Source organism: Phaseolus vulgaris, chromosome 7 (assembly GCF_051622355.1).
Source record: "Phaseolus vulgaris cultivar YP4 chromosome 7, ASM5162235v1, whole genome shotgun sequence".
Taxonomy (NCBI): domain Eukaryota; kingdom Viridiplantae; phylum Streptophyta; class Magnoliopsida; order Fabales; family Fabaceae; genus Phaseolus; species Phaseolus vulgaris.
This window is the reverse complement of record NC_143504.1, coordinates 53,152,892-53,211,624: the sequence shown is the minus strand read 5'-3', so window position 1 is coordinate 53,211,624 and position 58,733 is coordinate 53,152,892. Positions and strand designations below refer to the sequence as shown.

The window sequence follows — 58,733 nt, the reverse complement described above, 5'->3', positions numbered from 1 at the left end:
AAAGATTTATTGTTTACTCTTCTTTTATAAATATTTGTATTTTTACATATATATGATATATATGATGGGAATGAATAAATTTGTATTTTGAATTACTATAAATATTGTACATACACTTTGATGGGTTTATAGTATAGTGTGAAAAATATTTATAGGGTGTATTTATAGTTCATGAAACATATAGACTTTGATGGGTTTATAGTATAGTGTGAAAAATATTTTTAGGGTGTACCTATAGTTCATGAAACATATGTTTATTCAAGTTAGTAGTTTTTTTTTTTTTGTTAATTTTCAAGGAACTAAGGAACTAATAAGGAAAATAAAAATTAGTAATAGATTTTTAATTTCATTTTGTAGTGAAAAAAATTGATGATAAAGTTAGGAGTTTTTAGCAGTTAGAAAACAGTTTCTGTATATATATTTTAGTAAAAGGATATATATATCCCTTATTTTACTTTTTATAATATTTTTACAATGAAGAGTGACACAAACACTCATTTTATTTTATTATTTAACTTTTATTTTTAATTTTAATTTTCAAAATTTTAAAATATTCTATTTTATATATTATTACAGTTCAAGATAATTTTTTTAAAAATTATACTCTTCCTTACCTAAATTTTAATTAATTTATCAAAGTGAAAATGAAAAACCAATATGTTTTAGAGTTTAAATGAAAAATAATACATTACAAACTTATAACTATTTTATAAAATGCGAAAGTTTATTTTTTTTATTTAAGTAAAAAAAACTTAAATGACACGTAAAATTACATAAATATTGTTAAAAAAGGTATGTATTTTTTAAAAAGTAGAAAGTGCGGGAATATTATTTTAAAACATATTACTGAAGAAAGCGTTAGATATTTTCATAAATATTGATTTCAATGAAATAACACAGGTGTTGAGTGGTAGGAATATAATTTGTACCAAATTATATTAATTGGTGCTTGAATATGATATTTTCTGAATATTAATTAATTAAAAAAAAAGAGAACTAATATTTCTACCCCAAAAACAAATATTTATGAATAAAAAAAGCTCAGTTCACTAATACTTCTATTTGAATGTAATTTTTTGTTTATGGATAGTTTTTTACAGTATAAAAAAGTGATGATGAATATGATTTTTAAAGGAATTATTGGAAGAATGAATAATATAATGAGAATTTGATGAAATTTGATTGTTAGTGTATTTAAATTAAGTGAAATTAGTTTGGTGAGAAACAGATATACGCAGGGCATTGAAAGAAGAAATTGAGAGAAGAAAAAGAGTTTGGTGGTAAAGGATTTTATTGGTATGTTAACCAAAATTGGGAAACATATAAATAAGTGCAACCCATATTTGATGAACAACGATCTCAATCAGATTCATACAAATAACCGTTAAATCCTCTATCCTCTATGAAGGGAACAGTATTCTCTCATACTCAATCAGATTCATTCTTCCGTTGTGATTATTACACCTTGTGGTTGTTAACGATGGTGTGCAAGGCGGTCACGCAATTGCCACTCAACTGGAACAGAACGGTGGATTCCTGGCGGAAGGGCATGTCGACGCCGGGAGACTCGTCGTAAGCGTCGTCGCAGCTGGATTTGTAAGATATAACGGCGCTCATCTTGTGATAAGCGTCCACCACGTTAAACTGGGCCACCAGACTCAAAGACTCGTTTATGCTGTCCAACATGTCTCCGTACTGCGACTTGCAGATGTTGAGGGCGTCCAAGGCGTTCTTCTTTGTGGTGGGGTCTTGAAGCTGCTTGGAGATGGAAGCAGCGATGTCGCTGGCCTTCTGGAGGGTGGCTTTCATCTCGGTCTCAAGAGCTTTGACGGGGTCGAAGGAGCCATCAAGGAGGGGAGCGATGGTATCGGTGCAGAGGGTTGGGTTATCGGTGTCGCTGCAGAATTGTGTAAGCTCAGGGGTGACAGCTAGAAGCTGACGGGAGCCTGAGTTTAGAGGAGTGGAACGAGCGGCGGCGATGGTGGATAGAAGGAGGCAAGAGAATGCTCCGACGAGGAAAAGGGTTTGGTTGAATCTGAAGTGGTCCATTGCCTCTCCTCCTTGATAGAAGCGTCTTCTTGATGTTCTTCTTCTTCTTCTGGGAGCAGAGACAAAGGACCAACTTCGATTGGGTTGCATTTTGTTTGAGGTACGCAAGGGGATTTTATAGCTCACATTTTTCACTATTTCCTTCTTCTCAACCACAGGTTCCTCCCTAATCACAAAATTAACCATCGGCTCACCCGGTAAAACTTACCTAAATCAGTTATCCACCCCACGATTTTCGCGTGTTTCCTTCTAAAAAACAACCTAAATTAAGCTTCCAATACTAACTAAATTTTACTAAACTTTTAATTATTTTCTTACGATATATTGAAATTATTATAATCATTATGCTATTATTTTATATATTTGACACAGGTAAAAATAAGGAAAAAAGCTACAGTGTCTACATTATGTACATTTTTATTGTGTATGAAAGTAGTTCATCATAAATATTATTGATTCATCTACAAGTATTTAATTGCAAAATTATAGAACTATGAAAACTTAGTTGAATACTTGACAAAACTACAAAGACATACTTAATCATTTGAACTAAAAAATATTGTTGCAGGCCAAATTCACAAGGTTTGGGCGTATATTTACCTTCATATTTTTTTGAGAAAAATCTAATTTATCCTTTCTAAATTATAAAATTTGTATTTTAGAATGTTGAATTCGTAATGAAAATTTTGTATTTCAAATTCTATCCTCTAATGTAATTTTTTATTCTAAATTTTACAATTTAAATTTAAAATACAAAATTTGCATTCTAAATAACTAGAAATAAATAATTTGAATATTTTTAAAATATGTAGGTGCAGGAAGAATTTTCCCTGGGTCCATTGACGTACTTTTGAGAGAAGCAGTCAGAGGGCAACAAAGAGGATAATTGGTTTTGAGAGGAAATGCAACGATGGGAAAATAGGTGGGCTGTTTCTTCCTGCACCTCCATGTATTCTTCTCACACCTCCATAAATTTTCATATTTAAAAAAATGTTCATCTGTAATATTTCGAATTACATAATTTGGAAATATTTTTTTAAATTCGTAATTAGTTTCCAAATTACATAATCTGGAAACCTTTTTCAGATGCATGATTAGTTTTCAGATTACATAATCCGAAAGTCTTTTTTAGTTTCCAGATTATGTAATCCGAAAGTCTTTTTTCAAATGCTTGTCTTGATTACATAATCTGAAAGTTACTCTATGAAAGTGTTTATATGGTATGATAGAAAAACATATGGAGGTGCAAGAAGAAACATTTTGCTCCTGTTTTCAATACTAGTGTGTATTTCTAATTGTTCAATTATTATAAACATAATCATATTTAAAGGTCTATTCAGAAGAAAGTTAAAAAGAAAAACATAATTATGGGTTCAGGTAGATTGAGCTAAACTACAATTATGTTTTCCATTTTAACTTACTCTCTATTTTGTCCACTCATAATGAAAGTTGTCATCCATGTTGAAGGTCCACCCACAGGAAGCTTAAAATAAAAGGCATAATTGATTGAGTTTCTATTATACTAAACCTCAATTAAGTGTACATGCATGTTACTAATTGATTATAAGCTTCTTTTCAACTTGCTCACTCTATATGCATGTTATTAATGTTACGAGAAGTAATGAGATTAAAAATAATGCTTTTTAAAATTATATTATATTTTGAAATTGAGATTTAATAATTTTGAAGTATGAATTTAAAACTGACCACCATGGTGCCACTCAAAGTCCACAAAACTATACATGGGAATCCACCCAAACTTTCAAGGGATCAACACTATGCACTCCTTTTAAGCTAAGAAAAAAAAGGGTTGCGGACTCACTTAGTGAACCCCTAGTTACCCCATTGGCTACTACAACACTATGCGTCGTTGAATTTGATTGATGATAGTGAAGCTATGCGGGGGTATATATATTTATAATTAAAAAGGCTTTTGATGCCAATCTGTAAAAACAAACTAGATTACACATATATACAAAATTCATCCACACGTGAAAACACTGTCTTGTAGAGGAGGAAAGAATGGTGATTTACCGAGGAGGATGGCATAAGCGACCTCAGAAGAATCCTCTCTAGTCAGCAACAACACCAAGAAATCCCCAATCACTTGAAAGAAAACACCACCAGTTATGTTTTCCACCTTCAGCTATGGGAAAGAAAACTTATCAAAATCATGGTGTGAAAAACCTTTGGGTACATATTCGGGGTTAGCTTGCTCTTCCAAGCACTTTCATCGTCCTTCATGAAGATCTTCAGAGAAAACAGCCGTCCTCGAAATGTTGTCGTGGTCAAAGGCACTTAGACCAGAGTAAGGACCCGAAGAAAACATTGAAGAAGTCCCATCAGACTCATAAGTTGTAGAGGACTGTCTCATGTTGGGCGGTGCATTGGATGAGGCTAACACAGGATCATGACTTTCAGTGATGCGCTGCACCATTTTAAGTGACTGTACCACTTCACCCATTGTAGGTCGCTGGCTTGCTTCAGGAGCAACACAGGCTGCTGCGATAGTGCAAACACGTACAAAATCTTCTTTTGGGTACCTTCCCCCAAGCCTTGGATCAGCAAGTTCTTCCAACCGATCCTTATCTCTAAGAATAGGTCTTGCCTGAAAGGGATACCACGTAATTATTGTATAATCAATATAAAGCTCCAAATAAAAATTTTGAACTTGCGAGGGAATGCTACGTATGAATCTAACCCAAGTAACAAGGTTCTCTTGTCCAGTTGGCTGTGACATATCCACTGGTTTCCTTCCGGTCAGCAGTTCCAGCAAGACAACCCCATAACTATAAACGTCGCTTTTAACAAGTAGATGTCCAGTCATAGCATACTCAGGAGCTACATACCTACATAAAAGTTTGATTTCATCTTAAAACTAAATTAAATGGAAATAATTAGTATAATACAGAAAATAATAGAATGAGACTAACCCAAATGTGCCCATAACTCGAGTAGATAGATAATTAGCCCTGCCTTCAGGTGCCTGTTTAGCTAGACCAAAATCTGCAACTTTAGCATGAAAGTTGTTCTCAAGCAATATGTTGGAAGCCTTGAAATCTCTGTGTATAACACAAGGCTGTGAATCTTCGTGCAGGTATGCAAGTCCTCTTGCAGCATCAAGGGCAATCTTCATTCTAGTGTCCCAATCCAAAGGGCAATTTATTCCCGGGGGACCTAGGACAAAGGCCAGTTACAATTAAGCATAATATAATAGTTTCAGAAACAGCATCATTGTAACCTTGAAAGAAGAAAACGTATAAATTCAAGACTAAAAGCTGATTTGAGAAGTTATGTTACCATGAAGCCAGGCCTCCAAACTTCCATTCGAAACAAGCTCATAGCAAAGTAGATTTTGTGACGAGTCACGATTACTATAGTATCCCACTAGTTTTACAAGGTTACGATGATGCAACCGACTAAGCATCTCAACCTCAACCAAAAATTCTTTGTCACCCTGTTGCCCTCCACTAGTAAGCCTCTTAATTGCAACAGCAGTTCCATCATTCAAGACACCTTTATATACTCTACCAAAACCTCCTTCTCCAAGTACGCTTGCTAGTTCAAAATTATTTGTAGCTTCTTTAAGTTCTTCATAAGCAATAAAGCGTGTACTGGTTGGATGGGGAAGAGACCCAACAGCTGGAACTGTGCTTTCAGTCCTTGTCTTTTCTGTAGAAAAGAGAGCAAACCTTAGTAGCAGACCTAGAAGACAAAATACTAACACGAAAATAATAAAAAGATACGAGCACCACAAGTTTCTGTATTTTTGCTTTCAATCTGTGTTCATCAATAGACATCTGATTTCTCCATAAATATTAAGTATATAAGTTGAATCACAGACATTTCTACCTTTTAATAGCTGAAAAACTCATGTTGGGTTGAAATCCTGAAGAAGAATTTAGGTATCTCAATAAGGTAAAATGTGGTCTTCGCTGTTTTCTTCCAAACAGATTTATAACTATGTTAAAAATTGGCAGCCTTCATCGCGCCAACAGTATAAATATTCTTGCTTCAGTTGAAAAAATTGTACACTATACTAATTCTCACAATCAATGATCACAATTTACAATATACACATCCATATTGAATTCCAACGGATATTTTGTCGTACACTTAATAAACCACTCTGAAAATACTCGAACTAATTGCAATTAATTTAGCTCAGGGAACTTCTTTTCTCCTTATTTCTGTGTCATGAGAAAAAATTTGTTTAAGGGAACCCAGGTTGCCCTCCTCTAGTTGATATACTTATTGCCTTCACAATATCCAAATATTAAAAAGGTCACTAAGCATAATCCATAGCAGCTTTGACCTTTAATATGCTGTTACAGGAATGAAAAAAAGAAAAATAACAGGGAGTTCGGAATAGAAATAGTTACCAGTTTCCGTGGGAGGTGTTTTTCTCTTTCGCCGCATCGTGCATAAGCAAAGTATAAGTACACATAAAATGGAAATGAAGAGTACGCCAGTCACAATTCCAAGAATAAGAAGCAAGTTTGAGTGCCTTCCCCTGTCAGAAGTACTCGATAATGAAGTTGGAGGTGCTTGTCTGTGAGGAGCTTTTGTAGGTGATGTAGCAATTGTAGGAGCTGCATTAGAATCCAATCCAAATATATGTTATTATATTATACATTGAATGCATTGATTTCATTATTAACGCATCCTTTAAGCCCCACGAAGAGGCTGTTGTTTGAAGTTCCTCTTCCAAAGAATTCAGAAACCATAAAAATAATCTGGTACCACGATAGATTACTCGAGTACATCCTCTAAAGCTTTGAGAGATCAAAGAAGGAACATTGGATAATTTACTATAAAATTCTATATAACTTATTAAAGTTATACAAAAATGTGGCAACAAGCCAACAAGGAAGACTAACACATGCATTGAAGTGTTTGTAGTTGTGGAATCACAGATGCAAACTCTTGAATTTGGGTTCGGTTCAACTCTATTTTGGTTGCATCTATAGTCAAGAGGGATCTCTTAGCACGCACTACCTAGGATTGGGCATCTAAAGCATCGATATAAGAAGGCACTTTTATAATAGGAAAGCCAAATAGACAATTGGTTGTATCTATAGTCAATAGGGATCTAAGCTTACCCTCCTCATAGGATTAGACATCTAAAGCATGGATATTGTAAGACTCTTTTATACTAGGAAAGCCAAAGAGACAAGTAGCATTTTGGACGGTTGAGGGTGGCTCGATATGAAATCTATGATAAGTTTTAATACCATGTTAAATTTCGGCTAGGTCTAACTCAACCCCAAAAACTAATATATGAGGTGAAGATAGTCCAAATCTTACAAACCCTAATTCATACATATCTATAATTGGTATGGGATCTTAATACAAACCACAAGCACAAATAGCTAAACAGTTTGATGTTATGACTTATTGGCAATATAAAAGCAATTATCTCAATTAACATTTCACAATATAACACTTTCATAAGTATCAAAGTTACATGATTTATATGTTGGAGATCACATATCTACTAGAAATATGACCAAATTATAGTATATATAAATGGGTGGGAATTGTACTTTGTATATTGATTTTGTAAGGTTGAATTAGACTTAAAATTCAATTTCTAAAATAATATGAGAGTCTATCCTAACACAGTTTGTTAGACCTATCTTATCACCCGCTATCAATATCGTATTCCTTATAGCATCAAAATATCTATCTCTTCCTTTGTCACCACTTAGCATCAACATTGAAAAAAAAAGGACATGAAATTAAAACAATTAAATGGAAGTAGTCAAGACAGTAAGATTTACATATTTTAAAAGGTTCCAAATAAACATTATATGTGGGCTTTTTATACAACAATATTTCACTGTAAGTGTTAGTTCCAATTATCAACAACACCCAAGCATCACGATTCGTAAGGACGTATTTCATGATTTTAGATACCTTGAGAAGGAGGTGGAGCTTTAAACCACGTTATATTGAGGACACTGTAGTTGCCCACATATCTGCTGTCTAGTTGAACTTTATGCAATGAAAGCGACGAATTTATTTTAGCGGCTTCATTGGCCGAGAAACTGATCCCTTTATTTGGAGTGATATCCATCGATATGTTCAATGTCGACAAGCTCAGCAGGTAAAATTTAATAATTTCAATTTGGGTAGTATTGAGCACAAGTTGGGTGGCCAAGTCATTGAGAAAAACAACATTCCAGTCGGGGTTTAGAGAGACATTCAAAAGAAGCAAGTCTAGCTTTATGGGATAAGCACAGTGGCAAACCTCACTGCCTCGTTTCCACACCATGTCTTGTCTGCAACAATCTGGCATGGTTTATAATAAAATTAATCCAGCAATTAGAAATTTAAAAAAACACATTTCAATAGCACTAGAATACCAATTTCAAGTAAACTCCTATTTAGCCCCTAAATTTGTGAGAGCAATCACAAGAATCAGAAAATTGTGAATTTTAAATCCTTGAAACAAAAAATCCTATCATTTTAGTCTCTCAAATGTACAACTCACTATCATTAGTTCCTAAACTTTATAACTTGCTATAATTATATCTCCTAAAAGAGATTCCATGACAGCACTTTGCAAGTTCAGGAACTAAAATGAGGGTTAACTTAACTCCATTAGAAAATATTTTTGCTCGAATTACCTGAAACATAAGGGGACAACGGTGGTTGAGCGAGAGCAGAAGGAATTGCATCAGCAATAGGATGCATAGGGGCAATATTCTTAAACCCAGAACCCGGAGGTTCCAATTGTTCTCTTCCTGCAGTGAAATTGGCACGTGATGGAATTGGTGCAGGCAAATGCTTCAATCCAAGAGCATTTGCCAGTAGTGGCAGATCACCATCAACAACAGGCGGTGCAGCAGCTGGAGATAAGGAAGGTGTTTCCTGTTGGAGTGTTCTACCACATTCACCATACTCAACCACAAACCACACCGTGCAAGACAACACAAGCAACCATTTCAACCCACCTGCATTATTTGCCAAATGTCAAACAAACCCAATCTAACAAAAAAGAAAAAAAAAATACTCAAGATTGGTCCACCCACGAAAACCTATCATTACCGGTTAAGGAGGTGGAACCGGCGAGCAGCGACATCGGCGATGCCGGAACGGTCCAGATCTACAGCGTTGAGATAAAATCAACGGTCGATAGTGAGCTGGAGGAGTGAAGTGGGAGTCCGAGTGAAGAAGGTGCACATGACTGAGTTGAATCGAAGGTGTCACTGTTACCGGTTGCTTAATGGTTACTTGCCCGGTGGCCTGAGGAAGAAGGTTTGCGTTTGGGGAAAAGGTGGGTGTGTGGTGAACTACTGTTTGTTTGTGTGATTTTTTTCGTGAGGAAGGGTTAATTAATGTGTGGTGGGTCCCTCCCGAAGGTGGTGGCCACCGTTAACGACAAAAGAGTGACATTAACGGTAAACTAACGGTAAGAAGTTATAAGGACAGGAGCTCTCTTAAAACATTTTGCAGTGATAAGAAGACTCATTACTATCTTTACACCCTGTGTCACTCCAGGGAATCTTTTTTTTTTCGCAGAAATATTATTATAATATTGGTAATTTACCAATAAAAAAGTATTAGTTGACAATTGCTTCTTATTTTTTTAATTAATTAATTAAAATCTATGAAATTTGAAAGAACGCCCTTTAGAACACTTTTTTATGAACTAAAATCATTGTTAAATTAAACTAAACGTTTAGCTTGCTAAACGTTTAAACTATTTATTTTTATTTAATTATCTATATATTTAATATAACATTAAATATCCCTAAATAAAAATTTAAAACTATTTCCCGGCTAAACTTTTTAAATAGTTATCCTAGGGGTCAAAATTAATACTGATGGGGCTGCTAGGGTATCCTGGTCTGGCTTGAATGTGATTATGCCTTGGTTTGTGCTGCGTTTACTGCTAGGACTAATGTTCCGTAGATGCTTCAGAATCAATGGAATACTTGTCTTAATTCTTGTGGGACAATCAAGTTTAGGGTAACTCATATTTTTCGTGAAAGGAATGCTGTGCTGATAAGTTGGCTAATTTAGGATTTATTCATAGAGAATCATTTCATTGGTATAATAGACTCTCAGCTAGTCTGTTCTTAGAATTCTTTATGAATAGGTATAATCTACCTATGTATCGTTTGTGTTAACATATGGGTTTTGGTCTAGTCCCCCCATATTTTTGTATTTTCTTTTTTTTTTCTTTTTTTTAATAATATTTTTTTTCATGTGATGGCAGATGATTGTTGTTATTTGAGGTGTCAGTTTAGCTGAGATGTCAAGTTGCATAGTGATGCCTAACACGAAAACTTTATAAAAAAAAAATAGTTTAAATTTTATTTAAGTATATTTTCAAGTACAGGTAATAATTAGCACATAAATGAGTTAAAATAATATTTGTGGGAAATATTGTAGTAAAAGAAAAAATATTTATATTAGGGATGTGGGAATAATCTATTTATTATTTATCTCGTTCATCTAAAATTTAATTAATTCAATCTATTTATAAAAAAAAAAAACTGGAACAAATTCATCCATTACTTTAATGATTATTAATATTGAATGGACAAAAAATAATTCAATAATTTAAAAATAAACAAAAAATACATTTTTAAAACTTGTTTTACAAAATATATTTTAAAAAATTGATTTTCAAAATAAAAAATAAGTAATTTATAAAACAGATTTCCTCATATCCTACATATAAAATAACAAGGAGGTGTTTTTTTTCTTCTACATATAAGAATCTAAGATACACTTTTAAATGTTTTAATTGTTATATATTTCGTATCATTAAATTTTGTTAAGCATATTAATGAAACATTCGGGTAGATATGATTTGTTGGGTCGTTAATAAGATAAGTAATTTTTATTGATTGAAAAAAACATTCATCTTAAGTGATGCTATTAATACAACTACTACTTAAAATATGTAATGTCACAAATATCTCTAAAATAAAATTTAGTTTATGCTATCATTAGTTAAAACTAACTAATTTTTTATTAGTTTTAATAGTCTTTATAATTTTATATTTGTTTTTTATATATAAAAGATAAGGTAGCATGATTTTTGTCTATTTTTTTATTAAATGTTAATGATTTATAACGGGTGAAGTTTTATCAAGTGGATTAAAATTGATTAAAAATTTAAATCTCAAAATTGATTATTTGATTATTTTTTATCTAATCCACTATAATTCAAATTTATATTATTCATTTATTTTTTATTTTTTTTAATTTAAATCCCTCCTTTTTAAAATGATAAAATATTTATTTGATGTTTTATTTATTTTGTTCTAGTTTAATATCTGTAGAACATTTATAAATACGATATTTATTCTCAATTTAAGATTTTTTTTAAGTCGCGGGTTGATTGCTTGATTTGAAGATTTGAAGTTATTAAACTGATAGTTAAGCGTGCCTAATTAGTTGGTGACATTTGTGATAATTTTGTTTTTAGAAGGTTAATTGCGTAGGTCAATGTGTATTCAAGGAGAATAAAGTGTTCAGGCATATGACTAAAGTTACCGTTAGTTTTTGTAACAAAAAATATATTATTTGGATATTGAAAAGTACACTTTCTTAATCTATATGAATATTCTTTTTTAACGAGATAACACGACAAAGTAACATATGTCTATTTTAATATAAAAATTAACTTCAGCGAGTATTTTGTCAATATTTCTTGAGAATTTAATAAAATAAATAAATAAAATCCAACAAGTACATTTTTAACTTTAGTAAATATTTTATTTTAAAAATCATTCAACATAAAGGAGATACTAAAATACTGTAGTAGTTAGTTTAAACTTGAAATAAACATTTTAAAATAATCACTTATTTAAAAAGTGAATAGGTTATTAAAATAAATAAAATTATTTTAAAATAAGTAATTACATAAACATAAAAAATATATTTATTTTATTAAATAAATATTAAAACACAAATAAATTTATAGGTTAACTTGAATATGTTCTCCATAAAAAATTGTTATTATATATATATATATTAAATACTCAATAAAAAAGAAAAAAAGTTAGATACAATTCATTATCAATATGTGAATTTATATTTTCAATTTGATAATATAAATGATAAAAGAATTTCATTAAAGACTTTTATATATCTATAAATAATATAATTGAGAACAAATAAAAATGTGTCACATAAAAAAACAATAAAAAAAAATTACCAAGTAAAAAAAAAAATCTACACACATGATTGTCCAACAAACAACATAATGTGTTCATTGAATTACTAACTTAGGTATAGTCTACCTTTGTATCGTTGTTTTAACATATAAATTTTGGTTTAATCTTTCATATTTTTATATTTTATTTCTTTTTTTTAATAATAATATTTTTTTATATAATGGTAGATTATTGTTGTTTGAGGTAGTGATGTTTAGCACGAAAATTTTATATGAAAAAAAAACTAGAACTCACTATTTTGTCTTTCTAATACCTTAGTCAGTTATTATTCTCTTATTTTCCATTTATTATGTCTCTCTTATTCTTTACTCACTCGCCGCCTCTATCACCTTATTAATCAGATAAAGATAAATTATTCAAGATGAATGATTTACATAATAATTCATAAATCAAAATAAATATTTAGAAATTTTGAATCATTAACTTAAGTTAAAAGTTTTTGTACGTGTGATATTTTTAAAAAATATTACTCAAACAAATGTTCTATATACTGAAACAAGATTGCAAGTTAATGATTTATAGAAAAATATTATTTCATCACTCTTATTATTGACAAAAACATTGATAAAATGATGACATGATATTTATCCAAAAACGAATTTTACAGATAAAATGACCTCGTGCATTTTATATTAATAATCACTTAATTCCACCCTAAAAGTTCTTGTGCATTTTACAGATAAAAAATACTAGTATATATATTCACCTTCCCCATATGTTATACTATTTGGGTGGTCATGTGTGAATTCCGTATCTAATAAATAAATAATTTCATTTTTTTAAATGACTTGTTTCATAGTTTTTCATTACTAAGATCATAGAAATTTGTATACATATAATAAATATCATATCAGACATTTGTACTATATTTTATAATATGACTTTTTATTCTTTTAATTGTTATTATTTATTTTTGTTTAAAATTAAGTTTTAAAAAAAATATGTTTTAAAAGTTATTTGCCATAGTCGTCTCTATCATAAAATAATATATAATAACTGATGTAGTTTTGACTTATGGTTTGTGTAAGATTTTGGTTAATCCTACCGCGAGTCATTCAAACCATTTGAGTCGCGTTGGGAATGAAAGCCTTTTCCGACGAAGTTGTCAACAATAGTGTTTGTTTTTCTCGTCACGTTTATAGGTTTGTCGATGATGTTTTCGGATGATGTTTTTCTCCTTTTCAGCACAAGAACAGAACAGTTGGTGTTTCTTTTTCAATTTCAAAAGTGGGTTCTTTGGGTTTGAAACTGAGGCCTCCCAAAGTTTGATGACAGAGATTGTGATTGTGAGGTAGATTAGGCCAAGAGATTCGACAATGATGGGACAAAGGTCTGTTAATCATACCACTTGATGACCATTTTTGATTTTGGAGAAATTTAGAACAAAAGTGTTAGGATTTTTGTGTTTCTTAATTGGGAGATGAACATATAGAAATTGATTCACCAAGATGTAAGTTTCGATGGGGCCACATATCACACAAGATTCCATTATCAGTAAAAGACAACACAAACATTTAAAAGTGCTATGAAACGGAGATCTAAAATTTAAAACATTCATCTTAAATTAATATTTTTTTTTCTCAATTCAACTATTCGTCATTTAAAACTCAAAAACTATTTTTTCTTAATATTGAAACGTACTTAAGAGACTAACCTATTACACCATTTTTTTACATCTTAGATTGACCGAATTTGATGTGTTGTTTTATTTAAATATATTTAAACTTCTCTCCAAGTATATATAGATAAATTCATAAATTTTTAGTATTAAAAAATTACATAAAAAAATTAATATGTAATGTATTTATGACACATTAATAGTATATAATATATATTGTAATGACTATGAGTAGATATAGAATTCTCTTAATGTTAATAATGTATTATTATATGTATATTTAAAATAATTTAGAAAATGAATATATATATATATATATATAATTACGTGTTTTTTTATGTCTAAATGATTTGTGATGATATTGTTGTTATAGACATTATAAAGTCGGTAAGAAACAATTTGGGAAGGAATATTCTTTATATATGATTATAAATAACAAAAATATAATTATATTTTAAAAACAAAAATAATTTTATTTCAACTCCTAAATTATTTGGATACCCACAAATCAAATTTTGAATAAATATTAAAAAAAATTAGTCATAAAATAGTCTATAGAATAATAAATCTAATTATTTTAGGATTCTTAGTATGACTTTCTTTTTACATTAAGTATCAAGATGTATAAGAATGAATATTCACAAATTTTTTATTTTAAGTTTTTTTAATGTAATATTAATATTTTAGTTTCTTTATATATAATGTTCATGATTTATTGATATAAAATTTTTTTAGGTAATTTTCTATGATGAGAATCGAACACCAATGAACACAAGCTTTTTCCTACAAGGTTTATTAAAAGGAAAATTATATACAACTTTTTTTACAAAAAAAATAATCTTAAAAGTTAAAATTAGTTTACACAAAATATTTTGTATCAACTTTTTCATAATATTTTTTTAAAATTTTTACTTTTTAATTTATGTATAATCTTTTTTAAGTCTATACAAAATTATATCCAAACACCATTATTAGAAAGCGAACTTTAAAATAAAGACAATTGAGATTGAAAGTTGCGATAATGAAACTTGATTCTTTGGTGGATTTGCCTCTCATAAAGTGTCATATTGGATGTAAATGAGTTTTTAAACACCATTTATACGTATAAGACTCATTTGGTTGCCAAGGGTTATAATCAAACTAAAGGTATTAAATATTTTGAGACTTTCTTTCCAATAGTTAAAATTACTATCATTATGTTTAGCAAGTGCTTAGGAATACGTTTTTATCAAATAACTATGCATTTCTTCATGACAATCTTGATGAAGAAATTTACATGACTCCTCTCGTAGACCTTAATCTTTCTCATCCAATGCAAGTTTTTAAACTTAAAAATTCTTTATATGAACTAAATTGTAGTTAATCATTATTTATTTATTCTCACAAACAATCATTCTTTCATAACTCTAATACATTGTTAGAAAGTTCACTTTTAAGTTAACTCAACTTTATAAAATGGGTTCATAAAATAAGATTTGTGATCATATGTTATCTTTAGTGTGTGTGAGATTTCCAATAATTATTAATATTATTTATTAGTTTAACGGACAAGTAAATGATTTTTGGTGGGGATAGAAACCTATACTTGAATGTTACTAATGAATTAAATAAAATACATGAATTGAGATGTCATGAATCAATTTCCATTCAATATCATTAATAGCGTTTGAGTTGGGCTAGTGAAGTATTTGTGAATATAGCCATATGTTTTAACAAAGAAAAAATCCGTACATTTGTGAATATATTATTATTTGGACCCTTCACTTATATTTCCTTGTTTAAAACTGGGGCTTAATTAATTAAATCAAAATTTGTCTGAGTTCAAACAATAAAGAAACAAGAAATATACAGAATTACTACTCTATTGGATAATAGAAGTCCGTACTAGAAATTACACATAATATCAAACAAAAATACCTATATATAAGAGACCTCAACTATAATAGTAGTGAGAGAAAAAAACGATAGAAACTACACATAAAAAAAGTATGAAATAAAAAAATTATATATAAAGAGAGATCACAAGCATAATAGTATAGAAATAGAAAAAATGGTTACAATAAATAAAAGTTCAGTTTATAGTGTGAATATGAGTAGATAATGGGTAAACGAAACAACAAATATAACTCTAATGCATTAGATAAAGTGGATTCAAGATGTATCCAAACTCTTTTTTATATATGATTATATTTATAATTATTTTTCGTAATTTCTCATTTAATTTCAAATCACGAAAGAAATTTTCTTCATTAATGTTTTTTTTCATCCTAAAACCTAAAAATTAATTAAGTCCAAACAAGAACATAAACCTTGGTAAAGATTTAGTAAATATGTCATAATACTATCTTTAAATGCCACTTTCCTAATCTTAATTTCTCCAAACTCAACTACTTCGATAAATGAAACTTTACATAAATTTGTTTAATTATGATAAATTTAATGATCAACATATGGATAACACATTAATAATTATAAAGTCTAGAAGAATATCTAGTTCATTTATCATTTCCTTTAACCACATTCTTTACAAACTTGGTAATACTGATAATATTAATATGAAAGTTATGTTCCTTTTATATAATATAATAATTTTCAAACTATCATCTGTTTTTCATATAAATTATGACATTTTAATTTTTATTTAATAAAAATGTTATATTTTTATTGTTTTTTGTGTTGGCTAATATTTTATTAGATTCCTTTTTAATTCTCTTATTCTTTCTCTTAATTTTTGACCCAAAACTCAGTTAACAAATAAAAGTTATTAAGACTCCAAAGTCATTTTAAATAATCACATCTCAAAATTTCTCTACTCACATTTGTAAATAATCACATCTCAAAATTTGTCGACCACTTAAGCACCTCTCAAAACCTCCTAATTTTGATTGAAATTGTTTAGCTTGCATGATTTTCTTAATTTTATTGTAATAATGATTAAATAAAAATTATTTTTAATTTATTCTACGCACCAAATGTTGACAGTGATGTTTCATTATCATAACTAAAAAAATCAAATGGAGAAAGAAAGATTATATATATATATATATATATATTCAAATTGTGACAAACATGATCAGTGGCACCAGAATCAATAATCCAAGATTCTTTTATAGAAGATAGTGAAGAGATAAACTTACCTGTTGAAGAATGCTCAGTATTGGGGATCTCATCCGTAGAGATGTTGCCGACTTGATTAATTTGAGTGTGAGAGGCAGGATCCTCAAGGTTTTGCTGACGCAAAATGTTGGTAAGGAATTGACACTGTTGTGATGTAAGTTGAATCCCCTTTACATCCTGTTCTTTAGGAAAAAGCTCAGAAAAAGTGTCAGTAGTAATCATATTATTGGCTTGGGATGTCCAATTGGTGAACTTGTAGCCAGGAGGGAACCCATGCTTTTTATAACAGGTGTCAACAGTGTGGCCAAGACGATTACAAAAAATGCAGACTTTTCTAGTAAAAGAAAACTTTGAGGTTTTAACATTACCAGAAGGAAAACCTACTTTGTGAAAACAAACAGCCTCAGTATGACCATATTTACCACAAAAATTGCATGTAATAGTGTGACTACTATTAAGACTATGAAGACTAGGGTTTTCATTAAACATTGCCTAAAAGATTTTTAAAACCAATCAAGATTTTGAAAGAGAACAGAAAAAAAAATCAAGAACAGCAAAGAGGGAAATAAAAATCAGAGAGAAGCGTAGCAGAACTCTTCATTCGAAGAGCTCTGATACCATATTACAGTAAATGAAGATGAATATTCCTTGTCTGATGTGATGCTTTAATGTAGCGTACGTAAAAGAGAGGTTTTGATAAACCCTAATTGTAGAGAGAAAAATAAATATAAAAGAAACTTTTATTCACTTGTATATTAGAGAGTAAAATGTAAAATACATGGTGTATATAAGAAAAAGATTAAGACCTAGTGGAAACAGAAAAAGGAAAGTTGGGTCAAACAAACAAAGTCCAATAATTTAAAATAGAAAATTAAATATATTAACATGTTGTTTTCTGTAATTATATTATCACTTTCGAAATATTGTTGTTATTTTATATGTAGATATTTTGACAAAAGTACTTTAAGATACATTTTGTACTTAAACCAAATAATTAATTAATACTGTTAATTATCCTTAGTAATAAATTTTCATCATTTATAATTTTATATTATATTTTATAATGTCTTTTAAATTTGTAAACTACACTTTTTTTTTAGAAAATGTTGTTTTCTGTAATTATATTATCACTTTTGAAATATTGTTGTTATTTTATATGTAGATATTTTGAAAAAAGTACTTTAAGATACATCTTGTACTTAAACTAAATAATTAATTAATACTATTAATTATCTTTAGTGATAAATTTTCATCATTTATAATTTTATATTATATTTTATAATTTCTTTTAAATTTGTAAACTACACTTTTTTTTAATTGACGAGATTATAAATGTTAATTGGTTAATGAATATAAAATATTAAAATTTATAATTATGACAGTTAAAGATATTGTATTATTTTTCACTATTACCTTAATTTAAAATCATGTTATTTATAAGTTTAAAATGTCTTTCTATTTAGATGCTACCATGATTCCAATTAGACACCACTTTATCCTTTGTAGACACACAATCTATAATAGTATTGAAAATATCGACGTGTGTACAAAATAAGGATTATAAATAATATTATATACAATAAAAAATGTTATTATTTACATATTTTTTAAGTAGTCAATATTCTTTAAGATAATGTAGAATCTTACTAAAACAATGTAGAAAAAAAAACACACTATTGTATTAAATAATAGAAATTCACACACACGATATCACACGTTTATAGAGTATCAAACAAGAACTTTATATAAATTTCTAAATAGTATAAATTCCAATATCTTTAATTATCTTTCATACATTTCTTTACTTATTTTGATCATCTCTAACTTTTTTTTATATTTGTTTTATTTTTTATACATTTCTAATTTACATTACATTTGATTAGTTTTTATCTATTTTATTTGAATTTAAGTCCCCTTTTCTCTATTTTTTATTTTATTTTTAAGTTATTTTATAATTTTCTATCATTTACTTTTCAACATTGACAAATTCTTCTTGCATCTCTATACTTTCTCTTTGTACCTCCATACTTTTTTTTTTAAATTTCAAAAGTACTCTTCTAAGTATGGTGAAGAGTGTTGTGTCTTCTTCTTCATTTTCAAGTGGTGATGGTTGATGGTGAACGTTTGTGGTTGAGGTAGTTTTTGTAGTGTTTTTATTAGTAGTGACTGTGTTTTTGTTCACTTATTGTACAATCTGGAAGGCAGAAACACAGAAAAAAATAACTCACCAAGGTGGAAAAATGAAGTACAAAACTAAAAAAAAAAATATATCTTCGCATTATAGAAGAAACTTTTGCTTTCGATGATTCATAATCCACTTCATGAAACTATTGCAAGTGCAACAATAGTTATTTTCTTGATAGGATTTTTTTGATGTAGTACATTAAAACATGTCAAATGATGAAACTATTATCTGAAATGTTGTAGTTGAAGAATAATGAAAGTGTTACACCTAGAAGGGAGGTATGGAGGTACGGGAGTGAAACTGAGATTATCTAAAAATATGAGGTTATGTTTTATTTAAGGTTATTTATTTTTTTTAAAAAGATTAAAACTAACTTTTCATAATTAATATGTAGGTGTAAGAGGAAGATATTGAGGTAGAGGGAGAATATGATTCAACAACATTTATGTGTATACAATCCATTTATAATTGTTTTTAATATCTTTTTCATTTTTCTAATTTCACTTCAAAAAATATTTAACTTAAAAAAAAAGCTTAACATTTTGTAAAGCTTGATTGGGAATTAAAAACTAGTAAACTATCTAACCAACTATCATCTAGTGGTTCAATGAAAACTTGTGTACAAGAGATTAGCGGTAAACATAATTTACACATGTAATAGAACAAGAAATATAAATGCTTGGTTTACATTGGTTCACTGTAGTTTAACTATGTTAAATTTCTTTCAGTCAACTCTTTGAAAAGTTGTACTATAATCAAGTTATTACAAACAAATATTTGCCACAACAACAGTTGACTTACACAAGTATAAAAATATCTTTTCTAAAATATCCTTTTTAATCCTTTTGAAATAAAGAATACAAAAGATGATGATTAATGTGAAAAAATTCTTAATGCATAGGTTGTTACTCTTTTATTTTATAAAAAGTTCTAATTAATGTTTAAAAATCTAATGAGTAAGATCATTACCGATGGATCATCAACTAATCGCATAAGAGAATATAACACGACTATTAACCCAAATCTTGAACATAAAAGGTTTGTAAATCTTTGTCATTTATATCTTGGTTAGTTTATACATATAGACAATATGAAAATAACTCACTTAAAACTCCAACATAATTTTCTAACAAAATGGTACCAAAGTCAGTGATAGACCTAATGATCAGCTGAGACAAAAACAATGGAGTTGAGAATAGGTCACTCTTGTATACAAAATCTTCTTAACAGGGATTTAGGTTACTAGGGATTTAGGTTGGGATGAAGAATAGTATATGTAAAATTTATTATTGAGTACTTATTGACAAACAAGAATTTTCGCTCAAAGAAGCTTATAATGTGTAAACTTGAACCAGAGATAATTGGAGTTTAAATATAGGTTGATGTTTTGTATTGTAAAAAAAAAATGGTCAATTTGAACAATACACAAGTATTAAAGATTCATAAATATAATACAAGTTTTAGATTGTAGATGTTATCAAGTTTTTAGTGGGCAATTAGTCCTTCCACCTTATCAAATTTAAATCTATATCCGATTTATATGTGAAATGAAAAAAATGCCTTTAAATAAAAGAGGAGTGCGAAATGAAAAAAAAAATGTTTTTAAATAAAAGAGGGGTGCAGATAAAAAATATTTTCGGAACCTTTTTTTAGAACATATTTCAATTTCCAAAACAATTTTCTGAATTCCAGAAATTATTTTGTAGAATGCATTTCCAGATTTTTTTTTCATATTTTTTTTCTTTTTCCAGAACATATTTTTTGTATTTCGGATTTTCTCGAAATTTTGATTTTCAAATTCTAACACAATAATCTATTCCAGATTTGTTTTTCCATAAGATATTTTTTGGATTTCAAATCCAAAATGAAGGGTAATTTTGAAAGTTTTGAAAGTGGATAATGTGCAGGTCATAATTGGTAAAGTGTAGGAAGAATTTGCCTCTCTGGTGTTGGCTTGTGGCCCATTAATGAAGATCTCTATTATTTTCTCATCTTAGATTTCCCTACAATTAACTTAAATTTTGGCCTAAACCATCAAGAAAAATACGTTTTCGTATTATATCATTATCTTAAAATGTATAAACCAAGGAGATTAAATATCAATGTATTCAAGTACAAAATATTAGCACTCAATTGGAAAAGGATGAGTTGTAAGATGAGAGTTCTCACTATGTATTTCCTTCTTCAATTAAATGTAGGAGCAAGAATCTACAAGAGGCCTTGGACAGTGAACATAAATGTGAAAACCCCAAGCCTAAGAAAAATGTATTCATGTCTTTGGGCACGTAGTTACATCTACATTTTTTGCCACCATTCGTCGTCGGGAAGCGTTTGGACATGCTTCCAAGCATGGCTCCTTCAGGATGGCATCATCTTGTGGGGGAAGAACTCCGAATTTGAACTGCAATTTTAAAAGAAGAGAGTAATGACAAGTACAAAGTTGGTCTTCAATAAAGATTACTTATATTACCTGACAGCTGTAATCGCGAAAGTTAGGCTCCATAAGTAATGGAACCCCCATATGATCCTTGAAGAAGGTCTAGATAGAAAAGAGTCAATACATTCATCAAGAGAAAGCAAAACTTCCAAGCATGCATAACACGCTTACACCTCTTTATAAAATAAAATAAAAAACAAGCATGCGTGTTGAAGAATCACTAACCTGTGTCGGAAACTTACAGGTGTTAGTACAAATACCAACACACTTGCTTTCCTCCAGATACCTGCATCTTTCCACATACACCTACAAGATTTACATGAGTGATGATGATATATTGACAATGCATTATAACTACAAAGAGAAACATTTTTTTTTATTGAAATGAACCAATTTTAAAATGTAATCACAATTGTAAACTACTGCATCTTAATTTGCCGTTATCAAAGTAACATATACACTGCTTTGAATATTACAGCATTTTTTGGTATTATTTCACCAACACTCAAAAACGAATCAAACACATTGAAAAGTACAAGTGCTCACCCCACTACTGCATGATGTTCCATCTGGTAGATCTACAGAATTCACTTTGGAAGGGCCCATGAGCCATTGGCAAGTCAGTACAGTAACCCTTGCTTCAAAACAGAAACGTTTTAGGATATCTAATCAATTTCTTAGCCTGCAACGTTCAGGGAAACATCAGGAAGGAACAAAGATTCGGGATTCATCTAGAAGAATTGAAAAATGAAATATATCTTATCAGACTCACCAACCATCATAGCGGCAATTCTGCCTCCTCCTATGGGAGCTATGAGCATTTTATAGAGCTCCAAAAGATATGGAGGGAACAGAGACCTCAATACTCGTACCTGACACAAGTCACCACAGGTACCGAACTTACTTTCGGACAATAAATTTATAACAAACCATATAGACAACATGACCTCAATTTCTAATAAACTTTTAATACAAAATTAGCTCAAACAAAATCACATGCAAAACAAATTTTCAATTTTACCTAACAAGCTTTTTAGGTTTCATTTGAGCCGAAAAGTTTAACTGTTTTTGTACTTCACTAGAAACGATTTTATCAGTCAATATCTGGTATAACATCTCCAACAGTGCCACCACAATGGAATAACTTAACTCACTTTTCGGTGAGTCCTACAATGCCACGTGAAATTTAAGTAAAATTCTTATACACGTCCTGCAATTATCTCAAAAGTATTGAGAACTCTGATAAGAATATTGCTTATAAACAACAATTCTTAATTTCTTATATAAGCATGGTCACGTCAATTGTCAGTTGCTTGAATTGTAAAACTGCACAAAAACTTGGTAAGACCTCCATAAACAACTCTCCTATTCGAGATGCTTAATCAAATTAATTGGCAATCTATTGTTACACACTTTCTCATCTTAAAGGAGCCAAATACTAATACAATTCTAGTTCTAAGGGGCCAAACAGTTTAGGAAAAATGATATAGCATATAAGAACATTTCTGAAAAGCGGAAACTGAGAGAAATTGAAATACCGCTGCTTCCACGGTAGTAGAATTGGAAGTGCCCTTCATCATTAGACGATGCGCAACTTCAATTAGTCCATCATATCCAGGTTCCTTTGAGTCCCACCCGACCTCCTGTTATACTACAGTAAATTAAGCATCACATGAGAAGAGGACTCTACAAGGTTTTCTTTACCTGTACCAATTTGTTGCGGAACAAATTGAGAAACATGTCATCAAACACCCCAGGCTTGTATTCAGGTTTAGCAGCTGCAATTCCCACTTGTTCCACCTGATTCAATTTAGGAATATGGGAATCGTGCATAGCCCGAACCAAATTTCATAGCACGAATATGAAAACCAAATGTAGAAGATACACACAGTTTTGGAACCCGGCGAAGAAGAAGAAAAGGAAACGCGAAAACGATGGTTCCGACCACTCGAACACACCAGGGGCAATGGGGCAGCACCAACGACAATGCCTAACGCCTTCATTTCTCTCTAACCGTCACCAAACCAGATACTCACTCTTAAGTAAAAAAAAAACACACAAAAAAATGGCTACGGTTTCCTGTTATTTGAAGTGAAAATCAAAACGACTAATTGTGTAGAATAGAGCGACAGTGAAAAGAAATTAAAAAAAAAACATAAACAGAGGAGACAATGAAGTTGTGAAATTTTTTTAACAGATGCAATTAATAAAATAGAATAAATTGTTTATATGTTTAAAAAATAATTGATATAATTTTTTTTATAAATTAAAATTAATGCAAATTTTACGTTAAAATAAAAAGTTATTACCGAATCTTAATAAATAAATAAAATTATATTTTAAAATATAAATATATTAAAATAAACTTTAGAAAATATAAGTATAGATTAATTTATTTTATTCTTCATTTTAATATTTTATTTTAATTGTTTATTATTTTAATGTTTTCTATTTTATTTATTATTTTTAATAATGTAAAAAATTTGAATTAATAAAATATTAAATATTTTATTTTATTATAATAAAAAAATATAATAAAAGAATAATATATATATATATATATATATAACATAAAAAAATAATATATAGGTAAATAACAAATATAATTGATTATGATTTCAAACATGTTCCAAATCATAATCACATTATGCATATTTTTTTATTTATAAATGATTTCATTTCATTTTATTGTAAATTTTATTTATTTATATAATATATTATTTTTTCTGTGTTTATTTTTGTTTATGCCTAAATAGTGAATTAGTCAATTTAAAGAGAGGAAAATGAATCAATCGAAAAGATACAAAACACGCTTCAACTTTAGTACAATTTAATTGACAAGGTTGGATTACACCTGTTTAAATTTTAATGGAGGATGACTACTATGACAAATGTGCTCGGCAGCTGAGAGATAAACTAAAAGCAACAAATCTTCATGTAGAAAAAGAGATGGAGGAAAGAAGAGATAACAAAACTTTATGTAGAGATGAAAACACAAGACTAAAAAGAAGACTCAATATTGTTTGTACTCAAGTGTCATTGCAAAGTCACGTGTGTGTGTATATATATATAACATGTAGAAGAAGAAAAAATTTAAACAACCAAAAGTCCAAAAATAACACAAATACAACTTAACACCCTCCTCAAGTTAGAAGGTGCATTTAAAATTTCTAGTTTGAAAACATATGTGTTGAAAGTATTGTGATCAAGAGACTTGGTAAAGACATCAATATGTTGATGAATGAATTGTATAGGAAGAAGATGAAACCAATCACTCTGTAATTTTTCACGACCCACATGACATCAATGTCAAAGTGTTGGTATGTTCATGTAAGATTGCATTTGTTACAATATGTCTTGCGACTTGATTATTATAGTAAAGGTTGACAGGAGATTTATTAGTGATATACAGATCTTGTAGTAAATAACTCAATCACTGAATCTCACCTATGGTGGAAGTAAGAGCCATGTATTTGACCTTTGAAGATAAGCGTGAAACAATGCTCTATTTCCTAGTCTTTCATGATGTAAGAGAAGCTTCGAGGAAGATCAGAAATTTGGTGGTGGATCAACGATTATCAAGACATAAAGCCCAATCAGAATTGATGAAATACTTAAGTTGAATATCAATATCATAGGGGAAGAAAATACCTTGAGATGAAGAAGCTTTAATGTAGCGTAAAACACAATGAACAATTTGGTGATGAAGTTTGGATGGAGACTACAAAAACTGGATGAGAAATTGGTTGACAAAACATATATTGGGTTTGGTGTTGGTTAAGTAAAGAAGGCGTCCAATGATCCTTCGATGTCCTTGTATATCATGAGCAGTGTTATTTTTTTCAAACAAATTTTTTGTATCGCTTTGCGCCAAACATCCCTATATCTGTGACGATATCAAGACAATAATTTCTCTAACAAATATGAATACCTTTGTGTGATCATGATATTTCAAGACCTAAAAAGTACTTCAGCTGTCTAAGGTCATTAATTTTGAAAGCATGATTTAATGAAGCCTTAACAATGTTGATATCTGATATGTTGTCCCCCGACTAATATTGTATCATCCATATAGACAAGTAATGTAGTAAAAGAAGAACACATTTTCTTGATAAACAAAGTACTATCATATTTAGATTGAACAGAACCAATAATCTTTAGAAATCGAATAAGCTTAGCTAACCATTGTCTATTGGCTTGCTTCAAGTGATATAGAAACTTCATTAATCGACATACTTGATTAGACTATGTGGGATTAATTCCTTGTGATAAGACCATGTATACTTCTTTAGTTAAATCTCCATGTAAGAAGGTGTTGTCGATATCCAACTGTTCAAGGTGTCATTTCTTGGTTGCTGCAAGAGTTGGAAAAAGACCGACTATGGTGAGTGTCGCAATTGTGAATTTGTGCCAAGGTAGTCTATTCCTTCAATCTGGCTATAACCCTTAGCAATGAGGCGTGTTTTGTAGTGTTCTATTTCTGCACTTGCCTCATACTTTATTTTGTATACTCATTTACAACTAATGAGAGTTTTCCTAGTGGTAATTCAGTAACATACCATGTGTTGTTTCTTTTAAGAGCTTTAATTTTGATTTTCATGACCTTGATCTATTTAGGTGAAATAATTGCCTCCTCATATGAAGGTGAAGTTTAGTGTGACATGATATAGAAAAATTATATTGCAAGTGTCTAACAAATTTTTTTTATAAGATAATACATAATTGATATAATAACATACTTTTTTACCTTATGAATTTCAATCTTTTGTGTTCAAGAGGCAAGTTGATGATGATAATCATCTAAGAAGGATGAACTCTTTCGAGATCTTATATATCTTTTCAAATTTTCAGTTTCTACTCTTTAATTATTTTCAGCATGAGAATAATTTCAAAACATGAATTATGCATCGGTTCACATAAAAAAAAAATTAAAGTCTTTACTTCAACATCTAACATTATTTTGTTTTTATAGATATAGTGGTTTTAATGAATATATGTTCATGAAAAATAACATTATGTGAAATGAAAATATCTTTGGTGTTAATGTCAACAACATAACCCTTGGTTCTTAATTTAAATCCAAGAAAAACACATTTGGATTAAGATTATTTCTATTATTCTCAATAGTATAAACAAAACAAAGGCACCCAAAACCTTTCAAGTCAAGTAGCTACTCACTACTGTTCAGTAAAAAATACACAAAAAATATTACCGGTTACCTGTTTTTCAAGTGAAAAATAAAACGACGCCGTCAAGTGCGTTGTGATAAACCCTAACAAAACCTTTTTACGGAATCAATCAGCAAGAGACAAAGATCACCCGCGTCGGCTGTGGCACGATCCCAGATCAACGGAGATGAATAGCGCCCGTCTGATTTCTGGTGGAGGATGGCTACTCCGGCGACTTTGCACGGCGGCTGAGAGTCCAGCGAAAAATCCAAACCTCTATCGAATATTATCGGCGTTGGACATGACTGGAGGAAGCGTGTCGGAAACTTTGAACAGCTATATAATGCAAGGGAAAGCCGTAAAAAAAACAGAACTCGAAAGATGTGTGGAGCAGCTCCGAAGATATCGCAAATTTCAGCATGCACTCGAGGTATCAAATATCATTTTATGATTCTTTTTGTAATTTTAATGTATGTTGAAGTTTGTAATTTATGATGATTGCAGATAATAGAATGGATGGAAATGAGGAAAATTAACTTTTCCTGGAATAATTATGCAGTGCAATTAGATCTTGTGTCCAAGACCAAAGGGGTGGTTGAGGCTGAGAATTTTTTCAGTGGTCTTCCTGATCCAGCCAAGAACAAGTATACGTATGGTGCTCTCTTGAACTGTTACTGCAAGGAACTAATGAAAGACAAGGCATTGAGTCATTTTCACAAAATGGATGAATTGGGTTATGTCACTTCTCTGTCTTACAACAATTTGATGAGTCTGTTTATGAGAAATGGTGAACCTCAGAAAGTGCCTGAACTGGTGGGGGTAATGAAGAGGAGAAGCCTTCCCTTGTCTTCATTCACGTATCATATCTGGATGAACAGCTGCGCCTCTTCCGGAGATCTTGATGGGGTGGAGAGAGTCTATGAGGAGATGAGAACTGAAGAACTAATTAGTTGGCAGACTTACAGCAACCTTGCTGCTATTTATGTAAAGGTTAAGGATTTTGAGAAGGCTGAAAAGATGCTTAAGATGCTGGAGAAACAAGTGAAGCCACGGCAGCGTGATGCTTACCATTGCTTGCTTGGCCTCTATGCTGGGACTGGTAATCTTGGAGAGGTACATAGAGTGTGGAATTCCCTCAAGTCTGTCTCCCCTGTGACCAATTTTAGCTATCTTATCATGCTTAGTACCCTCCGAAGGCTTAAGGATATAGAGGGCTTAACAAAATGCTTTAAGGAGTGGGAAGCTAGTTGTGTTACCTATGATGCGAGGCTAGTCGGTGTCTGTGTTAGTGCTTACTTGGGTCAGAACATGGTGGAAGAAGCTGCATTGGTGTTTGAGGGGGCTAGCAGGAGGAGCAAAAGGCCTTTGTTTAGGATTGAAGAAATGTTCATGTTGTATTTCTTGGAGAAACGTCAGTTGGAGGCTGCTGTGAGGCACTTGCAGGCGGCGTTTTCAGAAGTCAAGGGTGATGATGAATGGCATCCTTCACCAAAAGTGGTTGGGGCTTTCTTGAAGTACTATGAAGAAGAGACGGATGTGGATGGTGTTGATGAGTTGTCTAAGATTCTCAAGGCTAACAATATTGATGATTCCTGGATTAAAACTTGCATTAATGCTTCCAAATCGTCTCTTGAAACTGATCCAAGATTGAAGGAAGATGATCTTCAAAACTACCTTGCGCAGGAGAACTAGACATCATGAAAAAACGATTGTGTTCAGCATGATGTAGGTGTAGTTTGTGAAGAGAGTGATTTGACAGTTATCTTAGTTTTCCTAAGATTAGGAACGCTTTCTCCATAATCGTTTAGAATTTAATTCATTTCGAAATATTTTTAGTTCTTATTTTATTTTTATCGTTCCCATATTTTCTATTTCAAAATAAAAGAATTAAAATAGAAAATAATTTTTTTATTGCACACTTGCCACCAATAAAACAATTTCACTCTAATTTTCTTTTTTAGTTGTTATCTAGGACCACTAACATTTGGATGCCTTACTGATATCTAATTAATCTATGCTGAACTATGTCTTCGTGTTTATCAGCTCTATTCTGAACTAACAGTACTTTTAGCAAAGCTCTTGAAAAAAATAAACGCAACACCATAACGAGGGACTTAAATTTGAGATCCCTGAAGTCTGTAGTTGATATGCCTGTTTGGTGATATTTTAAGTATTTTTCGTTTCTTGTAATGATTTTAATTTATGAAAATGAACGTAAGTGGGATTAGTTGTTAGATGACTCATTTTTTCAGAAAATCGATTCATATGCACTGTCCTGTTTTGCAACTGACATTCAAAGCCTACATTCTCCAGTGTCACAGTTTCTGCTAAGTCCTTATACTAAGCATTTATTTTACAGCTAGAGCTTGGTTAACCTGATAAGGAGGGAGAAATTCATGGCATTAAGTCTGGTAGTTTCTTTTGATAAATAAACCTTTTCAAATTTCCTTTATGCAATTGGAACCTTAATACAGTAATAAGCAGAGGGTTGTTAAATTCAATTATATCACCTATGCCTCATCAATATTTTCATATCAAGTTAGCTATGCATTTTGTATTGACAACTTAATTGCGATTACTTGAAGTGAAAATAGATTACAACTCCTGGTAAACTTTGTCTGAAATGTTTAGAAATTCAAATTGTGAAGTTGTTACCTAAAGAAGAATTTTACCTAACCATCACTTTCCAACAAGAGTCAGTCTCACAGTTATGCAACCAAGTACCAAAAAGGAAGAACCCATGGTTTCATTTTTTTTCTCAATTTGTTTTTATTTATACCCAAAATCTTTCTCTTCCTTTGGCCGAATTCCAATTCAAGTTCGATTTCGTACTAAATGATGCTGAAAACTACTGAAAAGCAAATGGTACTGCAATTGCAACAACTAAGCCGAAGAGGATGTAACTCCATAATGCAGATAATCAATTAATACTTTTTTGACACTGCTTAAAATAACTAAAGTAATGCTTCAGTTACAACTAAAAAAATAGAGCAAAGAGAAAGCACTACACAGTACAAACCTATCTAGTACAAGCGTAATGAATAGTACAATCCCAAACTCAAGCTGTTGGTTCAATATTTAAAGGTTGTTCTCTAACGGTGTAAAGGAAACACTCTTGGGATTGAACACACGGTAGCTCACAAACACAGATACACAAAGTGCTGCTACTGATAGTATAACGGAAAAGGCACTAGCCACATTCCACGAACTACTTGATGCTGCATCTACTGAGTTGCCCGTCAAAGAACCGCCAATAGATATGTCAATGGGAACCCAATCACAGTTAACAGAGTAGTGTCCCGAACCATGCCATGGCTGACCATCTAGTGGATACCAGAATGCAACAGACATCTTACTGGATCCACCGATGTTAAATTGCACGTCCTGCAAGGTATTATTTTCCATCATTTTACTTGCTACTTATTTTATAAATGAAGTTATGGAATACAGATATTACTCCGTACAGAACTATTAAAACAAAAATATAAATTTGGTTTCCAGTTCTCTCTATTTAGGCTAAAAATGGGTTCTTAGCTAGTAAGAAACTAAAAGAAAAAAACGCAATATGTCAAAACATGATTCAGAAAAATTCCTTCAAGCACATATATTTGAAAAGATCTTTTTCATCTTTGCTCCCATCCCAAACAAAACAAAGAAAAAGAGAGGCAGTGATCTAAATCTGATTTGTTTTAGTTTTTGGCCATAGGCAATAAACATTTATTCGGAAGGCAACTTTGCATTGTGAAGAAGGTAAAACAAACAGTACAGTATAAGCAATCATATCCAAAGACAAAGCTTTTTCAACAACAAAACAGCATAGAGATTGATTGAAAAAATATTGTGTATCGCATGACCTGGGATACACTGTGCCAGCATTGATCAAAATTGATAAATAATAAGTTATTATGTTTTCATCCCCAACCCATTAGATTTACAAAAGACTCCAAAGATTAATTGAAAGAGAACTTCGGAACAAAGAATTGAGCTGATGTGAAAAATATCAACAAATCATTGCAAGCTTTTAGCAAATAAAACTTGTTAATGTCATATTAGTTTCAAGGTTCTAACCTGTTGAAGATGATCCATAGTCCTCAAAGGCCTGGAAAATTCAAAAAAGTATGTGCCCTTTTTTCCATTATCTGCATATGGACTCTGATCCTCTACGAAACCTGTTACAGACAAGCATGTGAGTACCAATACAAAGAAAAAAGAAGGGAAAAAAGATACTAAGTAACTAAAAGATAGGGTAAAACAAAGCAGAGAGATCAGATTTAAGGTACTGTAGTTAAGGTGCTCTGATAAAATAAAATAAAAACAGCTCGACCCAACAAATCAGAGGCTCTGATAGAACTAGTCTGAACCAGCGAGAAAAATAACCGAGGTTAATAAATTTTACTGGTTTTGTAAACTATTTAGTGTTATCCCTGGTTAAAGAACTAACGTGCGAATCTGTGAGCTAATAATTTGATCCTATGACACAATATTAACAAGCATTACACCAAAACTCTATGTTAGTTATAATGTTCCTGTTGTTATACTACCGCAGTTTTAAAATAATAGTCTTTTAAGGTACCCTGACTAAAACAACTAATTTCTAATAAAATCATTTGAAAAAGCAGTATATCTATTGCTGTTCTTAATCTGCGTAAAAAAACTTTAATTACATGAGAAGGGGAAATAATACAAATTTAGTAACAAATATCTTTAATTCTTAGACTTTTGTCTCTCTTTTCAATATAAATAATAATATATTATTTTTTACTGATATGAGTTGGTATTACTGGAAAAAATAACTTCAAAAGTTAAAAACACTGTTGTTTTGAAATAGAGGAAGCATTTCTGGTACACACATATGGTTCAACCAGTTAACCAATTACTATTTTAACCGCTGACCCTGCACCTAATTGAGTCCATGACTGAGTTTGATACATTAGAAATATAGAATACAAAATATGCTTTAACAAAAGATAGAATAAATCCCTACTTTTGTCCTATGAGAAAATAGGTGTCGTATTTTTGGTCCTCAATATTTATCATCAAAGTAATCCACTCAATAATGCAAAAAATCATCACTTTAATAGTCCGTATATTTTAACATCAACATAACACCTAAACAATGCAAATCAATTTAGTCTCTTGATCTCAAGTAAAATGTCATTGAAGAAGGGCTGATTTGATGATAACTTGAATAATAGAGACTAATGTGACGATGTTTGAAACCATGGAGAACGAAAATATGGGTTTATTCGCAAAAGAGGATATTTTGTATGCAAGAAGACATAAGAAACAAAGCGGGTTTTCTTCTTTAATGGATCACTAAACTCTTGGCACTTAGTGGGAGATTAAGCCACATAGATGGCACCAACTGAAAGCAACTGCCACTAACATGTATGAAAAATTTTAAAGTGCTGTTGACATACCATAAAACAGAAATCATAAATGAAGCATAGTACAAGGCATGTTTTATGTCATATATACGAACCCTTTACTTCTTAAGTAGTATATAGATAGATAAGGAAACGTATTTTAACAACTGCTCAGAAAACACTGTTTTGGGATTCCTTCACTATCAACCAACAATTCAGTCTGAATTCAGCTTCCAAGTACCATTAATGTATAGGACATACTATTTTTTTTTATCTATGAATGAATCAGTCACCTGAGTGAACCGTGAAACTACTATGCCACCAGGCACCCTTCCAGTCATTCTGCGCACTAGAATCATTAGCTAACAACAGAAAAAGGGTTAGTCTATATACCTTCAATGATAAAAGTTATAAGATTAACAAGTATCAACAACTGACAAGTTGAAAACAAAATTATATTATATTAATAAACCACAACATTCCAAGTCATAATACATAAATTAAAGAAAAATTAATTGCCTGGAGGGAAGTGTCTTTCCTTTCAGAATTTTAACTCATTGAAAATAGTTGCGTTATCATTGTATTCAATTCCTATGAAGTAGTAGACATTTTATTGTAACTCTTGAACCATAAACATTAATAGGCCAACAAAATGTCAATTCTCTGCACAAAATCTACCGACATAAATTTAATTCATCATTCTCGTAGAGATTAATTCAGATGTTACTTGGTGAAGTAACGAGCTATATGACTTGAGTACAGAGCCAAATGATCTAGTCGCAGCATCAATGTCCATATATAGTGTTTAAATAAGTGAGAATGCTCGTATTTTCTTAACATATACAGTATACAGATGTGGACAGAGAAGCTAGTTCAGAGGTTTTTGCTACTTGGAATATTGGTTCTTTGACAGGTAAGCTTATAAAGGTGATAGGTACATGATTCAAAAGAGGATTAACATTATGTACCAACGAGAGTCCAAATGGGTTAGAGAAAAAGTTAAGGAGTTAGGTACATCAGGATTTAAACTTTGGCATACAGGGAAAATTAGAGAGAATAATAGTGTGGGTATTGTTGTGGACAAGGATTGGAAAGAGAGGCCGGTTGAAGTAAAAAAAATTGAAGCCAAATTTGAACCTTAAAACTATTGGTTGCATTCGAGACCATCAATATTATTGGTACTTCCAGTAGGATCTGAAGCACTTGTTAAAAAGAAAAGTTTTGGAAGGATTTGGTGGGATTGGTTTGAGGCATTACACAAGAAGATTTTCTTAGGAAGGCATCTAAATGGACAGCAGTGAGGCAAGGAAATTTATAGGAGTCCATGTGGTTCTAGTTTTAGAAAACTAGAGGAATGACAGTTTATTCTTGATTTCTTTATAACTTATGATTTTAGAATTATGAACACTTGTTTCAAGAAGGAGGAACGTCAAATCATTTATAGGAGGGGAAGTTTAAGTTCACAAATTGATTTTGTTTTGGTAGTAAGTTGTGAAAAAAAGAGACCCTGAAAAGGATGGATAGTAGTTAAGTTGTTGGTCTGGACGGTATTCTTATTTTAGTTCAAAAGTGCATATGAGCACAATGTATCATTTGGCCCATTATAGACTTTAATATTGTGGGGTGTCTAAGTCCCTCATCAAGTAGTGCGGGAGAAAGAGTATTTAAATGTTTGGTTCTACCCCTTAATAACTAGCTTTTGAGGAGGGTTCCCCAACTGTTTGGATGCTATCAATTTGTATCAAAGCTGGTTGATGCTGAATTGTGAACTCTTAGGATGAGATACTTGGTAAAGTATTTGAGTGTTTGGTTCTCCCCCTTTAATTGTTAGCTTTTTAAGGTAGGTTTCTCAAGTGTTCGGGTGCTTATCACCCCACAATGAGATTTTTAGATCTAAGATGTCAATTAAGTCGGGGGGGGGGGGGGGGGGGGGGGGAAGAGCTTTAGTTCGTATATTCAAGAACAAGGGAAATATGCAGGAATACGTTAACAACAAAGGATTAAAACTTGTGAGTCACACTGAGAAATTATGGAAAATGTGGTAAAACATAGATTTAAGTTGTTTTATATTAGGGAGGTTTATTAAGGAAGTCATTTACATTTTAGGAGGTAGATGAAAAGATACTGAAGTAAAGAGACTTATATATAAGTAATATTGACTTCAAAACAACTTACGATCAGGTGTCAAGAGAAGTACTTGGAAGGTTTATAACAGAAGTCATTTATATTTAACGAGGTAGATGAAAAGATACTGAAATAAAGAGATTTGCATATAAGTTTTATTGACTTCGAAAAAACTTATAATCAAGTATCAAGAGAAGTGCAGTGAATGACTTTGGAAAAGAAAGATGTTTTGTGACTTAAATCAAACATACAAAAGAAATGTATGATATGATAACCACTAGTGTGAAAACTGCATGAAGCATTAAGAACTTTTGGATGGGGATAGGACAACAACAAGGCTCAAACTTAAGTCCTTATTTGTTTTACTTAATCTTGAATGTGATTACTAGAGACATACAAAGGATTATTACTGATTGCATTTCTTTTTACAAATTACATATTATTTTTAATCAAGGGAAGTTGTTAACTTTAAACTTAGCTTTGAAAATAAACTTTGAAGACTAAAGCTTTTTCACTTAAGTATGAGTAGGACATAGTATATACGTTGTAACTTGAATGAAAGACAAGAGGAATATGACTTGGAAATTGTTGGGAATCTAATGGGATAAAACACTAGGAATATCTCTATCAAATGATCAAGGACAAACTACACAACTAAATTTGACACCACATTAAGGCATTAGGTTTGTAGGTTCACTTCACTGATATGTAGTTCAACTAATTGTCCATTCTTATCCAATGTGAGAACATTATATTCACACTTGTGCTCCAAAAATTTCTTCAAGTGTGGATTTCTTTCACATGGTACGTTCTCCCTTAAGCATAAACATTTTCTATCCATGACTATTCAATTGTTCCTTAAAACTTAGCCATTATTGCCAATATGCTACAATACTTGCATATTCATTTGGCCAGTCATTATTGTCAATACACTTTAGACATTTGTACCATTATTTCCTCACATCAATAGGACACACCATTTGACCTTCATTTATACCGCAAGAAAGATTTTTGATACAAATCCATAGATCCACCACTAATTTCTTTATATTTGTATGAGTCAACCACAATTAAGAAAGGTGATGCAAACCCATCTACGAGACTGTAGGAAAAAATAAAGAGGTCACATAGCTAGATAATTAATCAAGAGTTTACTAGGAGTTTACTTAATCATCCTCATTCTACAAAGCCTAAAATAGACCTCCCTTCTTTCTATAGAAATAAAATTATTGAGGAATATTTAGAATGGGAGATGAAGGTTGAGAAACTTCTTAAATACCACCAAGTATATGAAAATAGAAAAGTATCCATGGCTACTTTAAGTTTTCAAGAATGTCATGTCTTGGTGGAAACAAAGGCAATATGATGTTTCAATTGGGAGAAAATTAAAAATAATGAATTGGCGTGAGTTGAAGGCATGTTTAAGAAGAAAATTTGTTTCGCTTTCATATGAGAAAAATAAAAAAGATTAGAGAAAAAATAACAAAGTTTGTAATAATAGGAAGAAAAATTATAGCAAGAGAAAAAGAATTTATAACAAGAGAAAAAAGTACAAACTTTTATTGAGAATAAAGAAGAGAAAGAAAAGATAGAAAAGAGGAGAAAAAAAAGAGAGAAAAGAAAAGGAAGAAAAGTCTCTTACAACACCCCTTACAAGCATAGTTGAGACATAAACCTTAAAAGGGGATTGCAATACTTTGAACTTTTCCTTTCAATTAAATCATGATGCTAACTCTTCTTCCAAAAAGATTCAAAAACATCAATTTGTCTTGTTGTTACATGGCACAAAGCAACAACAAAAACAAAGTGAAGAAAAAGATGTTTCTAAAACCAATGATCCCTTTTAAAAATAAAGGGCGTTGTTTTGATACATCTTATTTTAAAAACAATTTCTTAGTTTCCTTTTAATGAAGAGACTTATCCCACTTTTATTTGATGTTTCTTGTAGATTGATTTTTTTTTTTATCCTGGAGGAAAGTAAACAAGAAAAGAGCAAATAAAGGTTGCAGTCAATGAGCTTCATGCAAAATCTGAGGACAAATCTTCTTTTCAAGAGGGAGGGTTCAATGCAAGCCCATATGAGAGACTGTAGTCAAGAATAAAGAGTTTACTAGGAGTTTGGGCCTAATTGGGCTTGTTTAGGCCTCCAATAAGGCATTTGAGCCAAGTTCAACTTAGTAGAAGATCACTCTAAAAGATTTTGGAAGTATTAAAAAATGGACTTTAAGCCTAACTCAATCATATAAAATCGGTTTCTAAGGTGAGGTTTGCACCCACTTATATACTATGAAATGTTCTTATCTCTAGTCGATATGAGATCTCCAACACATCCCCTCACGCCGAGACTACCAATTCGTACTTGTGACTATATATTTATGGGTGATCCGATAGCGGGTGGCCTGATAAGCCCAACAAACTCTTGCTAGGATAAACTCAAAATGACTCTGATACTATATTAAGAAGTGGACTTTAAGCCTAACTCAACCTTATAAAATCGACTTATAAAGTGAGGTTTGCACCTACTTATATACTATGAAATGTCCTAATTTCTAGTCGGTGTGAGATCTCCAACACACTCCCCTCACGCCGAGACTCTCAACTTGTGTGTGTAATTATATATTTATGGATGATCCGATAGCGGTCCAATAGTGGGTGGCACGATAGGCCCACCACACTCTCGTTAGAATAGGCTCTAAATGGCTTTGATACCATATTAAGAAATGGACTTTAAACTTAACTCAACTTTATAAAACCTACTTCTAAAGTGAGGTTTGCACCCATTTATATACTATGAAATGTCTTTATCTTTAGTCGATGTGGGATCTCCAACATGAAGCATTAAGAATACAAGACCTCTATCTGTAAAATAGTATAGAGTAGTTTAGATTTATTTTAGGCCTTGTATTTTGGACCAAGTAGAATAGGGTGTTGGGTCTTAAGCCTTGCACCCAAGGTTATCAAACCCTTACGAGTTTAAGAGTCCAACTAAAGGGTCACGAGTTAACTCGTGAGTAAACTCACTTTTGAGTAAACGCGCAACATACTCGGTCAAACTCGGTGAACTCGGTGCAAACTCGTGAGTTCGAGGCCGAGTCACCGAGTTCGAAAAAAAAGCCCAAAACAGTTCAGAGAGGTGCGTTTCATTAATGCTATGTTAGAATTTATGATTTCTTTACCTAGTTCACACAGCTCATGTTCACGTTCTCATCTTCATCTTCATCATCGTGAATCGCCATCGTTGCTCCGCCTCACCTCGCAGTGCCGCACGCCTCACAAGTATGTTGATGATGCTATGGGTTTCATGGGGCTCTTTTATGAGGGTTGGAAAATTAGGAAATATTGGGTTTAGGGTTAGGGGTTTTTAAATTGGGTTTGAGCTTTTTAGCTTATTGGGTTTAGGGTTATTTTTAGGTTGGGTTTGAGAATTTTTGGGCAGATTGTTTTTTTTTTTTTAGATTTTTGGCAGATTGATTGTGTTTTTTTAGAATGTTGGCATATTATAAGATGTCTAGAAGTGCTTCAAATTCAGCATTTCCACTACCACCTAGAAGTAAAAATTTTGTGGGAAATAGAAAAAATATTGGATGGAAGCATGGAGTTGATGTTTCAGGGAACGGTAAAAAAGTGAAATGTAATTACTGCTCAAAGACATTTAATGGAAACATCATCTTGCCGGAACTAGATATGACTCTAGACCTTGTGTATCAGTATCAAAAGAAATCAAAGTTTTAATGTTGAAAGTTGTATCAGAAGCAAGCTAAAGATGCCTCACGGAAGAAAAGAAAGTTCAATAGCCTTGGACAAATTGATGGTGAGGAAGAGAGTGAAAGTGCTAGTAGCACTAGCAAGATATTTAAAAGTAAATCTACTGATGGTGTTCAAGCTACTCTAAATCAAATCAAATATACAAGAGAGGTGATGAAGAAAAAGTTGATGCTCAAATTGCTGAATTTTTCTACACAAGTGTCATCCTGTTCAATATTATTAGAAATCCAACTTTTGCAAAAATGTGTGACATGATTGATAGATAAGGCGTTGGCTATAAACCTCCATCATATCATGATATCAGAGAGAAGCTTTTGAAACAAGCAGTGGACAAAACTGATATACAACTTCAAGAGTATAAGGATCAAGAAAAGACGTTCAATTTGTAACTTTTTTGTGAACAGTCCTAAAGGATATGTGTTTCTTTATTTATTAGATACCTCTGACATCTCAAACTGCATGAAAGTATTTAAAATGTTGAATGATACGGTAGAATTTGTTGGTGAGGAAAACGTACTGCAGGTAGTTATTGATAATGCTGCAAATTTCAAGGCAGCTGGAGAACTGTTGATGCAACAAAGGGAGCATTTATATTGGACTCCATGTGCTGCCCATTGTATTGATTTAATCTTTGAATATTTTGAAAAGCAATTAAAGGTCCATGAAACTACTATCAAGAAGGGAAGGATCACTTCCTACATTTACGGTAGAACCATGCTAATTTGCATTTTGAAAAGGTTTACAAAGGGATGGGACTTGATAAGGCTTGGAATGACTAGATTTGCCACAACTTACTTGACTCTAGCTTGTTTGTATGAAATGAAAACATCATCAATGACCATGTTTAACTCTGAATAATGGAAAACAAGCAAGTTTGGAACTTCACAAGAAGGGAGAAAAATCAAAATGTGGTATTAGATAGTCAATTTTGGAAGAATGTAACTATATGCTTAAAAGTTGTTGCCCCTCTTATGGTGGTCCTTCGATTGGTAGATTCGGATGCAAAACCCGCAATGAGATTTATATATGAGGAGATGGATTGCGCCAAAGAGAAGATTAAAAGCAACTTTAATAATATCAAGAAAGGTAACATTTCTAACTTTCTTCTATTTTAAATTTAAATACTTATTTATTTGTGAATTATTTCTAATATAACATAATTGGTACGTAGTTATGAACCTATTTGGAAAATCATTGATCAAAGGTGGGATAATCAGCTTCATAGACCTTTGCATGCAGTTGCCTATTACCTAAACCCCCAACTTCACTATGAACCAACTTTTAGAAATGATGATGTTGAGGTGAAGGAAGGTTTGTACATGTGCACGAGAAAATTGGTTAATGACGTTATAGAAAGGACAAAAAACAATTTGCAACTTACTGATTTTCACTATGCTAGAGGACTATTTTCTATGGAAAATGCAAAGGAGTGTAGGAAAGTTATGTTCCCTGGAGAATGGTGGGAGATGTTTGGGGATGGAACTTCAGAACTAAAGAGGTTAGTTGTTCATGTTTTGAGTTTAACTTGTAGTTCTTCAGGGTGTGAGTGTAATTGGAGCTCATTTGAAATAATAATTCAAGTTCATGAAGTTATTTAAGGTTTTTCTTGATTTGTTTTATATATTGACTAAAATTTCATATTTAATTATAGGTTCATACTAAAAGAAGAAATTGTTTGCACTAGGAAAAAAAATTAATGGCTTGGTGTGTGTAATGTATAACTCGAAGTTGAGAAACAAACAAATTAGAAAAGATGTTGCTCTCCCATTTAATGACATCGAGTCTAATAATGAATGGATAACTGAAGAAGGAGATAATGTTGTTGAGGTTGAGCAAACTCAAGTTGAAGATGATGGTGTAAATGTTGACGTAGTTGGAGGAACAAGTTTAAATGATTCAATTCTAGATGCAGTTGATTTTGATAATATAGTTTTTGATGATAAAGTTCATGGTGATGAAGATGATGATGAAGATGAAGATGGTGATGAAGATGATGATGGAGATGATAATGAAGATGTTGGAGATGATTTCCTTAGAGGATTAGATGAATGAGACTTTTAAACTTGATAACGTTTGTGTTGTTTTAATTATTTAATTATCTTATCAGTTTGACAAATAATATTTTGAAGTATGAACATGTTTATTTCAGTATTATGAAATTGGTATCATGAATTCTTTTTTATTAAATTTTTTGTATGAAGTAGACTCTTACGAGTCTACGAGTCGGGTTTACAGACCTCCCACGAGTCTGAGTAGACTCTTGAGTCTGATAACCTTGCTTGCATTTGAGGCCGCCAAGTTGGATGTCCACATGTCTCCCATACAAGACTCCACATGGCACCTCTTCCACCCTTGACTCTCCAAGTTCCATTGGCACTTGTCATTTTCTCATAGACCCCTCCTTCCTTGACTCTTCACGTCATTGGTGCCATGTGTCCTTTCCTCATTGGAGAGTTTCTTGAAGCAAGGATTGCCACATGTCATCATGCAAATGGAGAGGATTTTAAGAAGCCTAAAAGATAAGCGTCACATGTCATTCTATGAGTGGAGAGGATTTAGGAACTTAAGAGTCAATTTTATGAGACTTAAGCCCTATAAATACGTGTGCTTACTTTGTAATATTTAGACTATGAATGGGAATTGAATTGCTGCCAAATTGGTGTTTACATTCCTCTCTTAGTCTCTCTTATCTCTTGCTCTCACTCTCTTAGTTGAGAAGCCTAGAGAAATAGCTAAAAGGTTGGTCTAACCTCCTTCCTAGCACCATTCTCCTACCATTGCTCACGGAATTCACCATGCATATGATCCAATTCTTCCCCTGCCTTCCATAACTTCATTCATAAATCAATTTCAACCGAAGAATTTATCAAGGAGTCAATGAAAACTCCATCAAAAGGTCTATGGAAACAATAATATTTTGGAAGTTTTTGCTTTTAACCAAATTAAAAGCCTTTCATTTTTTAATGTGACTAATTCACCTGGTAAAATGAATCTTTGTTTGCTATCCTAGCAGAAATGGTGCTTTTTTCTACCGAAGAAGAAAATAATGTAAACTGGTTTGTCATTATGAGACTACATATGTTATTCTGCACACACCATTTTGGATACTAAGAGAAAATATTATATGTTTAAGATTATGAAAATACCACTGAGTATAAAGTAACTGATGTAAGACAGCGATTGTGGTTACAATGAAAGACTGCTTGGTGCTATTGTGTTGAGTGTTATGAACTGTGGGCCCAACAACAGCACTAGCCAATCTTGTGTCATGCCATTTTAAAACTTAATTATCACCTTTTCCTGATTTGGGAACTTAAAAGTTGTCTTATGAAATCTTATAGCATAAAAAACACTTATATCTCCATCTTCTCGACCTCTAATATACGGATAAGAGATGCCTTAATTAATTTTGGCACATCCCTTTCTTCCAATATGAATGAAGCCATCTTAAAGTAATTTAAGACGCATCATACATATGCCAAAATTCAATCACTGCTTAATCATTTCCATATGTAAAGTTATATCAGTTTTAAATTGGGATTTGTAGGGCAAAGATAAATTATTTTACAAAAACTGCTGAGAAAAAAAAAATTAAGGAGAAAATTTAGAAGAGATTAATATCAACGTGAACAATAAAATAATGGACCACCTCGTGCATTATTCGAAACAAGATATCGTTATTTTTTTATATGGCCAAAGTGAGTAAACTGTGAAGGATATTTATAAGTAAGCAAACTAAATAACGTACAATAGAAAATACAGACAACACTGGAAGGGGAAAAAGACAAGCAATATGATAGTAGAAAATGCATATAGAAGAATAAAGCATGTTCCACTTAAAGAATTGCATGAACACCATAATAAAGGGCATAAGTATGAAGCAAGATGTGGTTAGTGGACAAGAGTGAACTCATGCAAAGCAACTACAAGACCAGTAGTTTCAAATTTCTAGGAGGAAGCCTCTGGTGATACTTTCACTGGGTGTTTTAATCCATTCATTCTGTTGTTTTTTCAGTCATGCAACATATAATTCTTATTAATGGTGTTGCACTTGTACATACCAGAACCTGGAGGACCAGTTCCATCCAAGTATCTACAATGTGGATTCCAGGAATACAGATCAACCAAGTGACCAAACCTGTACCAACAAAATATAGGAAACTGAATGAACACGTCCAGCTAAAAAAATAGCCTATCTATCATGAATTGTCAACCAATATAGTACAAGTCAAGAAACTTTTCAGCGCATCACCTGTCGCCACCATTTCCATCCCTATTGTCCAGGGGATTGCCACCATAAAGCCGTCCCGGAATAGCACTTCCTATGGAAAAGTGCATAATGTCCACTTCATGACCTTTGCAGGTCTTGTTAGTGCATGAGGTTGAATGTTCCTCACAGCCACCCATCTTATAACAATAGACACAATCATCAAATAATGTTTCATAAAAATATTCTAATAAAGGGTCAGGGGATATAATTGAAAGCAACAAAGACTGCAAAACTTAGAAAAAAATCTGAACAAACTATTGTTCAGTGCATCAGCTTACATTATGATAAGAGGCACCATCTCCAATCTGAAACATGAGAGCAACAGATGGACATTTGTTGCTTTCACTGCGTTGCAAAACAAATGCACCAACCAAACCAAATCTCGTCATAAATTACCACAAAAAAAGATGATAATACTTATAAAAAACTTAATCTATAAGTAATATTGGTGTAAAACTTTGTTATGCAGACACTATACAGGAACTCACCAAAGTGACACATCATGTTAATAAATAGGATAATTTGATAAAATGATAAAATAATAAAACCGTATTAGATGTATATAGAGTTCAAATAAAATTCAAAATTATAATCCATCTTCTCTTCTTTACAAACATATCAGACCCTAACATATAATTCAAAACATAATCAACAGAAATAAGTTCGGTTTGGTATTCAAAACAAACAAGCTAAATCCGCAATAGATGAAGTTTGTTTGCGTGTGCCGGCATATTACCCTTTGGAGTACGCATAATCACCGTCGACTTGCAACAGAAAGAAGATATCGCGGCCATCATGCACACTCTGCAACAACCAAAAAAAGTGAGAAAAATAATAAAGAAATAAAATTGACGAGAGGTAAATGAAGAGAATGGAGTGTGATACCTTAACGCTCATCTTTCCCCCTTTGAATTCATTCTCAGCGTCAGGGTCGAGGGCGGGGAGGAGGGGGAAGTAGGACCCATCAATGTCCTTCCAATCGTCGGCGCGGCCATCCAGTGTAATAACGCCGGGTTTGAAATTGGCCTCGGCTCGGATCTCGGAGTCGGAGTCGCAGCTCCAGGGGCCGGATTCTTCGTGTGACTCCACCCGGGCTCCCAGGCCCAGTAAGAACAGCAGCAAAAGAAAACGAAGCATTGGGGAATGGAGTGGTGGCGTTGGTGTGAGCAGTTAGAAATGATGATTGAAGAATGAAGACACGTGTTTGTTGTGAAAGATTTTATAGTTATTGTGGTAACAGAAATGGGTTGCGTGTGATTGTATAAGGTTGACTGAATGGTGTGGTGTGGCGGCCGGTGGGATTATGACGGGAGGAAAGGTGGCGATTGGCGCGGCGCTTGACTTTTGTTGTGGACGAATAAGAATAAGCTTGATTCAAAATTTAGATTAGATCACACACCATACCATACCATAGCACAACTCATTTGATTTCATTACATGTGATGCATGGTTTTTCCCCTTTTCACCACCACATTCACCTTCCTTTGGCATCTTTCAGGAGCATCTCCTCAAAACATTTCCCTCTTTTTCTCTTACTTTAAGAGAATAAATAAAATAGTTAATATATTTGTAGTAGAAAACCATAGATTACTTCTTCAATTACTCATATAACTATGCTCAGTTTTTTTATTTTCTTTTGCACAGAGGAGGGTCAGAGGCTCCAGGTTCAATATGACTTGTGTGTAAAGTTATTTTTGCATACTTTTAATAAACCACACAAAATTAGATTTGTTTTTTTTTAGAAAGTGGGTAATTTTTTAATATTAAGTGGTACATTTGAAAAGATTTACTACATTAGGTAAATTTTGCTTTGAAAATAAGAGATCGGATCTTCAAAACACGATTTTTTTTTCAGTCAACCTTTCTAAATTTGTATAATCGTACACCCCAATATGATTTTTATATTTTTTGAATTTCTTTTAAGAAAAAACGTACACTGAAGTACTGTTTGTGTGTTTGAATTTTTCTTTAATTTTAGTTTTGTAAATTTTGAGAATGGTTTTTGCAATTTTTTTAACGAAAACTGAATATTAGTTTTCAGTTTTAGTTTTTCTAAATATAATTATTGGATTATTATTTATTTAAAAATATTTATTACCAAAAAAATGTGAATTTGCTTATGCTTTGCAATTTAAAATAGTTTTTTTACATATTTTTTGAATAATGTAGTTCATTGATTAAAATAATAATGTTAATTGAAAAATATAAAAGACTTTGGTTGAAACTAAATGATAATGTAAAGAATCATATACAAAATAATTTAAATAAAGTATAAAATAATTTAAATAAAGTATAAAATAATTTAGAAGAGTAACAAGTAATTAATGTTAAAGAAATATTTATTTGTAAGAGTTTCTCTAATAACTTGGTTTTCTAATTTTTTATGTAGATATTTATTGTATATGAATTTTTGTAGATAAATTAGTGTTTCGTATTTTATCATCATTGTATAATCGTACATCAATTCCTTTCGTATTTTCGTTATCTTTAGTTCCATGATCAGACTTATGTAAATACATTGTGAGTTTATAACAATCCGCAAATGGCATCAAATTGCATGTTAAGGGTGGTGTCACTGTAGAAGACTCAATCATATTTGATGTGGAAGAAAAAAGAATTTGGTTGAGATGAAAATATACTATAGTTGTATGGAACTTGTTGGTAAGAAGATGGTGTAGGCACGTTATGATGAGGATCCATATATCTAAATATTGAAGATGGTTGAAAATTAGATTGATAAACATGGTGTTGTAAAGGCTAGGAAATGTACGGAGAAGAATCAACATGTTGATAGAATTTTGTTGACTGAGGTTGTTGTGTCTCCTGCAATGTGTCTTGTTGTTGCAAAAAATATTGTTAATTGACTGTGAATGAAAAAAGATTATTAAATGTATCTGAATTTACATGTACATCGTTATCGTATTCTGGTTGTTAATGTGATATGTATTGGACAATGTGTTCAATATATCATTGCATGTGATGTGGTGCAAAAGGTATGACAACTAATTTAGTTGAATGCATGAACTCCCTTTCAAAGGGAGCATGTTCCTAAATCATTTATTCCCTTGTTAAGTCAATCTTTAAAAGAGTTAATTTGTGATTTGTAGAACAAAGCATTAACATAGAGTGTATGTTACGACCAGTGCATCAATACCATGAAGAAATCATTATCGTAGTAAGGGAAAATGAATAAAAATCAATCATGTGTCATGTCCAACGATATAATAGAGAAAATTTTGAGTTCGATGTTCAATAGATAACAACTCCACAATATGATCGATGACCAATATCATAGACAATTAAATTAGATGACTAGTGATGTGACTATGAAGAGTTTAAAGTTTTACGACTACCTTATCCTCATGTCATTGTTGTGTTATTCTTACCATTTATAGCTACTGACATATATTGACCCATATCACAATTTACATAACATTTACAAACTTGTGAAGTTCAGTTTCAACTAATTCAAAATAAGAATTATTAGTAATTTTATAGAGAATTAAATTTCATTTTTAACTCTCTCACATGAGTAATAAATAATTAAGACAACCAATTACACTCATGTACGTAATGAAATGAATAAACAAATTATAAATAAAAAAATTATTTTTATTATCAAAACAAATGTCACAATAAGAAAAAAAATTCATATTGAAAATAAAATTTATTTATATATTCCATGTGAAAGTGATGTTTTTATTTAAATTATTTGTTTACTTTTTATTTAATATATCTTAAATAGCATTCGGTTAACATCGTCAGTTTAATTAGTAAATCATACTATTAAAAAAAATATGTATTTTCTTAATTTTTCATAATAAATATCTTTAAATAAAAAAACCAATAAGTTAATTCAAAAAACAAAATAAAAAATTAATATTCAATTTTTATTAAAGAAATTTGAAAAAACTAGTTTAAAAAATTAAAAAAATCAAAATTTAAAAAAAATCAAACATAAACAAATCTTACATTGAAGTACCCTAGTTTAATAAAAAAAAAACCTTTATATTTTCTCTTACAAAGTCTCCCAAAGTTATTATTCCTTGCTAGCTCACCAAATTCTGAGACTCCAATATTAACTCACTCCAGTTTTCCTCCCGCTCAAGGAATGTTCTTATAAATACCAAATTTATAAAATAAAAATGCTTTTTATACAACCATTTGGACAATAAATATTAAAATGAAGAAGAAAAAAAAATAAATTTGTAATATAATTAATAATAACATAATAAAAATTTATTGTAAGAATTCCACGATTCAATTATAATTTTTTTAAAATATTAGAAGTTTAATTAACTACCAATTTTAGTAGATTCAGAAGGTCGCATTTATAAAAAAAAAAGTTATAAGCTCATTATATATTTATAGTAATTCTGTAAATAAAAAATACAATCAAATATTAAACAGAATAAAAACCTAATTCACGTGGCTAAACCAACACCCGTGAATAGCACGACTTTTATAATGCATTTTGTCGTACACTTTTAAAAAAAGTAATAGATTAACGTACTATCAAATTGTACTACCCACACTACTCAACTTATTCTCCTCTTTTATAGCAACACCAATTCCTTATGTACATTCCATCGCTAAGACGTATTATTAACGAAATATGTAAATATTCATTTTAATAAATTTATTCCTATCGCATAGAAATGACGTATAAAACATTTATTATTACTATTATCATGCAAAGTAGTCTATTTAAACTTCCCAAAAAGTTCATATAAAGTCATACTAATTTGTATTTTTTAAATTATATGAATGAATTTAAACATATTTTCATCCCTGCAGTCTACTTTAATTTAATTCTGGTTCATGTACTTGATAACAAAAACATTTAGTTCTTGTAATTTTAAAATTGTACTTTCAATTTAAACTTTTTTATACGCAATGTGTCAAAATAGGTATCTTCCATAAGCTAGAAAGATTAAAAACTTTTACCTAATAAAACTATATTAACAAAAAACAAAACTATATTCAAATCAAACTAAGGAAAACTGTAAGTATAAAAAACATATTTAATAATTTTTGTTGTAGTGATGAATGATAAGTAGACATGCCAAAAATATTGATGAACGAGGAAGGTGAGTAAAATATTTTTGTAAAAGAAATTGTGAGAAGTATGGTAATTAATACAAAAAAAAAAAAACTCCCAAGTATCTAACTAGCCAGAATTGTCACACAAAACTTGAGTTACCAAGCCCAATTACCGTAATGAATTACTAAAGTTATTAAATATCTCATTTTAAAGTTTACCTATATGTTGTTTTTACAAAATTATGCGTCTACTAATGTAATAACTAATTTTAAACCTTTAATCTAAATTAATGCAGGGTTTTAATATAAGTTGATTAAGTATATCATTGAAATTAAGGGGATTGTTTAAATTTAATATTTTTACACTTTATTAGATAAGTATTTTGTATAAGTATTTTGTAGCTAATGGAATAGTTTTAGCGTCCTATATAAAGATAGTTTAGACCAATAATTTAATGGACCTTAGATTAAACTTGAATAAAATTTCTTATTTTTTTTTTGGTATTGCTTTTCAATTAAATTGAAATTTTACATCAATAAATAGATAAATTATCTTTTAATGTGACTCTTGATTACTCGTGTTATCAATATGAGATTTATCCTATTTTAACCACCAAACTACACTTGAACTGATATAACCCAACACAAGCCAATTCAAATAAATCGAAACAACTGATACCTGTAACTTGGTGGGAACAATTAATATTTTATTTAAAAATGCTTTATCTTTTAAAAAGCACTTTCAGGGATTTATATACTATAAAACATAATTTCTTTAAAATAAGTGGAACGTGATGGACCCTAATTAATGAAAGAGGCAATAAAAGAATTAGTAAAAGTAAACTTTGAATAAGATAGTAAAATAAATAATTGTAAGTGTGAAGTTTGCATAAGATAATAAAATAACATAACTATTCTTTGAATGAATGACTTCCATTATGTTAAGTGTGTATAACATTCAAAAACAAAAAGAAAAAAGAAATGTTGAGATAAGTTATGCAAAAGTAAAATTAATTGAACGTTCATCTTTATTACGATGTGGTCTTGATATTTGAAACACATCACGAGGACATGCATGTGCGTGTTTTTTAGTACAATAATTTTGATTGTCGTAAATTAAAACATTTTGCTTCTTTTGCGTTTTGAATATAGTAATATATTTTGTTTTGTTATAGCACTTTCCAATGTTTTTATTCGCTCGATCTGTTTCTAAGCCCTTAAGTGCGCAAGACATTTCCTCGTTATGAATGCTTTGTTTCGTCTAGTTAAAAAGGCTTACAGAATGTAATGATTTAAAAATTATCATTGTCATCAGATAACTTAATTATATTAATCCTTATTGGGTTTGTACTGCAGTATTGCATATGGTCAAGTTGTTTAGGGAGTTTGTACCGCATATTGCATATGATCGAGATATAGTCTAAAACAGTATAGATATACTCGAGATAGTATAGACATACACCTAACTATTACCTCCATTAAGAAGACTAAACACATCTCGAAAACTTAAAAGAAAGATCTCTTAAACATAACCGTTTTAGAGATCATTTATCTTTGATTTCAAACTATGTGAGGTTGTTCATCAATTAGTGATAAAGATAGTAAATCTCGTTTCATAAGATTGAATTAAGTTTAAAGTTATTTTTTAATATTGTATCAAAGTTATATAAAATTTATACTAACGAGAGTTTGTTGGACTTAGCAAGTCATCCAGACAACTATCAATTCACTCATTATATAGTCTCACACACAATAGGTTTCAACGAAATGATAATGTGTTGGAGATCACACATAAACTAGAAATAAGGACATTTCATAGTATATAAAGGATGCAAACCTCGTTTTATAAGTTAAGTTTTATAAGGTTGAGTTATACTTCTTAATAAACTAAAATAGTAATATCTGTGTTAATTTAGATGTCCAACACATCTCTATAAATAAATTAACCATTGTCAAGCCAAAATACACATTTAATAAGATTTATTATCCCCAATCACTAATTATTGAATACTAACTCGAATGTCGAAAATCTTTTTGCAGGTATCCCTATTGTAGTTGATATTAAAGAAACCCAGACACACCAAAATATTGAGGACAAGACTATCCTAACCTATACTATAATAGAGTTGATGATGCATCTCTCATCATGTATTGTGGATCCTTTTTCCTTTACAACAATTGAATAATGTTCTTCGTGAATAATGGTGGACTTGATTGCTATATTGTAGATGTTCTAAATGAATTTATTAGATTTAATGGTAGAAGAGAGTGATGGAGTTGATTGTTATATTTAGAGGAACTTGCCCAAGCGAGCCCAATCTCGTCAAAGCAAGATCACTCCAGAGAAGTTGGGTTTTTTTTCGTCCAACTCGCCTAGGCGAGCCCAATCATACCCAAGCGAGAAGTCACTTAGTCAAAGCTCAACTAGGTTAAATATGAGGCGTGAGACACAATCCTAGAATGTGTTAAAAAATCTTAGGAGGCAAACGTCAAGGACAAACATCCTAACAAACATCCTATATCTTCTTTTCTTGCTTTCCATGCTTGTAATAGCCAACTTGAGTGACTAATTTTATCATTTGGGATTGAGAGTAATCTGTTCTATTGAGATGATATTTAAATATAATATTTTGTTCTTGATTAATCATTGATATTATCATTTTATTCTTAATGCTTATTTATCAAGATTTTGATTATTACATTTGATTGAAAAATACTTTTAAGTTTTTGGAAAAAATAAAGGTCCTAGAGAGAGGGTATAGACTATGGTTTGTACATAAAACGTCATTTATACCCTTCTCTGGATATACTTTGACCATATTTGATGTAAACTATAGTCGATGGTTGATCAAAATAAACTATAGTCGATGGTTAATCAAAACAACCATAGATATGCCTAATACACTATGATTTTGAATCGATGTCTATAAGTTAATAGTATATAGGCTATGTGCGATTATATTTGCAAAACTGCTATCTAAGAGTTTTTCTGCACTAGTTACTTCAACCTTAAAAATGTCTATAGCTTGAGAGCAACTCAACTTCTAATCAATCAACTGTATCTCGACTGCATAACTTAAGGAGGGGGAAAGAGAGGATATCTCGATTGGGGGAGAAAACGGGCCAATCCCATATAACCTACTATATCTTACAAGTCGCACTATATATTAACCCAAGATGCATCACGGTCCCCGGGGGTTCGACTTGATTGTACCCTGAGTATTTTTAACTCAACCTTGTGCCTTAAATAATTCTTTATAAATAAACTATCATACTATATTTGTTAAAAAAGAAAACGCTATGTTTCATCGAATACAAAGAACTTTTCTAATAATAAAGGGAATTGACCACAAATCATCAAACTTCAGTATAATTTTGTTATCTCCAAAGCATCGCATTTTATAAAGTGTATGCACCAAACTTCACTATAATTCGAACAAGCCATAATAAACATATATTCAAAACATAAGCAACAAATTATCTTGTTCATGGAATAATTAAGTAAAGAGTATAAGTAATAAGTTATGTTATTAATTGCGCAATAACATCAACCTATATTAAAATAAAAACAAACCAATTATATTAGATATCACACAACAAGTTATATTAAAAAGCATAATTATGAAGTTATGTTAAGCATCAAGCAATAACATCAAACTATATTTAAGAAAGAAGAAGCAACCAACTATATTCCATTATGAACCATAATAAACATCTGATAACATTGCCTATACATAACATAATATTGAATAATGAATCGAGTTCTTCAGTTTTAAAATTTTGCAATATCAAAGTTATCAAAGTTGGCATTTAATATTCAAATTGGGTTATTCACATAAGTCAATTACTTACGAATATCACAAGCAACAATCGCAATGCAAAACTTTACTACAAAAACATTTTTGAAATGCTTTGATGTAATATAAACAAAAACTATTGTTAACCCAAACAAATATTACTCATAAATAACAATATCACGAGCAATAATTACCATGCAAAACTTAATAATAAATGTAGACATTTTTGTATTTTACTAAATTTTTCTATACTAGACTGTAGCATTAAGTTAAACAAACAAAAAAAAAAAAATACTCATTCTCATTAGATTATATAAATCAAACAATATATTTTAATAATCAGAACATAATCTTAGGATACTTTTATACTTATCAACATTTAAGATACTCAAATCTTATCATATAACTTCGATAAATTACTATTAACAAAATTAGTTACATAACAATAAAAAAAAATAACACCTAACAACTCAATTATCTTCAATACTATCTCTATTATATTATTCAATTACAGCAAAATAACATAATTTAATAACAGATAATTATACGATTAACTAGATATATCTCTCAATAATTCGGAAGCTATTTCTAATAAAATTAATCAACTAAGGATCCAATTCATGTATTTACTTTATTATAAGAACATGATATATTTACTTTTTTATAAGAACATGACTTTTATATTAATATAAAAGATTATGATATTTAGGTATAAACCTAATTAATCCAAAATAAAGCATGAACAAAAGAAATCAATGTGACGGATTTTATTGATACAAAAATAAAATAAATCAATCGAACGAAGAATGGAATAAAAATTTGAATAAATCAATAGACCCAAACGCTAAAGAAAAAACGAGAACGCAAAAAGATATAAAAATTTGAAAGTAAAATAAATAAACTCCCAATCCAATAACAAATTTATATTAAAATTTAATAAATTAAGAAAATCAGAATAGATTTTCTTAGAGGTCACTATTCCTAAAGACTTACTTACCAGTTGTATTCCACGTGAGTTTCTTGACATACAACAAAAACTCCACATAAGAATGTAAAATCAAAATTAATTATCAAAAGCATTTTTAAACCTAGCAAAATAAACAGGGCGAATTGAAAGATGTCATACCGTAGCGCCACCACCAGATATCCAGCTTCGACATCATCGTCTGAGTAGCTGTAAACATAGAAAATCGAATCAGAAGTCGAATGCAAAAACCAAGATTAGGAAATGGAAGTTAACAAAGAAAAGGAAAATGACAAGTTTGTGCGTGAATCTAACGCAGAAGTAGAACGCAGATAATAGAGAAATTTCGTCAGATTCACGCACAAACCTGCAATTTGCCTCTGCACTCTCTCTCTCATCTCATACAGAAGCAGTATCATTATTTGAATGGCGTGGGAAGGACTGACCGTTACACCTGGAAGCTTCTAGCGGCTATCACGCCACAAATACTTCATTGTGGCCGTTGGATCCTTCCTCGCCAATGACGTCATCTTTTTTTATGCCGTTGCGGGTCATGGAATGTGCACACACAAATATATTTTTCGATAATGATATATTAAAAATTCAGAATTTTTATACAATACATTACAATCTCTAATATATTATTTTAATAATTTTTTATATTATTTAATTATAAATTTATTTATTATATATATTTATATCTAAACCTATCAATTGTATATAATTTTCAGAATTGTTAAATCATCATTTTTTTCTTATATTTTTTGCATAGCAAGACCGCTTCGTAAAAAATAAATTTATTACTATCTTTCTATTTTGTTATCTATAAATAAAAAATAAGTTAATAACTTAAATATTACAATAAATGTATTTACGGTGTAATATATGTCATTCAAGAAAATGAAATAAGACTTATTTTTGTGTGTTGTTAACGGTAAGTTAAAGGTGTATCACTCTACAGTGACGAGACAGGACAGTGACGCTGGGCCATGGTGCTCCTGCAAGACTGCAACGGCTCCAATTATGTATTAATGATGATTTTTTATCATGCCATTACAGATATTTTGAATAAAAATACTCAGATAATATCTCCTAAAATAGTAAGATGTAGACCATGTTGTTTTATTTAAAAGTATATCTTCAGATAATATGTGTCAAGGATTTATGTTTTAAGTGAGTTAGAGATTTTTCATAAATACGGGTCTGTCTTCCACAACCTCCATAACTTTTCGTAACATCATCAGAGGTAAGGTAAAAAACCATTTTATTTTAAAATTATATTTTAGATTTTATAATATAAAAATACCACACAATTTAGAATTAATTAAAAAATATACTAGTTTTTAAGATTGAACAATTCGAACTTACTTCCATATATTCTCATAAATATTTCGGATTATGTAATTTAGAATAATACATTATATTTTGAATATTTTTCTACATTCAGGAACAAGTTTTTCAAAACAAGATTTCTTGAACAAACTTTCTGAAAAGTATATAATATTTTTCGAATAAGTTTTTCAGCATGATTTTTTTTCTCACGTGTTCTCTCTCTTCTTCTTCATCTCTTACGTTCTTCCTCTCTTCGTCTTCTGTAGTGGTGGTAGCAACAGTAGTGACAATGCTTGCGGCAGCAGTGGTGCGGTGTATCAAAGGAGGGTATTTAGTTTTTTTTTTGTTAGTAGTGGGGTTACAGTTAGTAATTATGAGAGTGAGGTCAGCTAAAGCCAGCTTAGGCAGTTCATTGTTTGGGCATCTGGGTATGGACTCGGTTTGGCTTCTGTTTGACCTTGTATAAAAGATAACTGTTTCTTTCTGCATTTTGATATGTTCTACAGTAACCGCATACAAAACATGAAAATAACATTTTATCATTCTTTCTTGCATCTTCATATGTTCTTCTGTCATCCTATACAAAACATGAAAATTACTTTTTATCCTTCTTGTGTCACCTTCATATTTTGGATTATATAATCTGGAAGTTAATCTTGAATTCGGAAATAGCTTATAGATTATGTAATCCAAAATATATTTTTACGAAATGGTATTTCAGATTATATAATCTGAAAGTTTCGATTTGGTAGTAGCTTCCAGATTATGTAATCCGGACATGCATTTGAAAAAAAGACTTCTTGATTACCTAATCAAAAAGCTAATATCATATTGAAAAAAAAATTCAAATTATGTAATCCGGAAACTAATCTTACATTTGAAAAAAGGCTTACAGATTACATAATCCGGAAGCTAGTTACAAATTTGGAAAAAAACTTCCAGATTATATAATCTAGAATATTATAGAGAACATTTTTGAAATACCAATATTTATGGAGGTGAGAGAAGAATTTATGGAAGTGCAGGAAGAAACAGTCATTAAAGAGATCCAAAACTAGTCTGAATTTAATTCCCCTTGTTTGAGATTTACCGGGCCTTGTGTAGAGTTTTATTTTCTTCCTACACCCAATCTTTTTCAACCTGCACCTTACATAGTTTTAAATTTCTAAAAGTGGCTTTTATTCTGGAATGAAAATCTAGAATTGAAATTAATACATTCTGAAAAAAAAATAGATACGAAAAAGATTATTATGATATGAAAATAAAAATCCAGAAATAAGAATAAAACTCTCATTCTGGATAAAAAAATTCGCAATACAAAAAATTCATTTCAGAAAAAAATCCAAAAATATATTATGGAAAAGGAGGTCCATAATATATTTTATATGTATCCCATTTTATTTAAGAGCCTTTTTATCTTTTCATACTGAAATTGGGTGCATTGATATGGTGCAAGAAGTAATTGCCATTGTGTAAAGGACCAGGCTTGAGTCTGTTTCTGTATGGTTTTTTTCAGGAATTTTTTTGGTAGCGAATTGTAGGTAATTGCGTTCTGCACCAACAAATTTGGACCCACATCCAATCATCCGAAATAACCAAAATGTCCTTTGTAGTTTTCCAGAATCTCTTCTCTATAATATGTTTCGGGATTTTATTTTTTGGAATTTCAAAAAGTTGATTGGGTGCAGCTCTAGAATCAATGGATGGAGGAAGCAATGGCTTGGGCCTGATGATATCTTCATTATGGAAAGGAAAAACCATGATGTTACAGAGCTCAAAGAAGAAGATGTTTGCTTGTTATTTGATGTTTAAATGGAGAGATAGGTTGAGAAATGTAGCAGAAAGTATTGCTTTAGCAGCTAGGAGCTATGTTATAGGTGGTAGTTGTGATTTGTGATTGAGATTAGATTATAAATATTAAGATTTGTATTTTCAAAGCATGGGGCATTTGTGGTAAGAATTGGTAGGTCCAGAGCTCCACCTAAAAGTGTTTTTTCCAAAAGGGAAATGTAAAATATAATAAAAATATTAATTATTATTTTTTAAGAGAGAAGTGTTGGATGGTGAGGTGAATAAAACTGAAGGTAGACTTAACAAATTTAGGTGTTGACAAAGTCACATGATCACTCTTTCTCATGATCCATGTTGGTTTTATCTAATCTTTATCACTAAAAGCCATGGATTTGGAACATTTCCAATGCCATTCCGCATTTCAAGTGGGACTCACACAACCATTAACTTTAATGCCCATCGATAATAATAATAATAATACTATGTCAAACCAATCAAATTGCCAGCTCATCTCACCACCAAGGTAAAAATGGAAAATATTCATTTACGGTACAACTTATATTAATATTACTATGTCTGCTTATATTAATACTTTTATTATTATTGTTATTATTATGAATTTTTGCCCAACAAAAACTAATGAACAGAAAATGAAATGGCATGTGAGTTCATTAGTGTAGGAATTGTAACATATCGTTTTGGATTAGAAATTTCTGCTAAAAAAATTCCCAGATTACTGAAGGTGTCGGTAGGCACCATTGACCTACGAAAACTATTCCAATGTCAGTGTTTCTCTCGTATAAACATCAAGAAAAGACAAGTAAAAAATATTAATTAGGTCTAACACAACTAAGTCTTCACAAACTTTGATAAAAAATTGTAGTCCCTCATAAATATTTTTATTTATTCAATTTTTATTATTGATAAAAAAAATATATATTTTTCTTTGTAAAAGTGAAGATAGTTAGAAAATAAAATTTTGGGTAGCCGAAAGAAGAGAGTGAAAGGTGTGGATGAATTGATAGGATATTGAAAGGAGAAAACTAGTGATATAGTATTAAAGTATTATGGATGTTTGTCTCTTATACATGAGTCAGAGAGCAAGGTGTTACTCTTTGCCAAGGAAAATATATTTTATATATTCTCCCCTTGAGATGGGGGTTGAATTTGAATGATGGGAATAAAGACAGTGTTAGTTAAATAAATGGTTAAAAATGTTGTTTCTTACAAAAGAAAAAGGAAACAAAATGGAACGCGGAAGCTTCATGGGAACTCTCAGGAGTAGGATTTAGCTAAATGCCGGAGCTTCTCTTGCCTTAAATTATGTCAATCTTCTAGAAAGTGTTGTTCCCACAGATTGAGAGGGAAAAAGAATAAAGATTTGGTTCATTATTTTTTAAATTGGGTCATCAAAAAGGATATTTGAGCACTCTAAGAGGGTCATTTTGCGAGGAAAAGTAACGGTTAGGTGGGGTAACAAATCTTATATCAAATATACATGAATCATGAGGCTTTGAGCAACCACTAATACCACCAATTAACCATTTTTTTTAGCTTATGACCCGCCAATAATGGAGGTCCTGTAACTTATCATAACACCAACCAAAGGTACGGTTTCCACACCCTACCATTTTTTCCAATATTCTATTTGTTTTCATTTCTTTTTAATACTCCAAAAGAAAATTTGTATAAAGTAGTACCTACCCAACACCAAAAACTAAAGCTCTTGTCAACCTATTCTCAAAACATTTTCCTTTAAAAGATCCATTTTAATAATTAAAAGATAAAAAAAAATCTTTTGGTTTGAATGATAAAGTATGTAACATTAAGTATGAAGAAAAAGAATTGTGATTGCAATATGGAAGGAAATAACAGTTGAAAATATAATGGGGGTTGTGGTGCATCCTCACATGCAACTGAGAAGAAGAAAGGATATAAACATTAAAAAAGAGGCACCTTAAAAAAGAAGGATTAGGTTTTACGATGCAGGGTGGGTGTGGCATGCAACAACAGCATTGCAATGGCAAGAGAAAAATAAGTAATAAAATAAAAATAGAAAATGAGAAGGCATGAAAATGGGATAGGTAGCGTGGACCAGTGACAGTGGTCAATTCTAGGGTTGGGGGACCTGGTGTTGCTGCTGCTGCTGCATATTGGGGTTGTAAGAGAAGACGGTGACGTATCGCGACAAGACAAAATTAGTTTTTATTATTTTATTTCTCTGTTTTGTCCCTACATTGAGCTCCCCAAACGTATCCCACCAGCAACCACCCCAATCAAACACAGTCCCAGATTGATACTTCTATGTGCAAAACCAATGATTTACCAATTATTTTATCTAAACATCCCTCAATCACCGTAACACTCCAAATTTACAAATCAAAAACCCTGCCCCAGAAACAAGCTCCATCAAATTCCAAACTATTCATCATAATTTTCAAACACGTTTTTTCTATTACATACACACTCTTCGCAGACAAAACTACATTATCTTTTAACTTAGATCACCAATTTTATGTCCTGTTGAGGCTGTAGTTTTTTTAAGGAGTGATGTAATTGTTTTGGTTGATTTTTGGTTGAGATTCTATATTTTGTTTTGGTAGGATTATGGTTAATGTGTTGTAATATCTGGTGTATCTTTAGCTAATTGTGTGTTAGAAAACTTGTTGTTGATATTTTTATAAAGATTGGGACACTCTGAATTATCTCATTTTATTTTATTTATTTTTTCTGATTAAAAAAATAGATGAGCAATTTATTATTTCTTCCCCAGTTAAAATTATAATTAACAATTATTATTCTCTTATTAAAATTAATTACCTTTAAAATCTAAATCAATATAATCCTTTACAATATATTACGATTCTCTAAAACCTAATATAACATTTGAAGATCCTTTTATGTATTTATTTATCATTTTATTTTTAATTGCGGAGAGTTATATACATATGACTTTCTATCATTCATGCTTATGGTATTTGAGGCATCATCCTTTCTAAGAAATTCAAATCTTTTTGTCTCAATAAATTTTCATTCCTAAAATTTTGTTTGCAGGTCTTAACTGCTTTATATTAAACTCTTTAGTCAATTTTGGATTTGATTTTTGTTGAAGTATGTCACCAACATGTCATTCATGAATAATATCAAGATAATAAAATTATTCTCATTATATCTCTTATAATGCATGAGCTTAGTTTATTTATTATTAATGAAGGAGTAATTTTTTTACTAGCATCTTGGTACTTACTTTAGATTGAATAAAGATTTGACCAATTTGAGAAGTAAGGTTTTTTATTGTCAATGAAGCAAAGATAATTTATTATGGAGTATATGGATTACACCTAAAATTGGATAAATAGATTATATGAATTGTTAATATGATCGGCTTGGATATAAAATTATTCATTAAAAGAGTGTAGACTACTCACTTTTAATAATATTCTTTTGTTAAGTAATTTAATTTTGTATAATTTGATGATAGTACTTAAATTTTCTTCATAGTTATCTT

General features: G+C 30.8%; 4 protein-coding genes and 1 pseudogene across 7 annotated transcripts; 2 read left to right on the top strand and 3 right to left on the bottom strand.

Moving 5' to 3' along the window:
- Nucleotides 1–3,910: 3,910 nt before the first annotated feature.
- On the bottom strand, nucleotides 3,911–9,484 carry LOC137830197 (uncharacterized). The gene is made up of 8 exons (XM_068637380.2): nucleotides 9,103–9,484; nucleotides 8,682–9,008; nucleotides 7,969–8,343; nucleotides 6,432–6,641; nucleotides 5,350–5,721; nucleotides 4,983–5,226; nucleotides 4,751–4,898; nucleotides 3,911–4,657 (listed from the first exon to the last, which is right to left on the bottom strand). Exons 1-8 carry the CDS (start codon nucleotides 9,134–9,136, stop codon nucleotides 4,280–4,282), a joined length of 2,088 nt encoding a protein of 695 aa, XP_068493481.1. The 5' UTR covers nucleotides 9,137–9,484; the 3' UTR covers nucleotides 3,911–4,279.
- Nucleotides 9,485–21,202: 11,718 nt separating this feature from the next.
- LOC137830196 (beta-carotene isomerase D27) lies at nucleotides 21,203–23,724 on the bottom strand. Of its 3 annotated transcripts, none has more exons than XR_016523170.1 (8): nucleotides 23,495–23,693; nucleotides 23,310–23,405; nucleotides 23,144–23,248; nucleotides 22,378–22,477; nucleotides 22,152–22,287; nucleotides 21,831–21,911; nucleotides 21,639–21,707; nucleotides 21,203–21,569 (listed from the first exon to the last, which is right to left on the bottom strand). XR_016523170.1 is itself a non-coding variant. In XM_068637379.2 (8 exons), the coding sequence occupies exons 1-8, from the start codon at nucleotides 23,606–23,608 to the stop codon at nucleotides 21,438–21,440; spliced, it is 789 nt and encodes a 262-aa protein (XP_068493480.1). In that variant the 5' UTR covers nucleotides 23,609–23,724; the 3' UTR covers nucleotides 21,203–21,437. The 3 variants fall into 3 exon arrangements, 2 of the variants coding, with proteins under 2 accessions (XP_068493480.1, XP_090160816.1); XM_068637379.2 differs by having other exon boundaries at nucleotides 22,152–22,243; nucleotides 23,495–23,724; XM_090304690.1 differs by lacking the exons at nucleotides 23,144–23,248; nucleotides 23,310–23,405; nucleotides 23,495–23,693.
- A 3,143-nt stretch (nucleotides 23,725–26,867) lies between these two features.
- Nucleotides 26,868–28,602, top strand: LOC137830195 (pentatricopeptide repeat-containing protein At1g02370, mitochondrial). 2 transcript variants are annotated; one of them, XM_068637377.2, is made up of 2 exons: nucleotides 26,868–27,203; nucleotides 27,333–28,602. In XM_068637377.2, the coding sequence occupies exons 1-2, from the start codon at nucleotides 27,155–27,157 to the stop codon at nucleotides 28,463–28,465; spliced, it is 1,182 nt and encodes a 393-aa protein (XP_068493478.1). In that variant the 5' UTR covers nucleotides 26,868–27,154; the 3' UTR covers nucleotides 28,466–28,602. The 2 variants fall into 2 exon arrangements, with proteins under 2 accessions (XP_068493478.1, XP_068493477.1); XM_068637376.2 differs by having other exon boundaries at nucleotides 26,874–27,203; nucleotides 27,278–28,602.
- A 1,071-nt stretch (nucleotides 28,603–29,673) lies between these two features.
- Nucleotides 29,674–43,832, bottom strand: LOC137830199 (heme binding protein). Its single transcript, XM_068637381.2, is given in 9 exon segments — nucleotides 29,674–30,157; nucleotides 30,842–30,907; nucleotides 30,909–30,942; nucleotides 32,433–32,501; nucleotides 42,090–42,166; nucleotides 42,281–42,435; nucleotides 42,577–42,643; nucleotides 43,035–43,102; nucleotides 43,184–43,832. Coding segments are annotated over 8 exon segments (765 nt in total). The 5' UTR covers nucleotides 43,436–43,832; the 3' UTR covers nucleotides 29,674–30,157; nucleotides 30,842–30,864.
- On the top strand, nucleotides 37,768–40,080 carry LOC150025995 (uncharacterized; annotated as a pseudogene).
- Nucleotides 43,833–58,733: the final 14,901 nt, after the last annotated feature.

Coding starts and splice junctions, on each gene's coding strand:
- LOC137830197 (XM_068637380.2), bottom strand. CDS start 9,136: ATGTCGCTGCTCGCCGGTTCCACCTCCTTAACCG. Junction 4,899..4,982: donor CGAGTTATGGGCACATTTGG/GTTAGTCTCATT, acceptor ACTTTTATGTAG/GTATGTAGCTCCTGAGTATG. Junction 4,658..4,750: donor AAGAGAACCTTGTTACTTGG/GTTAGATTCATA, acceptor TATCCCTTTCAG/GCAAGACCTATTCTTAGAGA.
- LOC137830196 (XM_068637379.2), bottom strand. CDS start 23,608: ATGAAGGCGTTAGGCATTGTCGTTGGTGCTGCCCCATTGCCCCTGGTG. Junction 21,912..22,151: donor GAACATCATGCAGTAGTGGG/GTGAGCACTTGT, acceptor TAAATCTTGTAG/GTGTATGTGGAAAGATGCAG. Junction 21,708..21,830: donor CCTGTAAGTTTCCGACACAG/GTTAGTGATTCT, acceptor TTTTCTATCTAG/ACCTTCTTCAAGGATCATAT.
- LOC137830195 (XM_068637376.2), top strand. CDS start 26,961: ATGAATAGCGCCCGTCTGATTTCTGGTGGAGGATGGCTACTCCGGCGA. Junction 27,204..27,277: donor AATTTCAGCATGCACTCGAG/GTATCAAATATC, acceptor TGATGATTGCAG/ATAATAGAATGGATGGAAAT.